We start from the raw sequence: 60,948 nt of genomic DNA on the forward strand, positions 1-60,948 counted from the left end.
TGCTTCTGAACAAGTGCTGTTTTCTACTGAATGTTGAGACAAGAAGCATTGCTCGGGACTTGGAGATTAAATTGCATTCAGGCAGCCTAGCTAGCACTTTCTAGATGAAGATAATGGTGATGATGTTTCAGTATCATGTGGATACTGCCATTAGTAGCTATTACTGTTTTTTCACTCTTTGGGACCTGGCCCTTAAAATATCCCCCTGTGCATATGTGGACATTGTAGGGCACAGTTCTTATATATTGCTCATGATGCTCTTGTTTTTGGTAGGGGGAGGCATGTGGCCGTGATTTTATTAATGGAAGCTAGCACAGATAGCTCTAACTGCACCTCTCCCACATGCACACGCATGTGCACACATACACACACACAGTTTGCCTTTTAGGATTTTTTACAGAGCACATCCCTTCCCTTCATGTATAATACAATGTTGGCATCAACAAAATGCAGCCTTACTAGAGTGCGTTTGCAGTAGTGAGCCCTTCGAAGGACAGGAAAGCTGCCTAATTAATCTGAACTATTTGCAGAATACATCCATGTTCCAAGGATGCTCCCAGTACCATCTTCTTGGAAAGTTTTACAATAACAGACCTCTAACAGCCATGTCACTTGCTGCATTGAATAGCACCAATGACAGCAGGTGGGGCAGGCTCACTGTAATTGAAGGGCTATTTTCTCTGCTTGAAATCGGAGATTTCCAGGAGAGGAAAAAAAAATTACTCAGGACCTCTGTAACCTTTGTTAAAGCCTTGAAAAATTATTTGCACTTGTACTCACTGTTCCATATAACTTCCCTTTGTTGTTCATTGCGATGAAGAGAGCACTTTTCACACCAAACAGGCTAACAACACCTCTCTCTACAGTGGATATTTCAAAGAGACCTAAATGGGCAAGAAGTTCAACAGCAGTGTTATCACAGAATTTACAGCTGATCAAAGGCATTTCACATATAATTGATTTATTTTAAAACCCTAATGAACATATCATATTTTATTTATTAGAATTCTCTCTCTAGTCCAGAATAATAAAAGTACACAGAGAAGATCTTATTTTTTCCTACATGCCGTAGGATTTTGGAATAACTTCTCTGGAATCATATTCACGTGCTATGCATCCTTTTGCTCTCAGATCTATCAAATACTGCTGGGCTCTCTAGTATATAAATCATTTCTATCATCTGGCATGTTATAATTACAGTGTGTTTGTTATTGAGCTCTAAAGAAACATGCCTTGCATTTTGAAGTCCCCTACGATATCTTAGCTGCAAAAAATTTTATAAACTGCCCTCTACAGGAAATTCAAAACCATAGGGCTAATGCTTTGCTTTTAATCTTACAGAACAGTACCCTCAGAACATGCAAACCAGGAATAGCAAGCCCCTTTGGTTATGGAGTGTCCCCGAAGTACTAGCAGACTAGAATTCAAAAATCATGCTTTGGCCCTGAGAGCTCAGTGAGATCCTCCAGAATTCAAAAGACAAACAATAAGGTGAGGAGTGTGGTAAATGCAAATGCAACAGAGAGAAAGTTTGCAACCTGGTTTATCTTTTCTCATCTGTGCAGTAAAGCAGAGTAAAAATAAATTGGTATCTAAATTTGTCCAAGCATTTGTGACACGTTTCAGCCTGGAGGGTTCTAAAGCTTATTGATCCTGGAGACTTCTAAAAGGCAACAGATGTAGCAGAGATTAATAATATCCAGTAATAACATTTGCATTCTATGAAGGGTAATTACTAGAGTTCACAGCAATTAAGTGACATCTATTCTATTTCATTTCTGGAAGCAACTCACTGTATTGGTTTTCATTGTGAACTCCGCTTATCCTTCCATCTGGGAGGATTTGAAGGTGAAACCCGATGCCCACGTTGCAGTAAAGCTTTCGCTGCCTCTTGATTCCTAGCAAATAGTCACTCTCCCAGTTCACATCTGACTTCTCCCCTGACTTCCCAGCAATGGACCTGGACAACAGAGACTGCCATCCTCTTTCCAGCAATGTGCCATTAGTTCTGCTTACAACTGGATATGTTGAAGCAATCCCAGCTAGAAAACCCAGGAGAACGAAAGCAGGCAACGTCCGGTGAATTCTGGCTTCGCAGGACATAGTGATGAGAAGTCTTTGTGCAGTGGCCATCCGGTTCACCTCCTGGGCACGTGGTCAGAATTAATGGCCCTAAAAATACCGCCCTTCTTGTTTTCCTCCCTTCAGCATGGTGGCAGAGGCTTATTTTTGGAAAGCAAAAAGAGATTGCTGACATGAAACTAAAGCCTGAGAGCAGTTGGGTTGGAAGCAGAGACAGGCCAGCAGGACTCAAGCTGGTGGGGACCATGTTTTGTAGATCCTGCTTGCTAGTGGACAGCCTTAACTATGATTGACCCATCTTTATAGGGCAGGGCTGTCCCACCCCACATCATCACTCTGACACCAACAGCTCGCCATAGGTAAGCTTGCCATGGCTGTAACACTAATTTACTGTCCTGCTGGGCTGGCTGAGGTTTGATGAATGCTGTCATCCAAGACCGGAGGCAGGAGTGAGGTTTCATTGGCTGTCAAATGCAAAGGGACCAAACTGGTTGGCTAGTCATAGGTCTCACAGATGACTTCCTTATTTAGAGAAGAAGGTGTAAAAACAGTTATGAACCTCACCAGTGAGAAATGAAAACTTTGCTGGTCATCTCCTTGGCAGTGTGATCACGGAGTGTATGTCAGGATAGTTCAATATTTGGGGAGAATCAGCTTTAAGTGGCTCTGGTCTTTTGAACATTTTTGCAAGTGCACAGTTGTATTTGTTTTTGCAAGACGAGGACTTAGGTAATGCACTAAAGAACAAGAGGAAGGAAAATGGCCACTCCTCCCTACTATTTCACTGTCTCTTTTGCTTAAGCCCCAGTGCTCACATTCTGTAATAATGTATGTGCATCTTCATTTTTCTCTCCTTCCATTTGCTCCGAGTGTCCACCTCATTTCCCCTCATTTTGCACTGATGCTGTTTTAGCTTCTTCGGAGCTTGGCAAATCAGACTTTCATCTTAATTAGTTTTAAAGGCCTTATTAATATATTAAGAGGAGAAAAATGGCTGAGTTTTATGCAGATATTTTTGTCAATAAGTCTGGCAGCTTTTCACAACCACCAAACTTGTGTCGTCTATGCCATTTGAGTGTCTGCACGTTAATAAGAGAGTGCCTGGAAGTGTAACTGAACTGGACACAGCAGGCGTGGCATGCAGTTTCACATGAACAGAGGTGTAATATGAGGCCTTGGATGCTGCAGGCACTCCAGCAGCAGCACAGTGAGCAGAGAGGAGGCAAGAGCAGCCTTGATGCAGGTGAGCAATTAGATTCAGTGATGTATAAAATACTGCTTACTCTCTTGAGAGCAGCTCGGCTATAAAAAGACTGGGAACCACTGGACCAGATGCTGGCCTCTGCCAGGTGGGCATTTCAAAGCCTCGCTGTCTTTGCTGAAGCAGCACTCAGGTTATCTTCTGCTCACAAAGAAAAACTTCAGATCCCTTTCTCTGCTGCCTTCTGCTTTATCTCATGATTTTTCAACTATGCAAAGTGAACATATAATTTTTAGTAAGGAATAATACTAATATTTTACACCCACTTAGCACAGCTGTAGTGTCTGTGTGAGAGGCCAGGATCACTGGGAAAGAAGGCCCAGGATCACTGTTTTAGAGATGGAGTACTGATTTCCTCAATTGAGTCTCAAGATCTGCTCATTCCCAATCCATGTGACTTTTAGAAACAATACTTACCATCTCAGAGCCATCACTGTCTCTAAAATATGCATTGTAATTTTTACTTTCTAACTGCTTTTTTTTCCCCCTAGAGAATATTTAAAGTTTAGTTTTTCAGTTTGTTCGTAATCAGTCTCTTTTTCCTAAGAGGAAAAGCAGCATGATCAGCAAGTGTCACAAACCAGCACTTGGTGTTTTCACAGGGTCAGGGAGAAAGGAGCAGAGATAGCTTTCCATCACTGTCTTTCAGCCACCTGTGTGTCTCTGTGTCTGGTTTGGCAAGCCAAAGCACATGCTAAAACAGTTTCTCTAACTTTTGCTGGAGGATCTGCCACTGCAGATTCCCAACAAGCTGCTCTGATATTTAGAAGCAGAGGAGCACTTTGTGAGTTAGCATCCTGGCGGGTCCCAGCACCCTCGGTCCTGCCTGAGCTTCTCCCTGCAGTAGAGCTGAGGCCAATGGAGGAGGCCTGACTGTGCCAGCTGAAGGTCCCCACATCCTAAGAGCACCCTGAAACACTCTCATAAGGCACTGAAGTGGGACAAGGGTAGCTTAGAGCAGGGTACAGCCTCCCACCTTCAGTTGCTTGCTGAGTGGATTAGACTGGAGGTGCGTGGTATGGAAAGGGTGGCCAAAGTACTTGCTTACAAAAATCAGAACTTTCTTTTTCTGGAAACCAAAACAAATGGCTAAATACTGTTGTTATACTGGGATATCCAGCAGCCCAAAGATGGAGACTCTTGGTCCCTTGCCTAATACCAAGTGCTGTGTAGCTGAGAGGTGATGTGTATACTGTAGTCTTGTACTGCCCGGCAATTCTGCACTGACCAAAATGACGCTTGAACCACCCTGTAGTTTGATCTGTGGCCAGCAGGTTGCTGAGTTTTCTGTGAATTAGCAAAGTGATCTGAAGATCAACTGTCATGCTTTTATTTGCAGCTATAGGGCTTGGCCATGTCCATATGAAAAAGTAAGTTCTACAGTTCCTGATTCAACTAGGCAAGCCTTGTCTGCTTTTAAAGATGTTTCATTCTGATTAAACTTGTCCTTTTAGCCAGAAGAGACACTGTAATCTTTTGATTTGCTAGAGAGCACATTGTCCTGGCACAATGTGGGCAGTAAAATGTGGAAGGCATTGAGGGAGACAGCAATAGCATTTTGAGTTAAATAAATCCTGCAAGCTCCAATATGGTGAAAATTTACCTCAGCAATCAACCTCTGCTTACCTGAAATCCTAAGACCCAGGATAACAGTGCTTACCACCTAATTAAAGCAGCAAGTTTTTATTGTCAGTATTTTAGTACAATATTAAAATAAACCCTCTTTGTAACACAGCAGATGGTCTGAAACCATTTTCAGATGGTCTAGGAAAAGCCAGGCAGCTGAGAAGTAATGTGATATAGATGCAGACCTCATCTTTCAAAAATGCCTAATGACTTAGGCTCATAAGTTCCATTTTCCAATCTATTAAATGTCTCTCCCTATTTTAAAGCCTGGAAAGAGCAGCCCTTCATTCAAAAGTAGAAAGTCAGACTAAAATTGTTCACCTTGCTTGTACTGAAGAGCCAGGCTGGTGGTGAAACAGAGGAGAAGGGAAATTGCCAGGTCAGGATCTGATTCTTTGCCAGGCCAAGTATTTGGCTCTGGATAACTTTCATAACTTGTCAGCCCTAATATGAACATGGAGCCCAGTCAATGTCTTTAAGTTAATGCAATTTCTTGCAGCATGTTGACCAGCACTTAGATGTTTGTAACAAAAATATTAAGATTAATATGGATGAAGTATGTCTGTATGAAAGCAACAGAAAAAACAATAGAAAAGGGTTTCAGGAATGGCCTATATTGATGACAAAGGACACAACTGACAGCAACGTAACTGGTGAACATTGGCATCAAAATCAGACAGCCCACGCTGGGCCACAGCTCAGATGACTAGTCCACAGAAGACCTGTGGCCTGATAACAGCAGGATGGCAACAAGTTTATAGCATACTGCCCTGGTTGTTCCTCCTCCTGTTATCCCACAAGGGAGGCAGATTTGTCGCCACAGAGATATTCCAAATGAATAAATCAGACAAGGGACAGCAACCTTGTCTAAGGCTCAAGGGGGCTGAAGCAAGTGAGATTCTGAGGCAAAAGTATCATCTCATAATAGCTGTTGATTCCTCAAGCATATAAAAGGCCTGTTCAGTTTGTCAACACCAGTCAAGAGGAATCCAAGATATGTTGTGAAGACTTGACAGTAGGTGTCCCTTGTCCTCCATGTCATCTTGGTGCTTGTGAGTCCAGTGGGAAAGAGGGTGGATAAGTTAACAACTTAGAAAGTTGTTTAAAATAAATAATCACTTTCTCATTCCAAAATAAGGGTTGTCCTTGAGTTTTAATATGCTAATTTCCTGTGGGCAGGCACAAATGACAGAACAGTTGTAGTTTTTGGAGGGAAGAGAGAGCAAGGATCCACTCCCAGAGGAAACCGGGGAGGAGTTAGGAATACATGGATGCTAGCTTGCTTGGAAAAAATCTTGGTTTATTTCTTATTCATGTTTGGATTGTATTCATATTCCAAAGAGGATATGTCAGGCACAGACAGGCAAGACATGCCCCCCTCTTTTTTTCTCCTGAGGAGTTATCACAGAAGGTAGTTCACAGGGACACAGGAAACTTTGCTATGTTTGCATACAGACAGGGTTATGGCAAATCTTACTCTTTACTACACAACCACAAATTCTTTCTTGAAGCAGAACTGTTCTTGATGTACCATCATGTAACAAAGCAGAATTTGCATCCTTTGTATTTATAGTTTCATGCAAAAGATCTGCTCCAGGTTTATGCCTGTTTAAAGCTTGGCATAGAGACCCAGTGGCAGGAGGCCCTCCAGGAAAGGAAATTGCGGTTCAGCTTCTCTCCCACTCTAGGGACTGGCAGAAAAAGGTAGGTCACCAAGCCCACAGAATTGGTTGGAGCTGAGTAGGAAGGGGGACAGCCAAAGCAGCTCGTGAGTGTGCCGATTTCCATGAGACACAGCAGTGAATCCATGGCAAACCTCCTGACTCCCAAGCCAGCACTCTGCACACCAGCCCACACTGCCCCTCTCATCACCTCTTCAGCTGTTCCTGCTCTGCAAGGACAAAATGCTGAGCTTAAAAAAAAGAAGTGACAGCCACCAGCCTCTAGAGAGATCTGTTCAGTGTTATTTATTAGAAGAGCAGAATGTCATGGAACAAGTTTAATTAGATATTAGTTTATTATGTGTATGGGTTTCTCATTACAACAGGAACAGGAACACTGCAGTAACAGGGACACTAAGTGCTCCATTCAGGTAGCATCATTATTAGGAAAACAAAAATAACAAATTTTTGTTGTTGTTGGTGGTGTGTTTTTGTTCAAGAGGCCATGTGGCCAGATCTCTGGGTGATCCCTGACTGGAAGACAGCCATATGATTTGCTGTAATCCAGTCCTGAAGGTTAAAGATTGACAGTTTCTGTCATCATGCTAATGGCCTATGCCATGGTCAGTATGGGAGTGCTAAGCAGAAAAATGAATGCAAAAATATCTGACAAAGATGTTAATCAGATGGGTTTGTTGTTTTTATTTAAGTATGCTTTTATTTTGCCAGATAACAACTTGCTTAAAATAGTGAATTCAGCAATGAGGCAACAAGCAACACTGTGGAGACTGAGTTTGGGAACAACAGCTTGGTGAGGGCCATGATAAGGTGCTCTTTGTCACTGCTAACAAACCCAGAAGCTATTCATGTTCCTCTTGCCTAAGACTAGCAGACCTTGCAGGACTCGAGATGGGATGGAAGGTTGAATCTGCCATACCAGAGAGGAAAAGATAGAAAACACATCTTGTTGCTGCTAAATGTTTCCATAAAATAAGATTCTCTGATTTTATGATTGTAAGTCGAGAGGCATTTCTCTCAGAGCACTTGCCAGGTAACTGTGTCTTCCTTGTTTTGTGTAATGTTAGCTCAGGTGATGGCTTTCTCTTGCATGCTGACACAAGCAAATTTGGCTCCAACACTTTTGTCTCTTCACTGATTCTTGTTCAATTCTCAATCTCTTGGTCTGGGTCCCTCCTCATATTTGAAAGGAGAAGTCTAAATCCCAGAGCTTTTGTGCTTTTCAAGATTTACAAATAACAATGCAGTCATCTGAACTCTTTCCTGGTTTTGTCAAACTTTTTCTTGCAAGGTCGGTAACACTTAAAGTCTGAAGCCTGGGACCCAGCTTTGGTAGTAGTTGTGAGTTCCTATTTAATTTCCATAGGGAAGATCCTGTCTTTGATCTCTCTCCTCCCCCACATTCATTCCCTACTTTGTTGGCCAGAGAGAAGAAGGTAGGAAGATGTTGGGTTGATGTCTCCCAGACTCCTGACCACAGCTACTTGTGAGTGGGAATGAAATTCCTCAGACCACCTACTCCACAGGGAGTAAGGTCTGATGTTTAAGTGGAAGAGGAGACTTGCACCCAAGTCTAGCAGATATTTATAGCACACAGCTGGACTGCCTGCTGTTCCCTGCGAGGTGAGGGAAGGCAAGTCTACTTCATGTGTTGTCCGTAGTCACCAGAGCTGAGGACTTCAAAGTTCCATACAGCAGATAGGTGTGTAATCCTTGCTGTTGTGTTGCTCATCCCCAGAGGAAGGCTGAATGAGTTACTGGGAAGTGTGAGTCATAGCAGGGGTCAAAATGAAGGGCCTCCACAAGGAGAGGAGAGGAGAGAACAGAGCCTGGTTCTGGGGAAAGAGTCCTTAGGCCATCTGGGGTGAGAAACAGCTCTATATTCAGACACTGGTGTGAGGGTGCCTACCTCTGGGCTAGTCCTGCGCACTGAGGGTCTAAGCTCACAGTACAGTCAGCAGGGATCTAATTAATACAGTCAAGGAGCCAAGTGACTGACCCAGGAAACCAGCCAGTAGGTATCTTCTTTGGGGTGAGCTGAAGCACTGTCTGGACTACTGCCTTCATTGACAAGCCCTGCAGCTAACAGGAGCTGAGACAGATAGAGATACCTAAATGGAAGTATCTTACTCTGGAGCCGAATCCCTGCCTTGGCTCCCAGCAGCATCTCTGGCAATGGAGCAATGAACAGGCTGCAGATAAAGGTGTGTGTGCTGGTTACCACCAAGGCATGTTGTGTGGGATCCAGCAGCATCTACAGGGAGAATATCTGTTTAGAAATCTCTTGCACCTCTCTCCCAATGGCACAGAGGTGTTTCTGAACCAAACTCTGAAAACAAAACTCAAGCTCATACTCTGCAGTGCTGCAATTCACATGTATGTGTCAAGAAGCTGTTTCACCCACAGGCTGCAGTATCTTCGAGGTCTGGTTGGGATTCAAAGACCATATTCCTTTGTTTTGGGCCACAGCACTTGCACATTGGCAAGTTTATTGGAGTTTGGGGCTAGAAAAGATTTAACATTGTACGTGGGAGAAATTTTAAAAGGGCAACAGGACCCCAGACTGAACTAAGTGCCCCATAAAAGGTTTCTGAACCCCCTGGCTTCTTATGTCAGCTGTGCATGCTTCCGTGTTAAAAGAACAACAATATATGTTAAGCTGCCCAAGGCTACCTAGGCAGGAGGAGCTCAGGGCCACGGGAACAATTTACTAAAAGCCTCAGTCAGCCACATCCCAAATGCTCAGTGATGCTCCGAATGCACTGTGCAACTAGAGCAAGAAAAAGAGAATGTCCAAATACTTTATGTTTCTGAAATTAAGTTTAACACAAAATGGGACTCCAGCTCCCTGTGGCTGTCTCTCTCATGCCCATTGCAGCTTTCCCTGTCTATAGCAGAAACACCTTGTTTCTCCCTTAGGTGTTTTATTTGCTTTCAACATTGTTCTGCAGTGTGTCTATCATGGTACCTGCAAGCACAGAGAGCAACCTTGTAATAACTCATGTAGGGAGGAAGATGTGTAGCCTGTCAGCCTGTATTGACAAAAGAACTCACCAAGTCTTCTTCCCAATAAAGCTTCTCTGATTCTCTAATCCCCCTGAGTAACTAACTAGTGAGTCGCTGGTGGACTCAAAGCCCTGAAAAAATATCTTCAAAGAGAGAGATCCCACACCATCTCCACCTGTTCCTGTGCTGCACCACTCTCAAGGTTTGTGGTTTTTTTTTTTTTTTTTTTTTTTTTTCTCCTTATAGCACTTGGTCCTTAAAAATGTCCAAAAGCTTAACATGGAATGGAGAAGCAAATGCTCTGCCTTCAGTCCCTAGAAGTATAAATCAGAAAGCTGTCAGCTTGAACTTTTTGATGGGTCCAAAATGTCATTTTAGTTAGATGTCCGGTAAAGCTCCAGGCTGCATTCTCAGACACCTGTCTGGGTGGCCAGGGCTCAGTTTATTGTACCTGAACTATGTTCTGCCCTGCCAGGAAGAGAGCCCAGAGTCCAGCAGATCTCTTTACCCAGTGGACAGCTAAATGAAAATGATGTTATTTAACTTCAAATATCACTTAGAAGAGCAGTGGAATATGCTGTGTTAGGATATAAGAACAGATTAACAAATAAGCTACTCTGACACAAATTTGTTGTAGATTTTGCACCACTAGCGAAGAGTCAGATATCTGGGACTTGCTGTTAAAGTCTCCATAGGAACAGGATGATTTCTCATGTCAGTTTTTATTCTGAATAAATCCTTATAACATAGTGACCCCCAATTATTGCATTTTTGAGAAAATTGATCTGTGAGACTTGAGATCCATGATGGTCCCAGGGAAGAAGAAGAAAAGACAAAGAAGTAGGAAGTAGTAAAATTGTTGAAATGGAAGAAAAAGGGAAAAAAATATAATTTTAGGAGACACAATGATGTAATCTCCAAGAACTCCACTTCCACTGTTAACGGCAATAAAACTGATAAGATTTAGTTCTGAGAGGCGACATTGACAGGAAAGATTAATAAATGGGAAGAATTCTCTCCAGGAAATAGAGAAAAAGAAAGGAGAAGCACAAAAACCTCCATAATTTTGAGACAGAAAGGTGATGGTTTGGCATTCAAAGATGCCAAAAGGGACTGACAGGAATTTTCCGTGTATCAGGAAAGTTTGTCTTGGAAACTGTGGGGAACACATCAAATTACAGAGGGATGCTGGGAAAATTTGAAATGGTTAAAGTGTTCTAAGAATGTATATGAGGAATAGGTAACTATTACATAATGTGGCTTATACTAAGGACCAAAAACACATGTCAGGTGAGTGGGATCAGGCAGTACCTATACAGTGTTCTCTACAGTATCTGAGTGATATAACAGAGTTGGTAGAATTTATAAAAGGAAACATGGAAAAAGGTAAAATATGGATGATAAAAGTAGAATCGAATTGTAATATGATCCCTGGCCATTCTATGAGACCAGTGTTACTGTGGTTACTGTAGAGGGCTGTTAGAATGGGACTCTGTTCATTTCTTTCATGCTTGAGGCAGGGATATGTTTATTACACAGCTGCAATGTTCAAGTTTTGTGAATTCTCCACAGAGAGACTTCCCTGATGTTATCCAGGAATATATTCAAACCACATCTTTCTATGACAAAGGCAAATGCTTTGGCCTTGCTGGAAGGCTAAAGCTCAAAAAAGCTACAGATGCCTTAGCTGTGCCTTGGTCCTTGGTATATTGCTGAGAGCGCCTTCAGTCTCTCCTTGTACATCATGTGCTCCAGCCTCTCACGCATCCTAGTGGCTCTCCACTGGGCTTGCTCCAATTTGTTGACATCTTTCTTGAATTGGGATGCCCCAAATTGGATATAGCACTCCAGATGTGGCCTCACCACTGCCAAGCACAGGAAAATAATCATTTCCCTCTGTCTCCTGGCTACACTCTTGCTAGTGCAGCCCAGCATGTGGTCTGTCTTCCTTGTCACAGCTATAGGCTCATGTTCAGCTCAGTCTCCACCAGGAACCCCAGGTCCTCTTTTTCTGCAAAGCTGCTCCCCCATCTCACACCCCACCCCCTCCCCCGCAGTCAGTGCCCAGCCTGTATTGCTGCCAGGAATTGTTTCTTCCCGGGAGCAGAGCTTTGCATCTGTCAGTGCTGGACTGTACGAGGTTCCTGTTAACCCATCCCTCCAGCTTTTCAGGGTCTGTCTGAACGGCAGTCCTACCCTCAGGGTGTCAACTCTTCCCCCAGTTTGTTGCCATCTGCAGACTTGCTGAGTTAGTGAGAAGAAGCTAAACTGGTGCTAGTGATGGATTCTTCCCCAAATGCCTACTGTACTTATACAGCATGTTGTTTCCATTCTCCAAATTATTATTTGTTGCAATTCTGTTCTATGTGGTCATCCTACGCAGTAGCCAGAGTAAAACAGCATAAAAAGGAGGTTGAGATTTTACCAAACTCTGAATTTTTCCCAGAAAAGACAGGCAGCAAGACTTGCTCTTTAACCTCTGATTTTTAACATACGCTTTTAAATCTGTGCATGATGCTAGATGTATTGCTACTAATCCATCCTTTTGCAATACAGTTAAACTGGCTGAAGCTTCACCCTGAGGCACAATCCAAAGGCAAGGTGAGATGAGAAAATCCAGAGGTTAAAACCTGACTGATTATAATGATCATTGGATAATATTTTCAAAGCCTTCAAGGCCCATTTGCAGAAGAGAACCCATCTCCCTGGGTCAAAATACCCCCTGCTCCCAGTGCATCTAGGGCTCCTCAGTGCCCATGCCATTTTAAAAAATGCGATCTGGGAGCTTTCAAAAAGCTGCTTCTGAACATGAATGTCCTCTCTCCAAATATCATGCAGATTAACAAATTTCTCTGGATCAAGACTACCTCCTTGCTTGCCTTGAAATGATCATTTGATACCCAGATTTAAGAGTAGCAAATCTGAACACAAAATAAACACTTTGTATTTAAGGCCCAGGAACTGCAATGTAAGGTATTTGTTGTGATGGCTTTTAACATATGGAAGATCAAGATCAGATTCCTAAAATATTCTGAAAACCGGTTATAGCTTTAGCAGTGACTGTGGTTAAATATAAAACCTAAGTAATTTGTTCTATTAAAAAAATCACAGTCTTATTTTTATCAAGTGATGTTACAAGGGCATGTTCTAAATCAGCCAAAAGCTCTTGTAGCTCTAAGAACTTCACTTCTGCAATTTTTAATGGCCTAATTAAGTTGGTGTAGCCTCTTCGTGCATTTTGCTCACATAGAATTCTTCCTCTGACACTGACCAGATCAGGCAGACTCCAGAAGATTAATTATTTGAAAGAAGCCACATGCAATAAAAATGCAAGAGCTGAATAATCATGTTGAGTTTATTTTCCCCTGCAAAGACGAGTGTCATTTGGACAGGGTTGGGCTGTGATGGGCACACAGGACTAAGAAATAAAAAGACACATTTGATGCTTTCATATGACTCTTCTCTTCTTGACGTCCCTCTCCCTACTATCATGCACTTCTCCATAGCATGGACCTAGTTTAAGACTGCTCTGCAGCTATTCCAAGCATCCTCTCACCAGAATGCATATTCCACACAGGATTAAAGAACAGTTTGTCTGATGCACATGAGACAGGCGGTACAGAGCAGGGTCAAGGCAAGCATGTAGCAGAGCACTGAAATTCCCTTTTTGATTGGGCAATCAGTGAGCATATGTTCACAGGTGGAATGTGTGCTCAGCTTTCTTTAGTGGAGTTTCAGCACTGACCTTTTGCAGCAAACCTCCTGCTGCAGTAAAATGGTTCTGCTTAAGTGAACTGACATACACCACAGGCAATTCCAGCTGTCTTCTCCAGCCCACCATTTCTCCTACTGTTACAGAAAGCATGAAGGTATGGGAATGCTGTAATTTAACGTATAATAATCTATCATGAAAATGATGTTGTGAAAAATAATTGTGCTTGCAGCACGATAAAATCCACCTTAAGAAACCACTTTAAGAACTGGCCATAGAAGTGCATGTTAATGAATCCTGGATTGCTGTATTTCATTCCTATCTGGTTGATGCAAACACAGGAGATTAAAGCCTCTTACACCATCTTCTGCTGAATCTTGTTGCCATCACCAGCTTGCCCCATCCTTACCTCATCTTGGTTGCTTTGTTTTTTCGCTTTGTTCTTGCTCTGCTTTATTTTTCTAAGTGCTTGGCAAGTTTGGCTTGTGCATGACTCCACTGTAAAAAATAAGATGATTTGTGCAGCAGGTAGGTGTTCTTTCATGATTCGACAGGCACCACTGACTGGGCCAATGTTGATTATAGAGAGCAGTTGCATTCATAGAGCTACTCATGATAGCAAGCACTGCCACTGGCGGGGAAGAGAAGATAGAGTAACATTAGCCACATTGTGCCCTTATATTGTTGCACTGCAATGCACTGCACTACATGCACTGCATGTAGGCCAAGACTTTCCCACATTCCTTGTGATTCTAAATGCCCCTATTTTTAAGATATTTTAAACTTTAGAGTTTAACACTCAGAAATGAAGGCATCATGTGCCACTTGGACAGACAGGAGAAAACTTTCCTTTTTGCACATGGCCTGAGCTTCCTTTAAGTCACAACTGAATGTGTCTTTCCCCATAAAAATGGAGCAAATATGCAGGTGATATGGGTACAGCCTGCACTACCGTGTTCTTGCTGACTTTTTTTTTTTTTTGAAGCTGTAAGTGCTGTCTCCACTACACTGCCCAAACAAATAACTCAGCCTTGATCCAATTTTCTTCCCACTGCCATGATATCAGCTGAAAGATTATTACCTTTGTTTATTGCTGCTGCCTTGCACTTAAAATGAGGTCACTCAGTCTATATGTGGTGAGCGGGGAGCTCCTCTGACCCACTTTGTTTTTCCTAAAGAGGCTTAGGGAGCATTTCAAGCAGTGATGGTGGTGAGTGATAGCCTTTAGCAGCAAAGGAGGCAGACAGGATGAGCAGCTGGAGGCATTTCCCTTCCAGCAGGCAGAGAATGAAGGGGGATCAATCCTTCTGGAGGTCCCAGCCTCCCTCATTAATGCTAGTTAGATCTTCCACTGCTGGGGCATTTGTGCCATGTACATGTCCAGCACTGTAGCATTTAACTTGCTTTGTTCTAATTCTAGGGTCCTTACAGGCTTCTGCACAGCACCTGAGGAGCATCACTCACTCTTGAATCATGATAGTCAGCATAGTGAGCATGGACACATCATCTAGTTCAGCCAGAGAAGAATACTATAGGGGGCCTTCAAAGTCCACCATTCTCCTGGATTCAGACCCTAGTCTCAGGTCTGGATCTGTAGCCCCAGAACTTTTCTTGAAGTTAGGCACCAAAGAGAAAGGAAGATCAGTTTACTCTTTTCTTTTATGCTGGGATGTCCTACATTGGTATGTATTTGCCAGTATAGAAGGCCCTATCTACCTTTTTGAAGCAGAAGACAGATTCCAAACCCTCTTCTGCCTGAAGATGTTCAAAATCCAACTCCTCTGTGACAGTGGCCTGACCATTAAGGGAAGAGAATAGATTAAGAAGCCAAGCTTGTCTAGAAAAAGAGATGAATGAGAAAGAAGGCACCACTCTTTCCACATGCCCTGGAAGCCAGAGAGCTTGTGTCTAGAGGGATACAGCACAAGATGGAGCATGTATCCTCGTCAAAGAGCAGGTTACCAGTCTGTCTGAAAACCTTGTGTGAAGTTTGGTCCATATACTACAAAACTCCAGCTAACTCAGATTGGAAGCACCAATGAATGATGAGAGTCTTGTAGATAAAAGTGGGGTGTGGGGCAACACCCTGAACTGTAGACTCACTCAGTGGTGAAGGTGTCATAAGCACTGATTAAAGAGGTATTAAATATGAGCATAACTTTAAGTCTGGGTCACTAAATCTGTTTGCTGTTAGGCAAATACTTGCTTTCTGAATTAGGGCCCTACACAAACCTGCAGAGTTGCATTCAGCAGCAAATCAGTTCTCCAACTTGACTTAGCATTTTATATATACTGTGGGTCTGATTTATTTTAGCTGTGAGACAGGACAGCTATAAGTTATCCATCAGCACAAAAGATATCAGAGCTTTTGAGAGTCAGAGGGAGTGTTAAAGGCTGCTGAATCCAGCCTGACAGAAACAAAGCTGCTGCAGCTCCATGTCCCCGGGTCCAACTAGTAGTGCCACTGAGCATGCTGGTCCTCTGGCTGGTCAGGATGAAAGCTCATTAGTGGAAAATATCTACATATGTATGTGTATATGTGTATGTATACTTATAGATATATACAATATGTACCCCAGTAGCTGGTGGGCTCTTGGACACCTGATCTATCCAGTAACTGCCCCAGATCCCTGTCCACCCCAGTTGCTGGCACCCCTGACCCATTGGCTCCTTTGTCTTGTGGTCCCTTTGCCAGTGGCTGGCACTTAGACTTCCATGCACAGACATGCACACAGAACAGAGAGTCCAGGAAAACAATTAGAAAAGGAGTTCAATAAGAAGACAGGGCAGGTTACAGTGACCAGGCACAAGGCATGGTCAAGTAAGAGTACTGATCAGCAACCTGTTTTTAGCAGCTGGCCCCTTTTATCCCCGTTCCCTCTATTTTCCTATGCTTGTTCCTCCCCAATCCACTTTCATCCTTCCCTTTTCCTGTATTTGTCCTTCTCCTAAACATCCTGTAATAAGTCACGTGCAATCTCAGAATGCTTTTTCCCCAGCATCTCTTAATGAGTCCCACACCCCTGAAGGCAGTAGCCACCCTGAGTCTGTAAGGTGATCTGATTCAAGCCTCTCCAGTTGACTCATCTGGTGGGTCATGCACCCCAGCAATGCGGCTGATTTTCCTCATCAATAAATAGTAATTTATTGTAAAATAAAGATGTGGAAAAGCTAGAAAATGTTGTCTGCTTTCAGCAAATTATTTCCCACTCTCAAACAAAATTAAAACATACTGCTGTTGTCCAGTGGTAGTGTACAAAGATAAAGAATCAACATGATGGAAAGTACCTTTTTAAATCTCCTTATATATTAATAACCTTAATGAGTTCATCACAGCTCAAAGATTTATTTATTTATTTTTTAATTCACACAGTCCCTTTGATTGCAATATAGACATGAGATCATAGTATCATAGAAGTTTTGGTTGGAAGGGACCTCTGGAAGTGATCTAATCTAGCCTCCCACTTGAAGTGGGACTGTTGCCAACTCTAGATCAGATCAAGCCATGGCTGACCTTCATGCCATATTTCCAGCCATGGAGATATTTATCTAATTTAACATATGATGATGACTATACAGCTAAGAATAATTATCTGACTAGAGTGCTCTGTTGAATGCACTGGATGGTATCTGATTCAATGTATTGCAAAACGTTCCACAAAATACTTTCTTTTTATTTAACTGCATGTTAAATGTCAGAGCTTCCCCTCTCTCTGCAACGCACTGGATCTTGTAAAAACACAAGCACCTGAATAGCTTTACTAATGTGATTGAAAGGTCTAAGGGGCTATTCATTTATGTTTGCTTTTTCATGAGACTTACGCTACTTAATGTTGATACACTGCTAACAAGGATGTTTTGGGAAGTGAATGTTTAAATGGTGAAGAGAAGTACCAATCATCACTGGAAAACCATCTGACCACTGATGGTTTAAGTCTATTATGACACGTATCCAGTGCTCTTTAACTGTGTATTTCAATTTTGCAAGGATGAGTTTCATAACTCACGGTTTTCAAATGAAATAGTTGAAAGGGAATATGTTGGCCGAAGATGCAGTGAGGCATTGGTGACATTCAGGAATTGAGTCTTGGTCTTCTGATGCCCAGTCTGGATTTTGAACTGTTAAATCTATCTGCTAGACATCCTTTGCTTAGAAAGGTTGCAAAGACATGAGAAGTCATATATTTTGCACACTTTCTTCTTATTATTTGAACATTGCGTACTGCTAGAGTCATACTGGGAAGTGAAATCCTGGCCCCATGGAAGACAATAGCAAAACTCCCACAGTGTTCAACAGGGCCAGAAGTTAATATTACCTCATCCTAAATGATTCAGCCCTGAATCTGGCTTGGGCATGTAACTGAGTGGAGGAGTCCAACTGCAAAGTCAGTTTGTATAGTGGCATCCAGCAAAGACCTGGATGTGAAGGTTTTGTGCTTCAGGTTTTCAAATTCTGCAGTTTCAGTAGAAACAATTTTGGTCACGCTATTTACAGAGTAAGTTTAAACATATGGGCAGATATTTTCTAGGAACTGTCTGGAAAGATTCATCTCTGACTTCATCACTCACTTGCATCACATTAATTAAAGGTTACTTGAAAGCTCTTTAACATTGGTTTGAGTCATCCTCTTGAACGCTGTATTTTATTTTTATTTGCATTATTCAGTTGCTCAGCAGAGATTTTTCTTATCTTCACAACATATCTCTATTCTGTTAAATTGCCCTGGACTGTATTTTATATGACAGAATTAAGACAGGCTCATGAAGAGATATTAAGGCTAGGGCTGTAAGGAAAATCCAGCTTGACTGAAATCTCTTTAATACTGAAAGTACATCTTTTTTTGTCTCTTAGGATTTGATCCAAAGTGCTCTGGATTCACTGGTTTTTCATTTTTACTAATTCCAGTGACCTTTGAGTTATGACTTGGGTATCGTGGGGTATGTAATGGACCTAGATGTGGTGTCCTGAATATAGTGAATTAAACACCGAAAATAACTGACCAACAAACACAAAAGCAACAAGCAAGCTTCTTGCCTGCTCAGAATACCTGTGCTGGAGTTCACATGAATCTGGGGCTGAGGAGAAAGCTTTGGGAATGAAGATTGGTCTATACGTTTCACAGAGACGAAGCCTGTTCTCATCTCTGCATGACAGCAGAATATCTGGTCCATCATCCAGGTGATTTTGAACGCCCCCGTAACTTTTCTGCAGGCTGGCAATGTTCCCAGTCAGTAAAATTTTCCTGAAGGCCTACATTTCATCTCTCCACAACTTAACCTACCACTACCTAGAATACAGTATATAGCTTCAGTGCTAGCAACAACAAACCCTTAAAATTTGCTGCTTGTCCTCTACATAACTGACAACCATACATATTTCAATCGACTGAGTGCTTCTTTAAAGAGTTTTTACATCAGTCTAGTAGAATAGCACTTAATCCTGTGACAAGAGGTTTTAAAAGCATGAGATAATTTGAAATACAGAGAGTTTGACTTATCCTGGGTGCTGGGTACTTCAAAGTAAGGAAGGCAGCTAATTCCTTTGTGTCCCCTCTAGACTGTAGCTCACTATGGCTATGGTAATCAAGATGTGAAGCTTTGTTTTCTGTACTGCCATAGTCACCTGTGTGCCATATGCCATGGGCTGGGGACCCAGAGTTTTTATGCCACTTGTGTTGAGCTCTGTACCCATTGCTTAGCTTGCCTGCCCATCATCACCTTCGGTGGGACTCATGATATAACTGCCAGCTACCAAGTGATTCAGAAGTACGACTAATAGGAAATGCATTATTGAGAAACTTTACCTTCCTTTAAAACTCCAGGCAGTGACTATCATTACAGGCAGAACAGAAGGATCAGTGGACCAATCTGCACAGCAAATTCCATTTACTAAAACACTGCAGTATGGCACTGACACTAGTAAAAGCATTTGTGCTTAGGAAAGCAAAATTTCCATCACTGGTAGGCAGCACTTCCCTGAGTTATTTTGAAGGTTTAAAAATCAAATTAAATTAATATATAAGTGAACTTCAGAAAGATGCAGCAATTGTCAAGAATGTGTTTTTATCTGCAGTTCATATCTCTTAAGGACAAGAAGGCTCCATAAACACAGCTGAATAGAACTAGCTATCAACACAAGAGTGGTGTATACCATTTTGCATGTAGTAACATCAGCTTGCAAGACTTGTCCATAATTTATGGACAGTTTGAAAGGAAGAACCACTTCCATGGCCAGGGAGAATTGCCCAAAATGGCTAAAAGCACATCCATGATAACAACTGGTGGTCAGGCAGTGGTTTCCAAAAAACTATTCAACAGAAGCAGTCACATCCTCTTGTGTAGTTGGTCAAGCTTGAGGGAAAGCTCATGTCACCAGCCCACTGCAATTTCCACTTTGTTGGTGAATAAGGAAAGATGCATTTCTCAAAAAAGGATGCTTGGCTGGCTTGTGCTGGTAGGATTTCCGCTGCAGAAATAGGCACATATAACACTGATAACGTGAATGCTGCATACACAAGGAGAGGCGGAAGGAAATAGGCTGATGTTTGTGGAGTGATGCTATTTTTGCCCAGCTTTAAAAGTGTTCTTTGGAACAAAGTTGAAACGGTCACTATAAATGACTTGTATGAGTGAACACAGAGCATTTTGGAGGATTATAATTTATGCCAGGCAGGAGCTGTTATGGTTCAGTTTAAACCACTTAAAATAAGACATTTGGGAGACAACCAAACCAGCTTCAAGTCTGGTAACTTTTCAGTTCAAGACACTCCTAAATTTATATGTACAGGGTCCATTCTTGCATGGTGGCCAAGGAACTTGAACCTCACTTGAAGCTACTAGGGTTCAAAGATGCTTTGCTGATATGTGTCATTGTTATGAATAAGTGGATGCCACTGGGAAGGAGCTGACAATGTCATGTAGCCCACAGTTTCCTATACTGCTTGTCCAAACTTGAATTAATTCATATTAACTAAAGGCTTACTTACCACAGGGTTTTGTCTCTCACAGAAAGTATATCCTGCAGGAATGGAGTTTTTCTTCACGGTATGTTCCTTGGTGTGGATTTAAAACCAGTAAATAAATCAAGCCGACTGGGAACAAACTATGTCTGTCTGGATACAGATGCTCATATATGTACCACTCAAAGGCAGACCAGCAGGAGGGAGAAATAATTCAGTTTCAGCTAAGCAATCAGAAAGGCAGACATGAAGTCATATTTTGCCATCTCCAAGGCAGCTTAAGAGTACTTTATACTATAACATAAAGGGATGGCTGTGTCCTCATGTTGCTTTGTAAATTATGCCATGGATATCACTCTCAGAGAAATTTTTATACATTGATTTCTAAGTTATTAGAAATATTTCCCAATTTTTACATATTTTCTTTTGCTAAGTTTTACCCGTTAGTTCAGTTAAAACTCTTCTTGAAACAGTCTGTGCAAACCCGCCTCGTCTTTAATGTCTGCACCCTTTAAATATTTACAGATGGTTTTCATATTCCCCTTCAGTTGTCATTTAGCCAGTATTACTCTGTATCTCTTCAAAGTTAGCACCCCTGGAAAGGCACACAAGGCCAAACTCTGCTCTCAGTTACATCTGTGTAATTTTGGAGTAAGTCTGTGAACTTTAGTAGACTTTGAATTTACACTAGCAAAACTCAGAGCAAAAGGTGACTGCTAAATAAAGTCTATAGCTAGGAAGACAGTCAAAGTTAACGTCATATCTCTTGGGCTCTGGATTGCAAAAGATTGATTGTTTTCTGTAATAATGTCTTTTGCTCTACTTCCAGTGACTGGAATGAAGATTTAGGAGACATGTTGTGAACTGCACCTGGTATCTGAAATACGTGAATATCTATTATAGCTCTTCTAAGAAATGCAGATACAGCACAATATTACATGCTAGTCCATTCCCAGTTCTTTCATGACTCCACACTGTTAGCTTTTGTTTCTCTATGTTAGAAATAATATTTGGTATCAGATAGTTCATACTTATAAATACGTGCTATAAAGAATCTTTTTCTTTTTCTTCCATGACTTAATCTGCCCTACAGGTATTGATAATGATCCCCACTACAGATAATTTCTCAGCCTCCTCTCAGCCTTGCATAAAACCAAGTGAAAGAACTGCTCCGAGTCTGTTCTGAAAGGACAGAAACCCTTAGGTGAACCAAGAAGCATATATCATGTACTTACATCTCCAGTGCACTTAAAAAAAAAAAAAAAAAAAAAAAAAAGCTAGTTTCATGGTGGAGAAAGTGCCCATAGGAACACATGTTATCTCCTTTCTAAAGTTATCTCGTCTTCCCCATGAGATGCACTTGACATCCCACCCTCTAAGCTATCATCTACCAACTCTGCAGTCTTTTTCTGGCCTTCTCAGTCTGTTCTACTATATTCCACTAAGCATTTAGTGAACATCTTAAGACTGGCAAAATTCCATTTATTATTTCCCAGCCATATCCCTTGGCCCTATCTAAATCATCTTGCTGTTCCAGATGACCTTCTTGTACCCTTCACTCTTCCTGCTGTCACTCACAGCCATATAGATTGCCAAAGTGGTGGAGTTTTTTCTTAGTTGAAAGCCAATATTAAATTTAGCAAAAAAAAAAAAAAACCCTGACCATTCACTGACACAAACTTTCTCTGGGCTGTTTTACACTGCATTCTTCCATTCAGTTTGTTTTCCATATTTTTTGTCTTCTTGTATCTTTACTAGGTAGAAATACTGGATGTCCTCTATTTCTCATCCACTCAACCAAGCCATTTCAGGTATGATGCCTGTTGCTGTGTGTCTTGCTATCACCTGTGCACATCATCCTCTTGCCCAGCATTTCCATGGGCATAATGGCAGGGACTGCATACCAGATTACCATACGTTCTCTCCGCCTCCACAGGCAGCAGCCACCTTCCTCATGCTTATTCAACATGACATTGACTCATCAACTCTGACATTAACTAGTTTCAATGGGTTTTTATTTTTTAGAGCCTTTATTATAAAAGGTGAACACAGGTTTTCTCCCTTTGCAGGTTATTCTGACAGAGGTGGGAATGGAAAAAAAGAACTATGAATCACCTTTATTTTCCCAGAATCTGGACTAAGCTCCAGGAACTAATCTTAAAGAGCTTTACAGGCTTCTTATGGGTTCCTCTATAGCCTAAAATTGCTAGGGCAGCCTAGGCCACATGCAGAGAAAGAACAGCATTTCAAACTAGAATTAAGATGCAATATACATGCCTACACCAGAAACTGCAAGCCTAACATGCATGCTTAGTTTTTGCCCATTTATGGAAATGCTTGGTACTGCATCATAGAATGTAATTTTTCCCAGGAACTTAAAAGCTCTGCTTCTGAGTATTCATAAATTCATCTCCCCTTTGAAAATAACAAGCACCTAGGCAACTGGCTATGCCCGAGCTCATTCAGCTCATAAATTAGGTGCTCTTCACTGCACATACTCTCTGGGCTCGGCCTGGTAGACATTCCAAGAGTCTAAAATGCTGCCACTGTATGAAGGGTCACACTCAACGTAAAAACCTACCACTTTGAGCATTGCCTAGTACGTTGAAGACCAAGCTGCAATTTGCTTTTCTATCTGAGTGGATTCAAACGCACATTTTCTGTCAAGCTATAGACTTGTGCTGACCTAGGGCTATTCCCCCATTCTGCTTGTTGAAGCTGCATTTGTTGTTAAAAGGAGTAAGGTTAATTTGCCAGCAGGAGAACACAAAGGGGAACACTGCTTATGAAAGACGAACCCATCCCATCTGCTTGACTACACTAACTGTAATTGCCAGACCTCTTTGCTATCTGTTTAGCCCAGCTTTTCAAAGTAATTCTGCTAACAAGTAGCTGAAGCCATGAGCAAGGCAGCACATACTTTTGTGGTGACTTCTTCACATACAGAATATCATCCTATTCCCACAGGCAGTCCATTTTTTCTCTCAGGTGTACCAACTTCTACCAGGGTGTTTAGTTCGTCATTATGTTGCTACTGATGACTGATTTGGCTTGTTGCTGAGTGCTGCTTCTCATGATATATGTTTGCTTTGTTCCACTTGCTTCTGAACACTGTGGAAAAATTACAACTTAATGTTTAAACACTATTTTAGCATAAAGTCAAGCCCTTGGAACTTACATACCCAGGAATAGGTTGCTTGTACTTCTGCATAATGGTATGTTCTTCTAATTCTGTGGTCCCATGCTACTGAATTCTACCACATCCAAAACAAGGGATGAAGTAAGAAATCTACTTTTGTGCAACTTTTACATTCCATTCCAGTATCTAAATGATGCAAAGTTACAAGAAGAGGACAGACATCTCTTTACAGTTCTGACGTGGTCTGAATACCAGGGAACAGCACTGCATTTTTTGGTTGTAGTACAGACAAGAAATAATACTAATTATGGCACGTAGGACTCCAATGGTCAAAATATTATATAAGCATGAATTAAACTTCATTCTAATGAGGGGGAAAAACAAGGTGCAGATCAAGTGAACTGAGCAACTTTAAGCTCACATAAATAACAGAACAAGTTTAGAACTCAAGACTTGATTTTATTCATAATTTCCTCCCTTAGATTAAATCCTCTCCCTAATTCTCTTCTATGCTGGCTTCACTCATCTCTCATACAACAGGGAAAGTTGTAAGATAACATCTTCCAACTGTGCTCCATTAACTTATGTTCTGTAATCCAGACTGAACGATTTCAGAAGGAAAGATCTCAGATGTGATTCTTCCTTCCCCAAGCAGTGACATGTACAGTGAAATCTCTGGAATTACGATAGGGTAAAAGTAGCCTGGTCAGAACAAGGTCCATAGATCTGTTTCTCAACTATTTGCATTCTTCTCCTCCTGTTTGTTGTCAGTCATCATCTAAGCAAACCAACACAGATCATGTAACTGAAGGCAATGGTCTGAAGGCCAGTTAGTTTGTCCTTGACAAACTGAGATTATTTTTGATTATTTTCTTTTAATAACCTCAGTTCAGATTCTGTAAAGGACACCTGCAGGTTACCTCAGCCACCATGAGCAGGTCTAAAAAGCTCAACAATGGCATTCCTTCCTCACTTTTCTTACTGTCAAGAGCAACTATTCAGTATGAGTCCAGCCACATAGACAATTTTACAGAGTATTTTTAAGGTATTAGATACTGTCATCCTTCCAAGGAATACTGCACTACATATACAAATAGAAAACCTCATGCCTACTGAGTCATTTTCCTCTTAATCTCAAATAGCTTCTCATGACCCAAACAGGATTTCACATATGGCTTTACTTCATAAATTGCAGTCCTTATGTTACTGTTCTGTACAGTTGCCAGGTGCAGAGCGAACCGAAAGGACAGTTTATGTCATCCCACCTCTATATTATTTGCTGTTAGCACTACTTTCTTGGGAACAGCTAGGAAAAGACGGAATAATAGATGCAGCCTTTTTGAGAAAGATACAGGCTGACAGACCAATACAGTATTTACAATGTCCAGGCTTCAGCAGCATTTTAGTCAGAACTAATAGTTTTCCCATATATTGCTAGCATTTTACTTTTCATAACCTCATCCCTATAATTTATTTGTTCTTTTTAGTATCAAAGACCAATAGGTAATTATGCTGAAATGTTTCCATGTAATCTATTGTCTGAGGACTGAAAACATATACCTTCAAAAGTCAAAGGCAGGAGGATGCAACACAAAAGCTAAGCTCTTTTCTCAGAATTACTTGGAGTTTTACATGTGCAGTAGTAACTTAAATGGTATGTCCTGGGGTCATACCTTTGTCAAAGCAACAGGAAAATTTGGGCATAATTTTTATTGGCAGAGAACCTACAAGTAAAAGCCAGCTGACTGCTCAAGAATTTTTGGTGTGCCACAAGTTACTTGTTGGCAGATGTACTCATGGGGGTGGGGGGTGCGGAGCAGAAAGTATAACACACAGACCTGTTTTACAACACAGACAAGTCCTACAACTTATAAAAGGAATACTTCTGCTACTGCATCTTGCATAAACAGGATAGTGGTTAGAGCACTTGCTTTTCTGGGAGTAGAGTTTGATTTCAGCTTAAGGCCAACACTGTAAAATGAGCTCTAAGAGGATTAATCCAGCTCCTTCTAGATGAATTTACATCCTTCTTTTCTAGAACACCAATTTAGGTCACATACTTGCATGATTCTTCTTTAGAAGTTGCTGGCACAAAAAACCCAGCATTTGACAGTTCAGCAATAGGCATTTGCTGGGTCACTTACATGGCTTCTGTACAGCATGCAGGACTCAACAAAAATATTAAGCAAAGAGTTTTGTTAATTACACAGGGCCTTTATAAACATCATGAACTGAAAAAATATTCTGATTTTCTATAAAAATTTTAAATAATTAATTTTACAATTTCCCCAGAACAGAGATTTACATTCTTCACATTTATCAAACTAAACAAAAATCACATTGAAGGAAGACAGCAAATCACTTGATTTTTAGTCAACCTCCAAGATCTGCAGTTTTGAAGTGTAAAATTTTGGCAATACATAGAAAGAGACTACAGATTCTAAGCCTACTCTGCCAGGATCCCAGGGATTCCTACAGAACAGAACAGAACTGTGGAGTGCAGAAATCCATTCGGGACCTCCGCTACTTCAGCTGCTTGGCTGCAGGCCTGACTGTTCTGGGAACCCTGAGAACCCCAGTTTCAGACAGGATTTTTCCTGTAGTCAGTCTCCAGGTTGAAGGATTGTTTCCAGTCTCCTGGGTCCACAGCTGACTTCAAAAAGACTAACTGTATAACCCAGGAGATAAGCAAATTTGCTTTCTCCCCCTCCCTCCAGGGTTGTGGACTTTTTGGCTTGCTTTCTTTTTTTGACTGGATTAAAGTTTGTCTCAAGATGTTTTATAGAAGCATCTTGACTAGACATATTGGTGTTTTCTGACAGAACTGTTCAGCCATAAAACATTTAGACACTAGGCAGCAAAATATACCTGTACAGAGTTCAGAACACTACAGCATTCCTATCGAGTTGTTCATGTGACAGACTTGTCAATGTCAAATCTTAAAATAAAGCATAAAGATAACATACTAAAAATAGCAAAAAGAGAGAAAGAAAGAATAATTAAGAATTCTAATCATTGTCACAAGCATATTACTTACTTTTGGTGATTTACAAAATGCAGCAGGTTAATGGATTTTTCATTTTGTAACAGTTAAATGGTAAGGTGGTGGGGTTATACATTTTATTTGCTGGCCACTGTGACCTTGAAAGACAACTGCAACAAGTTATGTTTAAGTTATTCTAAGGACACACCTCAGTCTTTTTTTATTTTATTTTATTTTATTTTTTATAATTGCCACTGGGTAAATTCAGAAAAAGTTTTTAAAAAACCAACAACTCAAAGGTGCACCCCCACTAACAGAAGATCCTCTTCCTACTACAAGTACTTAACTATGGCAATCACTTATGCGTCTGCAGATTAAATACAATTAGTTACATTCAAAGTCTTTCAGAAAAAAAGGTGAGAAATTCAACATTAACACTGCACTGAAAGAGAATGCAAGAGGCAAAAATCAAATGCCAACATCCAAGTACAGACAGCATCCATCTTTTATTATGATATTATTCTTGAAATTGCAACAAATTCCAATTCAGGGTCATCAATCTGCAGAAAAGAGACATTCCACTACAGAATCACAGTAATCTCATCCTTTTTCAACAGGATACACCTTACTGGTGCACAGAATTCAGTGCTTAGAGGTGAGAGTCAATGTAGAGGACACTCGGAAGATCTGGGGAAGCATATTACTCAGCTGGTAAAACATTTCCTCAGAAATTGCCTGGGTCGGGGGGGAAGGGGAGAAAAAAAAAAAAAAAAAGGAGAGTAAAAACACACCAATAATCTTCGTCTTTTTGCTGTAGTTTGGAAGAACTAAATCTTTCTAAGCTTTTTTTTTGACATTTAGCAGTATTGCTGTTCTTCAGAAGGCCAACAATATTGTTTTCAAAATACATGCTATAATAATATTTAATTCAATCAAAAGAGAAAGACTGACCTAAAAATACTGCTGGTACATTTGTGTGTATATCTGTGTACAACCAGGATAGTGCTGTTTGTCGTTACCTACATGACTCCTGCTCTCTGAATTCCAGAATTAGATTCAAGTTCAGTACTTAGTTTATTCTTGGCTTCTTCCTTGTCCAGTGGTTTACTACTTTGTCAACAAATACATCTTATTTCTTTCCTAACATAACTCTTATTTTTATATAACTTCCAGCACTGTTTTCAGAACAAATAAACAAAACTTAGTAGTGGTCACTGCTGGAAAACTTTGTTTCTGAAGATCAGGTATAACCATGAATTCAATTATTTCAGTATCTTAATTATAGTTAACTTGAAACTTCTAAAGCCATTAATGATTTTGTGGAAGCATGACTGAACTCAGTCATAACTTTCCATAATGCTAGACAAAATGACCAGTTAAAGCCTAAAATTAAGTGATGCAAGATTAGTCCTATCTCTTCAGAGAAAATAATGGCAAAAAAGTATCTTTTTCAAAGGTTATGTATTCACCATTAGGTAAATTTCCCAATTTGAATTTTCGGTACCCTCAGAAGACACGAGAGGATATCCAAAAATCCAAAACTCTCATTCCTGTTTTATAGGTATGGGACCAAAACCTCAGTGATAAAATTTAAGCTCACATGGAAGAAGTAGGGCATAACAAAGAAATCAAACCTAAATCTACTGAAATTTGAGTTCTTGTTTTGGTAGTCTCCTAGATTAGATATGAACTTGGTTTAACTTACCTGCGGTACCAGGAATTGTACGGTCCGAGAAATTCCTCCATCCCATGAGGCCATTTCCATCATGAAACCTAAAACCCCCAGCATTTTTATTATGCATTACATATATGCATATATACATATATAATTTTCTTTTCCAATTATTCTGCTGTCAAGTAGTAATAGAGTTTTCACATACAATTGGGACTTTAACCACCTTTTAACTAGTGATGAAATTAATCACACTTAAATCACACTTGCCAACCTGCTGACTGAAATCTGATCTTACTGGAGAATCTAATGAGCAGTTATGGAGAAAATCGGTATACCCTTGAGGGAGTAGAATATCCAGTCCTACTGCACAACAGTTTGCTGGCCAGCAGAAGTCAAAGGTTTCTGTGAATGTGGCTCTTAGGAGTTCTTTCAATAGTTTGCTTTTATTGAGAAATAGCTCTCTTTTAGCTCTGAGCTGATCAAATCCACCTGAGTGCAAGTCTGAATATCCTTTTGCCATACATATACTGAAAATCTGGCAGCAACAATACTCATTGCTCATGTGATGATTTGGCAGTTTTATGTTGAGCATTCCCTAACTACAGTCAATGAACTACAAGGTCCACAGCAATACACTAACGACAAATAAAGATATTCGTAAAAATGTTTCTTGTTTAACAAAAGCAACTACATGGATGATACTCTATTATGAATCACAACAGGAAGAAGTTACTGAATAGCTGGTAGAAAGAATATAACACTATTAACATTTTAGATGCTATAAAATATTGTTTTGAGTATTTAAGTGCAGGACACAGGAATGCATTAAGCAATAAGCAATACAGCAATTTCTAGAGGTAGAAAAACCAAGCTGAATCACGTGGACTCTCGAACAAAGAGATGAATTAGCATATTCACTAGTCTTGGAAAAAAATGTGGGGATCGCTCACTGTTTGAGACAATGCAAATATGAAAGACTGAAAAGGATACTGTAGAGAACCACCACATCCTGCCCTTCCTGAGAGAGTGCTCAAAACAACAGTAAGGACGTTTTTCTTCCCTCCCCACCCCCCCATTGTCTATACTTATGAGTTGTAAAGGTACTTTCAAAACATTTTTAGTCATCATTCTAAGTGTCTGAAATTATTTCTCGATGCTTAAAAAGTCCCATAATAACATGACAGTTAATACTTACAAAGACGTAATATAAGTGTGCGTTTTAACAAACAGTAAGCTCATGTAAAAAAACACTTTTGGCGGGGGATAAATATTTTGAGAATATTTATCTGAGATAAGGCCTGATGACATCTAGCACAACACAGAAAGACAGCTCAAGCACTGACACACCTTTGGCACACTTGAACACAAGCTCCGCCCTCTTCAAGCACCATGGAATAGTCATTTCCTAAAAATAAATAAATAAATAAATCTCCCATTGCCATAAATCCTTAGATCTAACCAAGAAGAGTAGCAGGGTAATTAAAAAAAAACCCAAAAAACAAAAAACAAACAAAAAAAACACGTTGCTACAAGACAATGTGTTCCCATCAGGTTATTCAAACAGCATGACAGGCGATGGAGAGGGATTCAGTTTTCTAGAGTATTCTAGACAGGCGGCATATACTTTACAGGTAACCACAAAAGCTCAGCCCCTGCTTACTGCTATGAGAGCCCAGTGTCAAAAAGGTCTATGTATTTTTTAAGCTGAGATTTTCAAAGAGAAATATCGTTGACAGACAATCCTATTAATATCTTTGGAAACTAATCTATTCAACTCCTCTGTGGAGCTTCAGAAAGATTTAATATATAATATCCAACTGATAACTGTCAGATTCGTGCCTCAGTTCACCACAAAAAACTTCCTGAACACACCCCGACAGCAGTAACTGATGATTACTAACTATTCTTGATGATTCTGGTTAAGGGTTATTGGTATAACTGTAGGCGTACAGTAAAAATTTCTTCTCTAATACTGGAATTGGTAGAAGCCCTTCTCCCCTAAAAATGCATTTGTGTTAAAGAGTTACAACAAACAAAATCAATGGGATAGTTTCAGATATAACTGGACAACAAAATATTATCTACAGTTAAATACCAATATGAAGTATGAGAAACCACAATGATTTAAGTTATTCTAAGATACAGCTATAGGCACTAGTCTAAATAATCAAAGTAACAGTTTAAATGCTTCAGTATATTAAGCATTCTTTGTCTACAAACTAAGAAATACCAAGATGAATGTTCTTAGTCAGAAATAGAAAGACTGCCACTGTAAACACTTCTCAGAAAGAAAACAGTACCTATTTGTTCTGATCTACTGTCAAACATCAAAAAAAAAAAACACTTTCCAATTTGAATACAGAAAAATACATGAGGAAACAGAATTGTCATTCCATGTACCTTTTCAAATTTACACTTTAAATAACTTTCCATTCAATAAAGCCAGCATTTGTTGTGGAATCTGTCAAACACTGTGCAAGCTGTCATTTTCAAAGAGTTTAATTTCAGGATAAAAAATATATATACCTATTTGGGAAACTTATCTAAGAACGCTGATTGATAAAACCAGTACACTCAACAGGGCTGCATTAAACAATCATTGAAAGTCACAGTTTCTACTTAGGTGGAAGTACCTCCTCCCCTCCCCAAAATATCTTTTCTAAACTAGAAATATCTTTTTGAAAGAGCTTTCTTTTATGATATAAATCATTGCATCAATCGGTTCTGCTTTTAGGTTATACAACACATGAATCAGACAGAACAGTGCTGGACAATTTCTTTCTTTCATTTCTAAGCTTTCTGGAAGATATACTAGGTCTTCATCACAATTTACCTGCCTACATGTGCTTTCTGTCACATTCAAGGTAGGCATTTGCTGTCAGTTTGGACCACTGCTTTGGCTTAGGTTAAAAACCAGTGTCTGAAAAGAAAGGTTCTGTTGCCCTGAAGTCAACTTAGGAACACATTGTTGTAATCAATAAAGGGAAATAAGCCTTAAAAGGACTGATTGAAACAGCAGGATATGACACTATTCCTTGGATCATTTCAGAGGAACATAGATGTTAAGTGTTGTGGACACAGGGAAATAACAGGTTCAATGCAGAAGGCCACTGAGTACAAGCCACAAGAACTGAAAATGACGCACTAATGATTCCTTTCTAATTCATCTTTAAAACCTAAGTTCTCATGATTTTGTCACGATTTTGCCATGTTGTCAAGATTTTTTCTACATGTAAACTAAAGAACAGCTGTGGAAAAGATCAAGGATCAGATAAGTATCAATTCTAAATACAATACCAGGGACAGAAAAAAAAAATACTCTTTTTCTGAGGAATTTTAGTTAATGAATGACATTCTATCAAGCACAGTACGTGCTTGGGATCTTTAAGTTTTGTTCATTAGTGGAGATCTCACTTAACTCCTTTTCAGGATCCAAAGATCTGCTGTCAAGCTAACATTTCTTCCGCTTATCAAAAAGAGGCCAAGTTCCCCAATTAGTAAGATATGCTGCATGTCTTTTTTATTTATTTCAACTTGTGACAGATTCACTCCATAGGGTTGTGACTTTTATAAAGCTAAGCGAATCCTTAAGTCTTTGAAGAACCATGTCATAATTAGGGTAACAAAAACACTGAACTCCATGAGCACTTCTTGTGGGACAAAATGCCACGAATTTCAGTAGTTAATAAGTTAAGAATTAGCAAGGCATTTATGTCTATGCGAATCCTAAATACTGTGTTAGCAGCTATTTATTTCTAGGTGGGAAACCGTATGGGGAGAATTATTTAAGGATCAATAACCTCTCAAAAATAACAACTCATCAATAACCTCTCAAAAATACAAACATTAACCATGTTCATAATTTTTTTTTTTTTTTTTTTTTTTTTTTTTTTTTTTTTTTTACACAGCTTATACTCTTTTCTACTTTATTTCAAAACATTTTTGCCTTATTATCAGAGAGATCTGCCTAAGAGCCTTGAGGAGTTCCATTTTTCTCCATGTTGCTATACAGACAACAGCAATGGCTCCTATGCAGAAACTACCATGGAAACGTGGCAGCTCTAGCATTTTCAGTGATGCCATACTATTACAGCCCTTTCATTTCCCAGCTCAGTTTACAGAAGATTCATAACATAGATAGTAAAATCTTGAAGTAAAGTTGTTACTCATTTCTCCTGAATTTGAATTTGTATATTTTTTGCTTTTTTAAATCTCAAACCCAGTTTCCTTCCTTCTTTAAACTTAATGATCGGCTTGAACACAGAAGTCTGGGTTTTGTTGTTGTTCTCTAGTCATAAAAACTACGGGAAACAAAAGACTCATTTTTTTCCTCAGGGGGAAAAAAAAAATCATTAGCTTTATATGAAGTCTCAATACTACTGAAATGTAATGGCTTCACTGAATTTCATGAACTCATTACTACTGTGAACTTACAAACACTACTTTTCCATCTATAAAAAAGGTAACCTTTGGGAAAACAAAGAAAGCTCATGATGAATGCCTGTCACAGTGAAGCATGCAAACATCTCTGCAGCTGTGCTCCTGGTTAACCACTTTACAAAAATGTTTTTATGTAGGTGGTAAATGCAGACTCAAAATTGGGTCTGCTGAAGGCACGAAGTTCAGATTAACTTTCAGAAATTTGGTATTATTCACTTCTCCTTCAACAACAAATAACATATTTGTGTTTCAAATGAGGTCAGCCAGCTGCAAAGCACTAATACACAATGCTGCTAATGCAATTCACGTAATACAGTTTTGACTAAGCAAATGCTTATCACAGAGGTCACTTTCTGTTTCTTCTGCAAACACCTAAACAAAAAAAGTTATGTAAATTTTTTTTAACCAGGATCTTTTAAGAATCTAGCACCAGACAAGTATACAATTCTTTGGTTTCACACGTCTGAGCAACAGCACCCTCTCAGAGCATGGTGAAGACTTTTTCTTGGGCTTACTTGTATTTTAAAATACTTATGTTCAGTGAAAGCTAAAACTAACAAAGACGAAAAGGATGAATACACTCACATGCCAACTTGATTAAGAAAAGGGGGGGTGGCTATAAATTTCTGAAGCACTGTAACTGGGTGCCATGAATAACTCGGGCTGCTGTCTTGCAAGTTGACTACTTGCATTTTTGCCCAAGAAAGGTGTTGGTACTAGAGATGAAAAACTACATTTCTGAAATAGTATCATGTGTTGCTAAAAGTTTCCATTTAAGTACAGAAGTATATTTTTTGGAATCTTCATTATTAGCATTTTCTAACTTTTGCATTGCTTGCCTAATAAAGAATTCTGATCTTGCAAAAGGGATCCACTTTTGCACTATAATCAGATCAAACTCTATTAAAAAAAGGAGACTAAAAAAACCCTACTGTTATTCCACCTGTTAAAAGTGGTCCACTGCTGAGCCTTTTTTTTCCATGAATCAGGCATTTTCAACAATGAAAAGGCAGTGTTGAAATTTACAATTGAAAAAATTCAAAGGGGTATTTGAAAAACAGACTATAATTAAACACATGCAAGGATATCAGGAAGGGCAGCATTATCTTATTCTTCCCATTTCGTTAAGTCTGTAGACTTGTCACCTAAGGAAGTGACGCATATGGCTCTACTGTCTGTCTGCTGATTCTCTGCCCCATCCCAGCTCCTTTTCTTCCAATTTGTTTTGAGCCAAATCTGACAGAATAAAGAGATTATCAATGGTATTAAATTGCTATGGACTTTGAAAAGTTACAGTTAGGTAGAGATGAGTCTTGCACATTAGTGTCCCACTGAAGAAGAGAATACAAGGGCTCAGCACAATAAGTAAGCACACTTGTATTTCCAGAGAGCCTCTGCATATGCTGCTTCTTGCCCAGCCAATATTTGAGGGGCATAAAGTAGAGACAGCGACAGAAATTTAAAATGAATGAACAAGCAGTGAAAGAGGAGACAGTGCATGGCAAAGGTAGAATGTGGTTACAGTAGCGTGGGCTGACAGGTGAGGAAGAGTGGTGTTTGTGGATACAGAGCTCAAATTTTGTAAGAAGCCAGGCTTCTGTTAGCCCTGCTGTTCAGAAAACTTAGTTCTGAGCTATTTTTTCTAGATAGCAACAGTGAAAATTGAGGAACTGGCAACACTATCGTATCAGCGACTCTAAAGTCATAGTTTCTAAGCAAGGGCTGCTGTCAAGAGGCTCATCTTCTAACCTTCTGCCCTGAAATCCCATCACCTCTCCTTCATGCCATCACTAATATTTGTGCAACTGTGCAGTGAGCTGGATCAAGATAGTGAAGCGCCCAGAATAAGAGTCGGGAATAAAAATGAATATGCAGCTGGCTAAAATGTTTTAACTAGTTTAGTTCCTTAATCCAACTCACCACACAGATACCAGTGACAGTACAATGATGCAGCAGGAGCATGTGACTGTCCCATTTGGCTTATACCAGCATGAAACATACCCTTCATAAATATAAATTTTGTTTTTGCAAATTAGAAGATAAAAAGAAACTGATTATTTATTTACTTACTTCTGACATATCATGTACCAGTAGGAGAGGAATACTAATTGTAGTAATGTCGTGTGTGCAACAAACTTTGAGAATATTTCTGAGTCCCATGATTGCAGGATCCCGAGCAGTTATGTTACCAGATCTTACATTATCATCCACACAGAGATGAAAGGCAACATGAATTTCAGAAAGATTTGAATGGCGTGTGATGTAGAATTCTCCTATAGAATAATATAAACCAAGAATGCAAGATATCACGGTAGTGATCTATACCAAAATAAAATTGTTACGCAACTTAAAAACAGAATCAGTAAGTAATAAGACTACCAGTCATTGCAAGTAGACTATAATTCTCTGCTGTGTACTGTTCCCTTATCTAGTTAGACAAAAGGCAAATACAACTATACAATGAAGATCAGAGCAGATACATAAGGTGATAAAATTCGGAAGCCAGCTAATCTAAAAACTCTTGGAACATCACTGTTTTACATTTATCCTCCACGCAGTTCCCTGCTTTGATGGGTTTCACTGGCATCACAGACACCTGGTGTAACAAAACATAATAGTGCCAGTACAGGCGGATATGATCTATATATGGTAGGAAACAGAGAAAAACAAAAACAGAGGAGGTGTAATACTCAAAATATATAACGTAAGCAACAAACTGCAGACAGATGTGGGAGGCGGAAATACCTAAAATGGATAGGTTAAAGTAAAGGATGTGAAAACTCCGTGGGAAAAGATAGCAGGTTATATAACAACTGAGATATGTATTAGAAGAAATAGTTGTCAACGATCATTAGACTGAGAAGTAATTCATAGCAACAGGAAGAATTACTGAAATGCTTTCAAGTTTGTAAGAAATCTGGTCAGGAGACATTTTTAAACCAAGTGTTTCGTTATCAAAGGTAAGGAAACAGGAAGGTACAGCGAAATGTGGGTCTCTCCATCTTACCTTTCCACTGGAGATCAGTATCTCTATACTACAGCCAACAGAAAAGCAGGTATGCCATATCCCTACAGTTTTAGTTAACAGATTGGTATCCTTCTTCAAATCTACTTCCACTGGCAATTTAAGTTAAGACACTACCTTCCCACTGGGATAGCTGAAGCACAGGTATGCACTCCTTTCTGCTGTCTGCTAAGCGGACAGTCATCTCCAGCAATGACCATCTAAGAGTAGTAACATACTAGCCACTGCAGCAAAATTCACTGGGTTTATCCATTAAGGACCCAAGCTGATCTGTAATTCACTTACGCTAACAAGATCTAAGGCAACCATGAAGGCAGTTTTAAGAAGCCCCCATATTCAACCACAAATTGCATGTATTTATCTCTTCTCCCCCACTATTGGGCACAGTAGTTTTTCCTTACTAAAATGACAATACATACAAAAGTTATTTCTTCTTTTAGAGCAACAGATTCTTACATTCTCTAAGTTAAATACATTCTAAAATGCTTTACCGAATCAGAACAGTGGCATACACATAGTTATGCTTAAAAAAAAAAAAAAAAAAAAAAAAGCTACTATTTAAGTTTCATCTTGCTCCCAAGGTATCCAGAGATCTTTTTTCCTCAAATTCTGAAAAGAAATTTTAGGCACAGAGAAGTTAACTGATTTGCCCCAGGTCACATGATGAGACAGAAGTAAAGCTGGGAATAGAAACCAGATGTCCTGACACCCAGCTCCCTGCCTTACCCACAAGAACATCCTCCTTCTCTGATTGAGGTCAACTCCGATTTAGTTTATAATTTATGCTCTGAATTTAGAACTAAAAATATGCATTTATAAAACAATTTGCCATAAGAAGAGGGGGAAAAAATGCAGTGGAACTCACCTGGCAAAATATTTGACTGGTTTCGTTCAATATTCTTGGATTTATCTTCATTTCCATTATTTTTGTTTCCTATAAATAAATAGATAGTACAAATATTAAACATATCATGTATTAATTATGCTTTGGCATACAACTTTGATGTACTGCAACGATATGTAGTTTTAATTTTTACCATAAAGCTGGGGAATATGAGGGAGGGACAGGAAGTATTTTTATTTTCTTTGATTGACACTGAACTGAGTGCTATTTAAAAGCATTAGCTTTCTAATTAAATCATCCTATGATACTTCTTCATTCACACAAAAGAAAACACAATATACTCAAACATAACACTAAACTTTCCAAATTACCTCCACAGCTACATTATACTTTACTGAGAAAGCAATAGCAAGGTAACTATTTAAAATAAATTTGTTCCTACTATTACAAGGAAAATTATTAAGAAATTTACATAAAACCAACATTATAAAAACAGCTTTCAGTATTTTTTTGAGACTACAGCAACATGCAAGTTCCTAGGAAAACTTGTCTCTCTATGTGCTGTTATGAATCTATTCATGTTATTGACATATTTATACCACAGAAGGAGGTCTTTGCAAGCAAAACAAAGCTTCACGATGTACACGTACTGCCTTAACAGCATGTGGTCAGAAAACTTCTTGGCTATTTGCAAATATAACAGCAAAGTAAACCATTCATAAGGATTTGGCCACAACTAAAAAGTATTCACTTTCTCGTACTCATTTACAAGGAGGGGAAGAAGTCCTGACTCCTCTTCTGCAAACTTTAAAGCTTTATATTGGAAGAAAAAAAAGTCGTCAGGTTATGTCTGTATGTTGCTACAGAAAAAGTTTAAACTGCAGAAGAGGAAAAGCAAAACAGCCCTAAATATTTTCCATGTGTGATCGGAAACTCAGTCTCTTTTTATTTTTTTCTTTTTTAAAGTATGTCTGTTATGGCAGCAAACACATCATGTGAACAGGGTATCTGCAAACAGAGAATTTCATGCAGACTTGTCTGAGTTTATTTCAGTTCCCTTATCTATAAAATGGGATGTTCTAGCTTACAGATAAAGTGAAATCAACTTGCCCATAACCATAAATATTCAGCTGACCACTATTCTATTCCAAGAAAAGTAATTTCGGTTGTCACTGACAATGATGTTTTTTTGACTTACTGCTACGTTGTGCTCTGGCCTTAAGTACAACCTTCTGGACAATTTCAAGCTGTTCTTGAATTCCAGGAAAATGGAAATCCGTGCATTCTTGGCAAACAGTTGCAAAATCTATGGAGGGGAAAAAAAAAATCAAATCAAAATCCATGTCAAACTGTGTTTGATAACATTACACAATTCTGTCCTATTGTCCAAGCAAGGCCAGTTATAATGGCAAAAACAAACCAATCGACAAAAGTGGCAGGGGGAGAAGAAAGTGCCCAAACCTCAGTTGCTGCCTACAGTGGCTTGGGGTCTTAGTACAACCAGACCTTCATTGGTGGTTTAAAGTAATACATCCAACTAGATCAAAGGAGTTGGGAGATAACACTGATTCAGTTCTCTGACATTTTTACAAGGAAGGATGGGGCAGACAGCTGTGGAAGGTGCCCACAGTTAAGTTTGCCAAAATCCCTCTAGAGCTCAATGAAATCAAAGCTGGAGAATTACATTTTGGAGATCATGATATGTTTTCTCATTTCCGCTTATTTTCCCTCCTACTGTGGCTGTAAGATCTGTTTGGTGGCTGCTAGGCCCCTTTTTGTGTTTAACAGTATTACTTAAATGTCTGTCTTGTCTTGATGACCCTAGATTTAGTAAAAAATATAACCAAGGAGGAGAAAATAATTTTAGAACTAAAGCAACCTGGAAACCATAAACAGCACGCATGCAACTGTAATTTTTATTGCTAGTCTTCCCTTTACAATCCTGTTTATACAGTGTATCAAAGTAGTTCATGCTGCTTCCCCCTCCCCCTCCTCCTTTTTCAAGTTTTTCCAAGAGTTGGTAACTAAAACACCTACTGTTAATTTTTATGGAAGTCACAATGCTGGAGATTTTTAAAACATGACATTTTAATACATTTACTATCAATTTGAAATATTAGATTTGAGAACTCAATTTTGATCTTTGCAAATAGATTTCAGATGCTAGACTGACATTAGAGAGTTACAAGGACCCACTGAAAGTCAGCTGGTCTAACAGAGGCAAATCAACATCACAGTGTCCACTCAAAACACTTTAGCACTTCTGAGTGCAAAAGTCAGGATGGAGACCAGGGAGATAACAGCATATCTGAGTTCAAGCTACTTTATACAACTCTGTTGCCTGTTCTATCCTTATCTCTTTTTGCATACCTCACCCTATTTTTGTTACCTTTTTGTAATATCATATGCAAAACATGAGGGTCCTCAGTAAATTTTAATTTTACAAGGAATACTTTTTGTAAGAGAAGAGAGCAAATGCTACAGAGTGACATTTGTGTTCACTGACGTGATATACGCCATTAGAGGACTCACCTCTTTTAATGCCACTATATGAACTGATACGGTTATCAACTAATAAAACCAGGCCACAGAGAGAAGTTGAATAGAGAGACATTGCAGTTTGAAGCCTGTGAAGTTTTACTCCACTTCGATGATTACGCTTATGTTTACAGAAGTCCAACATATCAGCTCTCAGTAATCTTAAATTATGCATGGTCTTCAACTGAGCTCCTATATGGAAAGCAAATTCTGAGATCAGTGGAATATAAGTGATTTTAATACATACAGTGAGGCAGAAAACTTGGGATTGTTATTAAAATGGCAGGGATCAGAATGTAATTATACTAATTATAAAACTAATTAGACTCAAAGAAAGTTCTTAACCATCTATGCAGTTTTATATTCATATCAGCAGTTAACCAGATAGCGTGTGAAAATACTGCATTTTTACGCTGTCACAAAGTGAGGCAGATCTATACCTGAAATGAGCCTTTTCCCCCTATTATAAGGCAATGGAAGAAATACTACTGCAGGCAACACAGACAACATAAGTCTCTACTGCACAACCACAGAGTAAATATTACAAGCATTTGTTTTCCTGATAATTTATCTTGGGAATTCAATTTAACTCCCACTTTTTCTTACCAACCTTATCAAAAGTTAAAATATAATTTTTTAATCACTGCATGTTTTGATGTCAGCATGCTTTTCTACACTAGTCACCTTGCCAGAGTGGATAAAAACATGCCTGTAGAATGTTTTCCATGAAGTATTTTTCAGCTGGCTAAACAATGTTTGATACTATATACATAGTATTGTACCTCTCTTACATATGTTAAGAACAAATATAACAATTACAAAGTGTATATTATATGCAGTTTAATACTGTAAATAATACATAGCTTAGATCCATCGTTTATTACCTACTATTCGGCATTTAGCTTAACTGTGATTAGCATTTGTTACTATGTTTGGTTTTAGTATAGGTTTATTTACTTACCTAAGTGAATAGTAAAACTTTCTTCTAACAGTCTTTGCTCTTCATAAATTCTTCCATTTCCTTCTACAGATTCTCTCAATTGACTGGGCTGAACCTTAATTTCATCACTAAAATAAAGATTAGCATAATCAGAAACCTACCGACATGTTTAAGACCAGCAACATTTTACAGAAGTGATCCAAAGTTTGCTTAATTAGTCTATGGAAGCCAAAAGGTTAAGCCTATCTGAATGAACTCCGTTAATCTGATGTCTTGCATTTCCAGCATGCAACCCTCCATCTGAACATAGGCAGGAATAGTAGACTCCACTTATATTACCCGTCTCCTTGTAAAGCGTTTTGAGGTTCAGCAAAAAATATCAGAATACCTTATTATAATATACTGATAGGAAAATAGGAATAAGAGAAAAAAAATGAACTCTTCTCAGCCTATTTAGAACACTCCAAACGTTATTTATGAAATTGCTAGATTTAAGATTTTTCCCCTAAAATGGGAAGCTAGAAAAGCCAAATTAAACTCTCTACAGTGTTAACAAACTAGCAGGAAAGATTAGATATCTATTCTGGGTTTTTTTGTTTGCTAGTAAGTGACACAGTAAGTAACATTTCTGTTACATGAAAGAACATGAAATTCCCTCCATTTTTTTTCCTGCATGACTGAAAAATTTTTCTGTTTTTAAAGTGTCTGTAATTTTCAGTGTTTCATGAAGGACTGTTTTATAAACTTATAAGCAATTTCACTAACTGCAAATGCTTTGTGATCAGATAAAACTGACATACACTGTTTAAAAAGAAAACAAAGAAAAATCCCCTCAAACCCAAAACCTTTAAGCTTCTAGTTACCTTACTGTAGCCTTTCTGTGAATTATTTTCAGATGCATGAGGGATCTACAGTTGTTGTCAGGACTCAGCAGAGTCACAAAAACCAGACTTTACATCTGTTAAGATGAATACAGATGTCTGATACTGACATTCAAAACCGTGTGAAGTCAAAACATCCTCTCACTTTCTCAGAAGTATTTGCCTCTGGATCCCTAGCTGTCCGTTTCTTCTAGCTTTCAGTTCTAATAACTCCACTTTAGTCTCATTTTACAGCAGTACTACACACAGTAGTGAGAAACCTAAACAAACAGCATCCCAATACGTTTCCCCCCTTCTCTCTCTTCCCTCATGTTCCACATATTCTGCTTCCTCTCCAAAGGAAAAGCTGAAAGCATGAAATCCTTCATCACTTTCTCTTATGTTCCATGCCTGCATTCTCTCACCACTGGCATCCACTTTGCAAGGGCGTCATGTTTCCCACAGATTCCTTCCCGCACCCACCTTAACACTCTATTCAAATAGACTTTTCAACAAATATAAGACATCAGAAAGCATCTTGTTTTACTTCCTAGTTTTCAAATAGCAGCAAAAGGTAGTGGTTACTAAATTCTGATTTCCCTGATACTTCATCAGTTAGAACACTTTTCTTTAAACTCTCAGCACAAGTGGTCACACCAAAAAAAACTCCAAGACTTTCAGTGCTTCAGTGATGTACACATGAAAAGGAGGCTTATTAATTCAAAATTTGTGATGACTGTTACAGTTTATTAAACTGCAATTACTCTACAGAGCCTCCTTGACCAATAACAGAAAGCACTGTGAAATATAGGAGAGGAGAGGGAAAAGAAAAAAAAAAAAAAAAACCACAGAAATCCACACAGCTCACGATAAAATTTAGTGCATTAGTACAGTTTCTTGTACAGAAAGGGTATAATGTTATAAGAGGGCCTACAATGAAGAAATTTCTAGAAGTATATATTTCGTTATGATGATCTATTTGTCTTTCATTCTCTATAAATATTATCCTGTTTAAATAGCTACTCTTAAAGAAAGAGTATATAAAAGCAAGTCCTTTAAATTATTACAGACGGATGTGAAGTTTGCAGTAGAACTAAATACCTGATTGAGCTATTGTTGGGATTCTTTAAGTCCTGGTGTAGTTTTATCACCCACTCCTGATATTCCTGCTTCTGGATAGCAGTAGACTGTTTCAATTCATTGGTCCATTTGTTCTCCAAATCCTAAAAAGCAGACAGTGATAAACTGAGTGTTTTGGGGTTTGTTAAGACAGTTATTTGCATGATCTAGTCCACTGAACTTAGTTTACCTGCTGAGATTCAAAATGCTGAGCTGCTAATGAATTTACATCTTGGTCTGTTAGTGATTTCCCTAGCTCCTGCATCACCTTATCCATTTCTGCTCCTTGTCTGAAAGAGAAGTCAATGCAGATTTGCAACAAGTCACCCTTTCACAAACTGGCAGAACACAAATTATTGTTGATACAGTCACTAATACGATGATCAATTGTATCGTCAATTGCTCAATGCTCATCAGAGGCAGAGGTACAAAACTGAACATATAGCTGAAAGATACCTTTCGTGGTATTTTGTCCATCTGCTCTTTTTGAAGTCAGGATCTACACGCTTGTCAGAGTTTGTTCTCAGAGATATTCACAAGAAGTTAATACAGTATCTCCAGACACTCTATTCTAATGCTTTACTATTCTTACCATTAGAAGGGTTTTTGCTAATATCTGGTCCAAATTTTCCTTGCTGAAGTTCAGTTACACTCTTTCTTGTCCTGTCTATTGTCCTGTCAGGACATGGAAAAAAAGTAAATCAACAGCTCCTCTTAGCAGAAGCAGCCCTTTACATGGAGTGGATTGGGGTAGGGGTCCAGAAGGGAAACAAGGCCCTGCAAGTGGAGCATTAGTGACTTCAGTGGAGACTGCAAAACAGTGCAATAAGTGAACAGCATTTTATAATGGCTATTTAGTCAGACATTTAAGACTACTAATGTTATGGATTTTTCATTATTTTACTCCTTTGAGGAGTTAATGATTTGATCCAGAAAAACAGTTAAAAAGTCACTGCACACAAACATATCAAATTTTCAGTCCCAGTACATCGAGAATATTTTTCCTTTACTGAAAATCAGTTTCATACTAGTCCCTCAACCATCAAGTTAAGAGTTTACATATTTTTAATTTAAAATAGTTATTACATTTCTAAAAAGCATGCCCTGTAATCTTTTTGTTTAAGAATTGATTTTAGAGCCCATAAAAAGTACCAAATTGAAATCCTATATACTAAAGCTTGTTAAAGAACTCAGACAACGTAAAGACTAATACAAGGTTTTAACCCCATCCCCAGCTAGATACCATAATCTAGATACAGCAGTTGTTTTTTGGACCTATTTAGTCCCTTGATTTTTTTTTTCTTCCAATGCAGATGATACAGACATGAAACCACCAGGAAGTGGGCCAAACACACTATTGTTTTTAATAGATTAGCTTCCAAATGAAACTATATTCAACAACAGAAACTAGAACCGAAGGGCTGCCCTGCTATCCTCAGTTCATCCAATACTTTGTCCCTCCTCAACCTTCTTAAGTTCCTGGCTTCAATCCCTCTTTTGCATTCACCCTGTTCTCCAGCAAGGAATTGCTTCAGCCTAGCACAAATTTAGCAAATATCCACAAAAAAACTTAAAGTTGAGGGTCAGGACTTCCAAATAGGCTTCTGTGTAAACAGAACAACACCTACAACTCATCTGGAATAGCGTCAAGTGCCACCAATCAATGGAGATTCATGATTATGTCAAGTATATACAATAAATTTCACTGGAGTCAATACACAGCTACACTTGATTAGTACTCTACAAGATTACTGCTCTTAGTACTAAGCACTCTTTCTTCTACATGCATAGCTGAGACAAGAGTCCCATAAGCTTCAAGGATTTTACGCTATCACACATCACTGGCAATTTTTATCTCCAAATCAGAGCTATGTAAAATTCAGTTTGGAAGAACACTGGAAAAAAAACTATAGAAGCAGATATCCACTGTAACTTGTGATTTTAAGCTCGCATTGTAAAAGGAATACTGCCACCTGGAACACTAAAACATACCTTTTTAGGATATTCTGGCATCTCACAAGCATTCCAGTGTTTGTAGCTGGTATGTACACAAAAATGTATAGATTCACCCTCTTTAACCTACTTAATCCCACTGAAAAAAAGCATTGTATGTGCTCCCCCATGTGGACAAAGCCACCACCTGCAGCTTTTTAAGCCAGGGAATTTCAGATCTCATAGACTTACCCAAGTTCCTAATTTGGCAGTTTCTGAATTGAAGTTGGTTCAAATCTTTTGCTTATCTTTCCATGTTGTGGAACTTACAATTTTTTATTCATATTACATGATGCTAAAGGCACAAGAGCTATGGCACACTGACTTTATTTTTTAAATATCCTTAGCTGTTTGCTATTGCTGCATCAGTTATGTGGACAGAACAATGGAAATCAAGCCTAATGTTACTCAGACGACCTCAGCTTTTATTATTTTTAGTGACTTAGAAAAATACAAGATAGCTGACCCCAATAACACAGGCTACATGACTAACTTTAAAGAGAGAAACACAGAGTTAAAGCAGAGCTTATACTACCAGAGCTGACATACATTGTCCTATGAGCTGTATACATGCAGTGGTGTGCACCTACATTTAAGACATTCAAGACATTAAAAATATCAAAAGGAGACATTAAAAAATATTAAAAAAAGAATACCTTTCTCGTAGTTTTTTCAGTTCCACATCTCTTTCACTTATTAATTCTGAGATACTAACAAAATAATTGTGTTCCAGGTTTAACAGTGTTTCAGAAGCTGGAGAATGTATCAGATCATGGTAAACATCTGCAAAATCTTCATCCCAACTGGTTTCTTCAGGTTTTGCATATTCTAACATTGTCTAAAAATTATAAGAGACTTTAAAGCACATGGTACGTCTAAGGACATATAGTAAGAATCCCTAATAAAGGTAAGGCAAAACCAACTGGGTGTTCACACTACTGCACATCCTTCAAGATGCACAAATTATGTTCTTCCTGATTTGAGCTCTTTGTACTCTGCATTAGCTTTTATCATTTTCTCTCTTCCTTTCTTCCCACAGTCTCTCTCTTTCAAAGCAATCAGTTGCAGAAACATTACAGGTTTTGACTCCAGTGAGGAATTAACCATTTTCAGCCATTACCAACTTGGAAAGAACAATTATTTTAGCTCTTCCTATATTTAAGTATTTAAGGTTCTGTCAAGAATTTCTCAACAATAACATTCCCAATTAATCAATTTTAAAAAGGGCCCAAAACATCATCTGTGCAAGAAATAATCTCTCGCTAAAAAGCAGGGATAAACTCAGATGTTGCTAAAATTTACTGAACAATGCCGACTTAAGAAAAGCAGTTTTTACTGAACCAAAAAATGGCTCAGAGATGCCAGTTTTGCAAGCCCTTTTAAACTGAAACAATCTTTACTTCTGCAGTTGTTCCCACCTAATTCAGCTGAAGAATTGAGATGGTACCATTGAAATATAGGACAGAAATATCAAGACATCATCTAAGCCTAACCCTTGCACTGAGGCAAGATTTTAAGTACGCCTGCATCATGAAAAAGTGTTGTCTAACCTATTGGTAGAAATCTTTAGCAAAATAAAAAAAGTAAACTCTTTCAACAGTTTGTCACATTCTCAACTCCACCCAATACAGTTTTTCCTTCCTGAAGGTTAAGCTGACATCATATTGTTCATGTTCAATAAGGCAAAAAATTCTTTGCCCATTCTCTTTATAACACATATTCATGTTTTGGAATACTTAAGCTTCTTGCAATATTCTTCTCTATTCCCTGATAAGCAAAGCCAATTCCTTTAACCATTTCCTCAAAGGCTAAAATTTCTGTCACTCTTTTTTCTCTCCACTAGGACTCCTCTAGTTCATTTACATTCTTAAGAGCATTACAAGCAAAACTGGACACATTACTCCAGCTAAAGCCTCATCAGCACTAAACAGTGTAAAATATTTACATAAACACAGGAGATGAGCTAAAAAGTTTGTTCCAACCACTCACTTTCTCCTTGGAGTCTTCACAGCTATTTTTCAGATTTGCTGAATACCCAAAGCAAAGCAACTTCAAGCATATATATATAAAGCTGCATCAAATCAAGTCAGTTTATCGAGTTCAGCTGAAATATCCCTATGACGTGAATTAAACAACCTTATGGGAAAGTAGGAGTACCACTTTACCATCTTTTGCTTTGATTCTAATACACCATAACCCTTAGATCTTTTTTTGTTTCACTATCAGAGAATTACCTCTCTGTTTTGTATCTTTTGACTCCACTACTTTTTTTTTTTTTTTTAATCAGTAAGGAGATGAATTCAGTAAAAACTCAACTAAGAACATGTAGGATGAAGACTCAGTGATCACTTCTGGATTAAAAAAAAACCCATAGGAACTGATCAGTAAAAGTGACTTTCAATGTAACTACACATCTTCACAGATGTAATTACATCTGTGCATGCACACATGCATACACACACACTCATACAAAGCACAGCCTGAATATTAACTTTTCAGTCTTAATCTTACCTCTTTATAAGCTTTAGCCCAAGTATCTGCCAACTGGTTTATATCTACTTTCCCTGATTTCACAGCTTCCAGAGCCATTTCAGCTTCTCTATCATAATCTTTTATAGTTTCTTCTTCTATGAACTTATTAAGTGATTGCTTCAGGTCTATCTTAACAAGAAGAGAATGTTCCATTAACAAAACAATTTCAATAGAAATATCAATAACCATTTAGCAAACATACAAAGTTTTTTTGAAAGCCTTTTACTTGGGCACTTCTCTTGCTAGTACTAACTGTCTTTTTCACTAACATTCTGCTGTTTTAAAAAAAATTAGAGAGAGTTCCTGTAAATAACCTTTTTTTAGTTTCTTAAAACATGTTATAAGACATTTATATGCATATATATGACACTATTTTACAAAACCAATTCTTACCATTTTCTATAACACAAGGTAGATTGTGCAGAAGCATTAGATGTCCATGCAGGTGACTAATGTTCTCTTGCACAGGGAATTTCAGAGGTACTGTAAGCACTAAATGTTGATTTCCAGCACTGAATTTGTATACAAAGTCTCTCTCCCTAGTGCTGGCCTTTCCTTTGTTAGACTTCATCTTCCTGAGATTATTTCCTGCATTAGCAATGAAAACATGTAAAAAAATGCTTTTTAAAAAAAGGCTTTATTAACTTGTTCTGGCAAGAAAACTTAAGAACAAAGTTTTTCATAAATATTTATCTAAACTGTAATTTCCAAGTCCATAGGTAGGAGCTGAAGTATGAATACCAGTTTCCAAAATGCTGAGTGCTTCCAAACTGTAGTCGAGTGTATCAATACATGAATTTAGGTAGTTATCCTCACAAATTGCAGTTATAAGCCTCTTGACTTAAATGCAGGACCAGAACAGAAGGAATCATCATAAATAACCCTCTTTAACTGAGACCCTGTACCTATTGATATGCATGTCTCAAAATGTAAAATCCTTGTAGGGTGTATTAAGACTGTATTTCCTCCCTTGCCCAGGCACACACATTTTAAATGGGGAAGAGATCTGGGGGGGAAAGGAATGTAGTAATCATTAAGCAAGATAAGTGTCTATAGCCTAAGTTCATGCTATCAGAGTGCATACCTGTATCAGTAATGCTTCTCTCCACTAGGACTCTTCCAGCTCATTTACATTCCTCTTTTTGAACATTATATACAAAACTGGACACATTACTCCAGCTGAAACCTCTCTCGAGCTAAAACCCACTGTCCAAAGAGATGAAAACCAGAAAATGAAAGAAGAAAGTATACTTTCCACAGCCAAACTCATGGGACCAGTTTACAAGGTTTTTATTTTGAACAAACCTACATTTTAGAAAAGACTAACTAACAACAACAACAACAAATACTCAACGAAACCAAAGCTAAATCGAGTTCATTCCATGTCCTGTCACAGAGAGGAACTCAACTTGAATAGCTGATGAACATCTTTGTGCTACTTCCCAGCAAAATTTAGGTTTAACGTGGAAGAAAAAAGATGGTACACAGCGATAGCCCCCTCTCTGAGCCCAGTGCAACTGAGTACCCGGCCTGTCCCTGAGAATGGGACAAATACCCTCCACAACATCAGCGCTAGTGTCCTGAAGTCCATCACAGGCTCTCGGGTGCCAGGTTCGGCGGCCTTCGCTAAGAGAACCCGAGTTAGCTCTCGTTAGCAGAAAGCAGAGGCAAGGCTGCTGATGTGAAGCGCTGGCAGAAGACCCTGCTCGCGCTCCCTCCCCTCCCTCGCGGAAGGCTCAGAAACCCCACAGCAAACAACCCCCCTGTGCTCGGGGTCACTAAACCGTGGGATTTTAGGCCGAAGGGAAGGCCCAACACCCAAGAATGCCGCCAGGCCTCTACGCAGCGGCGCCCGGGCTCCAAGACTCGCCTGGGCGGGGCCTTGCCGACACGGGCCGCGCTGCCGCCCGGGGCCAGGCGGTGTCCAGGACGAGGGTGGGGCGCGCGCCGAAGGAGTGGCAGCAGCTTCCCTTGCCGCGAAAGGCGAGAGCGGAACCTCCTTCCCTCTAGGCTCACCTGAGTCCCGGGCGGGGAGGCCGGCGGGCGAGCGGACGCGGCCGGCGGGTGCGGGGATGCTGCCCCCGCCCGCCGAGCCACTGGAGGAAGGAGGCGATGCCGGCCTGCTCCTGCTCTTCCTGCTGGACTTGCGCGTCCGCAGGCGCAGATTCGGCTGTGAGGAGCCCGCCACCACCTTTTCTCCTAGCCGCCCGCTTTGTGGCGAATGTGCCGAGCTGGTGTCGAAACCCGCTCCTTGCTGTTGCTCCCGGCGCTGGGCGGGAGGGGGAGGGGGAGGAGAACCAGTGTCGTCATCAGACACAGCGCTCGGGCCCTGCCTGAGGCAGGCGCGAGGTCGCCGTGCCGCGCGGAGCGCAGGGTGGATGGCGCGGCCGGTGCGGAGGTACGTGTGGCGGCCTCGCGCAGAGCGGAGGGGTGGCGGGGTCGCCTCTTTCTCGGGGATCGCCCCCCCCTCCCCGAGAAGCGCAGGGGGCCGGGGACGCCGAGAGGTGTTTTCTCGAGAGGCGGCGGCGGCGCGCGCCCAGCGGCCGTTGCCGCACGGCGGTTTGTCGGGCGCTGGCAGAGTCAGTGGGGCTTGGGGGCGGGGCTGCGGTGTTCTCCTTCCAGCTCAACGCGGCCCTCGTCCCCGGGTCGGCTGTGGCCGCGCTGCCCTCCCCGTGAGCCATGAGTCTGCTTCGGTACCCCGAGGAGGCAGCAGCCCTGGGTTGGGGAGCCGAGAAGTCTGTGTCTCGCTAAGAGCAGCCTGCCCCGATCCCTCTCTGAGACACCTGCCTGTGCCTTTTCAGGCCCCAGCAACACCTGGAGTAGTAGCAGTGCCAAGTAGGAAACAATCTAAAAGCTGCATGGAAAGCACATTTCAATATATATAAATAATTATGCACAGATTAAAGCATACAGTGGGGTTTTTTTCCTTCTTTTTTTTTCTTATAATTTACCCAAAATTGAGTGTTAGCAAGTCAAGATTCTGAATCCAAGAGGATTAATGGTGTATGCTTTTGCCACAGGAACAAGAAAATTGTTGACTATTCACAGTTTGGGGATTTGGATAATGATGGTAAGTGGTCTGTTGTTATACATACCAAAAAAGCTAAACACTATTGCAACCACCAAATGTATTGGCAGATGGTCTTTCTTTTTAATGAATTAATTCAGTGACAAGGCTGTCATGGTTTTTGCTGGAGGTAATCTAGGCACACTGTTAAAAACCCTAATTTAAGAAGGATATGATGACTGTAAGCCAGAGTGTAAGAAGAATATGGCATGGCCCTGATGAATACACTGTGTCTTGTTATTGAAGGAAAACTGATTTCCTTCCTTGCCTCAGTTTTCAGTGATAATTGCTTGTTCGATGTCCTTCTGATGATCAGTTCACAGGATTGTAACTCAGAATATAATGGAATTTTGAATCATCCATACATGGATGTAATGTTTCTCCCATAGCTCTGTATCGTGATGGGTTTGGGGCATATAAAGACATAAAGGTCAAATTTCAAGTTCTAGTGAAACAAAAAATAGACTGCAGGCTATCTGTTTTCATTAGGGCCCTCTTCTGCCTCTGAGCCCTCTCCGTGTCACACATTTTCCATATTGAATTTGGTTACTTTCATGCTTTTTTTTTCCTACACTGTTTGCAGGATCAAGGGAAGAGTTTGAAGTGAGGGGAACTCAGTAATGTTGGAGGTCCCTTGTAAGTCATGTGGATAACCCAGTGTCATAGTTTCAGGAGTTTAAACATGGTCCACAACTTCTCATAGCTTATGAGTGAGCATTTTTAATATTAAAGAAGAGTCTAGTCTGTTTTCTTCTTAAGATACCGGTTAGATACTTTTTTTTAGAAGTTAGTGATCTTATATAGGGTTCTGCATCATTTAGAGAGCACTGAAATTTATTTTGTTATTCCTTATTTTGCACTGTGATCTGCAATGTTTTCAGTCAGAAGAAAGGCAGTTCTCGTGCCTTCTGTTTTCCACAAAAACTAGAGAAATACATTGTATTTGGTAAGAAACAGTATGAGAATGGTAAGAAAAGGGGAGCAATCTACTTTTTTTCAGAGCGAGAGTAATTTAGAGGAACAATTCCCCAAATACCAAAAACTATAATTATTGACAGTGATTACTGTTAAAAATCATTATTATTCAATGTATCAAAACGTGAACTTCTAGTTATTGGAAATCTGGTAAAACATTGGATATTGAAGCTTTATTGCTATGTTGGTAATAAAAATTGAAGTAATCACCTCTTAAAAGCATATGCGAAAGAGATTGTGTTAAGTTTTCATTTAAAATATCTTTAAGAACGTTATAGTTACACTTGGCTTCTTCTTTAGAAACACAATTAATTTAAAATGGATCTATGTGGGTGCAAAATGTGGGTGTTTGGCATATTCTCAGTGTATGATGAAATTAATTTGAATGACTTCTTTTTGCCATATGGAAGAATATTATAGGAGAAAACTCGTTAAAGCTTGTTACTGTTTCTTCAATAGATGAAGATTTTGCCTGTGTAGCTGCACCTTTAAGAAAAAAATCCAGAACACAGCTCAAGGAGCTGAAGAAGGAGAAAAAAGAGAAGCAGAAAACGCCACACATAGAATTGACTCCATCACAAAAGGAAATACTCAGTAAAAGGTGGAAGATTCAACAGCAATATTTGTTTTTTTTCCTTTTTTTCCCTAGAATTTTAAACAGCCAAGAGCAATGAACTAACATGTTGGTGTGTAACAGTTTAAGATTTATTGGTGCACTTATGAAAAAAAGATGTTGTAGTTACACCAGAGTCAAGAAGACTTGCCTGAATACAGTAGTGAGCTATCTTTTGCATATAAGAGCTTTTACAGCTCAAAAAAACTCCAGAAAACTGCCTGCATACATACAGAAGCAGATTTGTAATCTAAATTATGAAAGCTGGTATTTGATCATGTCTTGATATTTCTGTAGTACAAAACAACAATAATAATTCTGAATTATTTCAGGTCTCCTTAGGATCCCAAACTGAGAAAGATAAAGACAAGTTTGTCTGATTAAAAAAGAACATATTTAAAGTTTGATAGAAAATATGAAGTCAATGAAAAATGTAATATTCTGATTGTTTGGATGGTAATATTTTGTATAAATATTCCATTTCAATACAGTATTTCAAGCAGATGTAAAAACATTTTCCAATACCAGTTATTAGTTAATATGTATACAGTGCTTCATAATCATAGTACTTCTCAATATGGTGTGCTTTAAATACTAGTGTGTACTTTGAATGTCTGAGACTTTCCAGGAAGTAATTTATAGTGTGGTATGTTATAAAGTACATATTACATGTTAATTTTTGTACAAGCATTTGAATTTAAAGTTTAGCGGGTCAGAAAAAGCTCTGTAGCACTCATTTCATGGTTTTATTACATAGCATGTTTATTTTTTCAGGATATCCTTGGATGACAAACTTTATCAAAGAGATTTGGAAGTTGCTTTAGCCTTGTCTGTCAAAGAAACATCTGCAAACGTCCTTGAGGTGCAAAATTCAGAAGAACAAGGTTATTTTACGGTTCAGTTCATGTCAGCATTTCCCTTCCTAAGCTTCTCCTTGCTCATATAATGCAATTTATCATAATTTGTAATTGCATTTCTAGCAGTCAGTTCCTGTGCTTTGGAAATTTGAATAAGGAGTTTATATGAATTTAAATTAAATACAGTTATTTATTTAAATTTAAATTTGTTTATTTTAAAAAATTTTTAAATCTTTTTATTCTCTAAAATATATACTTCATTCTTTACAAAACATGTAGTGTACTGAATGATGGTTTTCGTGTTATTCAGGAATTCTCACCTAACTTTTATTTCAAATATTAAACACTTAGGTGGATAAAGTTTTCTGGTAAATGATTTAAGTAACTGGAAGTCTTTCATTAAATTTAAGTAGGAATGGAGGTGAATAGGATTCAGTTTCATATGATAAATACAAACTTAAACTATAGAGAATTCTCATTTACATTAGACTTGGATTGTCACATTGTATGCTTTGCATACTAAGGGATTTTTCTTGGTTTAACTGTTACAGGAATGAAAAGCCGCAGTTAATTTTTTGTTATAATTGAACTTCTACTTCCAAATTATGAAGAAGGGAAAAATATAAGTAAAATGTTTTTCCAAATACTTCTTACTTTAATTGTTAATTAATTTTCAGTAGTTAAACTTTCTTAGTGTTAATAAGGAGCTATACAACCTTTATTTATATGTAGTGAATTTGAACATGACATAATTTATTTTACAATTAAAAAGATTGAAAGTCATGTGTTTTTTCAGTGTGTCATGATTAGGAAATAAGACTTTCTAGGTCTGTCTTCTCTTCATGGTTTTCCTATGAGAAAAATAACTTTTCTATAAGATTTGCCAAATATATAGTTTAGTTAAAAATATTTAAAAATACTACCTATTTTCATTTCTTAATATCTTGGCTTTTTATAATAGAGATAGTTTTAAAATCTTAACATTTTTTGTTCTTTTTTATTTGGGTCCTAAAACAGGTAAGAATATCAAATCAGAAAATGTAGGTGGGAGACCCCTTTTTTCCAACTGCAGTGTAGACAGTGAACTTTTAGGTAAGTGTTTAAGTTTATGTTTAAATACACTTTTCTCTTCTTTATTTCCAAAAATTTCTTATTTATGTAGGAAAAGAGTCTTTATTTTGAATTATGCTTAGTCTTGAAGGATATATATATTTTTTTAAATAAAAATTTGTTCCCAGTCTGAAAATTGGAAAACCACTGCTTTGCTATTGCTAATTAGAAAAAGCAATAGACTTGCGATGTTTTAAGATACTGATTTTATTTATTTCATCAACAAGCTAAGGATAAATATCCTCAACTCCTTAAAGGGTTCATAATATCTAAGCGTTCATGGATCAAGTAAATGTTGCTGAAACATTTACTGTGCGCTCAGAATTTTTTTTGTATTTCTGATTTTATTTTTGATCTTCTGTCCCTTTGTTGGTTTGATTACAGATAAATATTGCTACCTTTTGCTAGCAGAAGGTACAGTTTAGGTCAGTTAAAAGAGTAAAATGAGCATGACGTGAAAAAAATGCAGATAATTTATTCTATATACCGAACTAAAATAAGTAACTAAATTAACTAAAAATGAGTGACTGAAATCAATTCTGGACCCCAAGACTTAAATACCTGCTTCTTTTTAAGTATGTGAATATTTAACCACCTTTTGTCTTCCAGGTCTTAATCAGGTTATAGATGACAACATACCTACAAGTCACCATGGGCAAAGGAGAGTGGCAGCTAAAGCCCTGTCACAACAGAAGAAGTTACTAACCATTGAAAGTGATGACAGAGAGCATTTTATTGACTCTGAGCCAGAGTCTGTACCCAGTAAGTTGTCTTCCATAAAAACCATCTCCTTTGATGTTCTTTGAATGTGATTAATTACATTCAAGTTGTATTTTCAGTGAGATGTATACTGGTTCTACTAAAGTTTCCCTTCCGCCTTGCTGAAGCATTGTTACTAGTGGTGTCTTAATTGCACTCTGGCAGTAAATCTAGACTGAAATGCTTAAATGGTCCTTGGGACTTATTTATACAATTTCTCAATTTGGCAAAAATGATACTGCTCCTGTTGTGTTTGCTATGTCAGAAGGAATTTCTTCTACCTTCTTTGTCCAGGAAAAAAGTTTTTTGCCTCCTGAAAAAGCCTCTGCTCATTTTTCCGATCATAGTCTAGGGTTTGCATCAAAACGATGGCTCTAGAGAAGTGTCTGATGTTAGGACTTCCAGTGTCAGCATTGTCTAAAGTTATTAAAGAAGAAAGTAGCCTTCCTTCTCTCCTTTCTCTAATTCTCAACACTCAGAAAACCTCGCTGCATCAGATTGGAGGTCAGTCTAGCCTCATATTCTGCTTCTAGCAGGGGCCTATTATTGAATGCCTAGAGAGTATGATAAAGATCTCTCTTCTGTTCACCATGTGTCTCTAGTCATTATTTTGTACCTTACTGCAAGGCTTATTGGAAAATATTTCTCAGTAATCAGTGAAAGAAAATATCTGAGCGTAATCCAGACATTCCCATTGACAGAAAATAATTTTAAGGATTTGCTAATGTCTGTTTTTTTTAATAATAAATCTTTAAAATCTTTACAGTTTTTCCACTGTAAATATTCGTGACTAACAATATGTAAAAATCAGTCTTGCCAAATGATTTTAATTTTTTCATATTGCACTTGTAGAATAGTTTTGATTGCTAACTAAACTGTTGAATGCATTATCATATGCAGTTTGTATCTGGGTGTTGAGTTACTAAAATAGAGAGAAATCTGTAAACACAGATTTTTTTTATGGCAGTCACTTCTTTCCCAGTTCAGTGAATAAATATGTGTAAATTTATTATACTGTATCTTTAAGACATCCTGGTTCTTTTTGTTCAGAATGTGATTAGAAAGCACTAGAGTAATACTAAGTTATATTACCTGTAAGGAGATGTGAAGCTTGAGACCCCTTTTCTTTGCTGTAGGTGGGGAATCAGAAGAAGGTTCAGTTTATAGTGAAGATGATGATGAAGACTCTGCTATGAAAAAGAAGAAAGCCAAAGGAAATAAAAAGGAAAGTAAACAAAAAATGCAAGCTGAAAGAGAAAAGAGAAGTCCCAAATCCAAGGTTAAAACTACAGGTAAGTTTGTACTGTGAATTTGAAATTGGCTTCTTTATAATAAAAGTATCTTTCCTTTTCATTCCACACAGTAGTCACTTTTTTAATATTTATCATCATTTTTCTTATTTAAAAACAAAGCATCTTGGCAAAAAGACCTGAAGAAATAGATAAAAATGGCTGACAAACTGACCATTCAGGATAATAGCAAGAAATGTCCATACGCAGAGTAAAGACAAATGCAGGACAGAAAAAGTTCTGAAAGAAAAAAAGGCTTTACAGTAAACTCTAACACTGCTTACAATACAAGGAGAGGAAAGTGAATGAACAATCCTTTTTTTAATATCCGTATCTAATTTTTAAGAAAAAGTTAAATAACAGTGAGTGATTTGAAGATTTTTTTTTTTTTAAGTTTGTTATAATCTCAGGGCCTGTTCTTGCAGTTTCATCTATGGATTTTGAAATCTAGGAGTGCTAAACAATGCTAGTGCTACTAAACACTTGTGGAAAAGATTAAATATGCATACCTTTCAGAATTAATTGTCACTGTATTGCAAAGACAAATTACTTTCATCTAGGTAGCTTAAGAAAATTCTTATCCTGGTGTTAATCTTGTGTCTGTTTGGTTAATGTGTTTTAATTTTAGGTCTGGGTTTGCAGTCTGTTGTAACTTAGTTTAAATTTAGTTTAGTTATGATAAGAAATGATTTGCTTTGTGGATGTGACAGAAGATTCTTCCTTCTTAGAAATTTAATACCTGGCATGTCATTAGAAAAATTTATTACAGTGCTTATTTTCAAACCAGGATTGAAATATCAGGGTGTAACAGGATTGGCTGTTTATAAATTGTTGGTTTGAAGATGTGACACTGGTAACATGCACTTTCATTTCACTCAGTTCAGAGAGGTTGTGCTGCAGTGTTGTGCAGTGATTTCTCTGTTAAAGAGTATATTTTCTAAGGCTGCTCTTATTTTCCAACTAAGTATTACCTATAGTTTTTGCTTCATGGATAACAGAACTAAAATCTGAGCCAATACAAAAGAAGATGTCCAGTTCTTCAGAACCAGTTGGAAGACCTTTGTACACATCAAGTCCTGTAACAGACAAGAAACCTAAATGGATACCACCAGGTATATGCAAAACTTTAACTATACACAGATACATTGATTGACTTTGGTTTTTAGAAAGCTCTCCTAAAAACAGAAACAAACAGTATTTCAGAACAACTGCTGCGCTTTTATAATGCAAGATATTCTTCTCACCTTAGAATTCTTTGAAGTTATTGCTGTACTTCTTTTCCTTTTCCAGCATCCTTAACTCCTGTATGTGGGGAGGATAATAAAAGATTTTTCAGAGTGTAGATCAAATCTTAATCAAGAGATTGTCATGCGGCCATTTATCCAGATAACTTTATCTCTAGCGCATGGTGCATTATTATCTATTCTAAAGAAATAGTTTTAGAAAAACATTATATATGTTTTTATGATGTTTAAACATGCTGGTGCTGACTCCTGTTTCTTTTTAAGTTTTGCTTCCTATTTACCCTCCTTTTCTGCAAAGCCTTTCTTTCCCACTTGACATTGTGTTCCCTTGTCTGATTCTGTAGGGAGTACCTAAAAAATGCACAGCAGATTGTATTTTGGAGCAGTTGTTCTGTAGTTGTCCAGCGCTGTCTATTGGTATTACTCCAGTGTGTTGCTGTTTACTTAAAACTGTGTGCTATACTTGCTGCATTGGCTGCAAAATAGGTTCCCTGCTAGTATGCTGATTTTCACATGCTTCTGTGGTATGTTGTTCAGACCCTTTTGCAATGTCTTTAGAATACTTTTTTGTTCTCCTGTGAAAGCTATAAAAAGACAACAATTGTATGGTTATTTTTTATTCCTCTGAATTTCTTACACCTTATTTTTGTTTTTAAATTATTTTCAGCTGCATCAGGAAGCAGTAATAACTCAGTGAAATATGTTTCGGTTAAGTCACCTACACAGTGTCTTAGACTTGGCCTCTCTAGACTAGCAAGAGTCAAACCACTGCATCCAAGTACTGCCAGCAGTTGAATGGTCAGTGACAAGATGCTACTGGAAGGACTGTGTTTGGAAAAGACTTTCGGAAATGTTTTGCTTATAAATGGAGTGGGCAGTAAAAGCTTCATGGCATTATCTGTTTGTAGGACAGTCATTTTTGTACATGTCTGAAACTATAGTGAATTTTTATTCTGAAAAATGCTAGGCATCCTTAAGTGCTCTTGAATAATTATTTAATCCCAGTGACCTCTGGGTCACCAGCTTTTTGATAGATTATACGCAGAGATATGCATTTGTGATAACTTTAACTCTCTGATACCTAGATTCTTGGCCTTAATATAGTCTAGACAGCACTGTATCAATTATGGAATTTAGTATCTCAGATGGATTCTTAGCGCAATTAAAAGTCACATATTTAAAAAATACTTCTTGAAAAAGTTAAGTCATCACTTTCCACCCTCCTAGAAATAGTCTCTCCACTTTTTCTCAAAATTAGTTAATGTTTGCATATCTTATAGTTGGATTTTATTGATTTTTATGTATTATATCTGTATATATGAATGCTATTTAGAATGTATTTTTGAAAAAAAATAAAAGTCTGATTAATCATGATAGTTGTTCTTACTAATTTTGAAAATCATTTCTAAGTTTTAGCTACAGTCCTGCAAATATTTTTGCATGTGAATACTTCAACAGCATTAGTCAGGCTCGGTCCATGAGGTTTTTGCTTTGGGTTCCTTAGTCTTTGGTGAGAACCATGAGACCGTGCATAGTTACTGGATTTTATAAAGTATTGAAGTAGTAGTTACTGTATCATGAGATTGAAATCCTGCTTTTAGACATGGTTAGTCCACAAACATAAATAATTTTCTATTTAAGCATAAAGCTACTAACTCCTGTAAAGTCATGACTGTCCTGAGTAGATACCCTGTATGAGCTAAAGATCACCTCTTGCTTCAGAACAGCAGAGAGATTTTTTGGCAACTCTGATTGCAGCTCTGGGTATCTTATTTTTAGAGATGGGATCCACTTTACCTTAGTTTAAAGCTCCCTGTGCATAACATTTCAGTTCAGTTTGGTTGCTATGACCATAAGAATGCAGATTTGTCGTAGAGAATATGGCTGCATCACAGAAATAATCTGCAGAATTCCACTGGCCAGAAGACACTATGCTCCAAGACTAATATATAGGCTTCATCCTAGACAAGCTTAAGAAAAAAAACAGATTGAAAATGGCAAAATCTTAGGGACACAGCAATGCGAAATTTCTTTGAATATTCCTGTAGCAGCATTATATACCTCCAGATGTTCTTCTATGTCATCAGTGTATCTCTCACTTGGTACTCTCTTTGAGAGTAGACATAATGCCACAAAAAAAGAGGAAGTCACCAGACAAGCAAAACCGGCGGAAACCTACAAAACAAAACCTAAGGTTAAGTAGTGCTGATTGGTGGGGTGAATCTATGTGTTTGCGTACACCCACTGCTTCTCCTCATTCTTGGTGCCACACAAGTCCGATAGACTCCATTTTAGAAAATGGTGATTCACTGTGCATTTCACGGAAGACATCTTTCTGCATTAAGGTCTATGAACAACAGGTTGGCAATTAACATTGATGCTTTGGCTCAGCAGCTCTTAAGAACTGCTGGTTTAGTAATACCTTTTAATATATTAAGGACTAGATGTTAGATTTGATATTTGTAATAATAAATATAGAGTATTATTAAAGGAGAATATTAAAAAGCAATAGCAGGACTGGTCCTTCTTGATTTGGAAGAGCAAAAGGTTTCAGAAGATGCTGAATGGGCTTGCAGCAGACATGGGTATCTGGGAGCTCCAGCACTAGAATGAAAACAAGCTTTTGGATCGAGCTGTCATTCATTTTTTCTGACTTATCCATGCTCAAGAACTCAATTGTACAGCCTACATTCATAATCCATAGGGAACTTACATTCAGTTTCTGTGGGAGTTTTGGTCAGTGGTGAGATTAGAAAGCGTGCTAAAGAAATCCTTACTGTGTCTATGAAGCCTAGATACTGCACTAAATTTGAGTTCCTCTGTGGTGCTCAGAGAACAGCTGAGATAGCATGTTCACTGACAACTGTTTCTGTGGTGTTGGAGTATCACAGTATATAAAAGGAGAGAGATGGATAAAGAGATTCTGACTTGGGAGAATAAGTAGTCTTCTTTAAAACTGAGTTTTGTCAATATTTTATGAATACTGTATAATTTTTGTCTTCATTCTGATTTTCTTGTCTTGAAGTTTAGTGAAAGTCTAGTGTTGATGTGTTGTCACATTGCTTGCATTTCTCTCTGCAATGTCATTCCTCCTCTTTCTCAAAATGATGTTAACAAACTCAGGGCTGGAAGGGAAGAAAGTATGCTTTACTGTTTGTTCAGTAGCTCAATCAGCCTGAGACTGGATATTTTCTCAGTATAGTTTTGTCAGTCTAATCTTTTTCCTTTGTGTTTCTCTTTCTGGTAACATGCCTGGGAGGTAGCATGTAAGAAAATAAAAATTTTGCAGCTGAAAAATTAATGCAACTTAACTGACTGGAATTTCTGTAAAGAGCAGTTACTTTCATTTCCTTAGAAACATCTTGTAGAAAATGGTACGTGTAGAGGATGATATGTGTCATATCTCAATGAAATATGAAAAATCATTAGCTACTACTAAATATAACTGTGCACTGTACTCAAATACATGTAGTGCTGCCATCATCTGTGATCCATGTCATTGCAAAGCATTCCTTTATAGACTTCTCTGATGTTTAGGGAGCAGACTGGTTGTCTATTTGCTCTGGATGCCTTATCAATTGTGTTACCATCATAAGGCAAAGATCAGTATTTCAACTTTTCTTATTTCTGAGAAATCTTAGTTTTGATTCAGAAGCTCTCAGTTTGTTTATAATTTGTTATACTATTTAAAGGGTCTGAAACCCAGCCCTCATTTCTCTGGTCTGTATTGGCTATTTTTTTCAGATACTCTGTTGATGTGAAATGCTGTATCTTTCCAGTAGCTAAATATTGAAGGTATAATTTACTGCTTTCTCAGAGCTGCATAATATAATAAGAGAAACAAACCTTTTCTGATTATTTTTGTAATAGCAACAAAAATGCTAAGCTTGTCAACTGCATTGTTAAACTGCACAGCAATTCCATAGCCTATTCTTTCCTAAACTCCACTGGAACTTTGGACAGGGGTTTTAGATTTACTTTACATGGTGCCCTATCTATAAGCAGGTAAATATCATGTCTGTCATGTTTGATCAATTTTATTGTCTCAGCTTTCTTTGCCAACAGGCTATTAACAGTACAAACCACGAAGATGCAAGATCAATGTTACCACTTCCTGTGATCTTCTATGCAGAAAACTGCACTTCGCATTTTAAACAGTTTGTCCCAAGGTTTCAAAGAAGTTTTGGTCTTTCTCCACTCATGTGTGACATCATTTTCTTGAGAAGTTCAAAAGCTGTGAAAAAACAGATCTTATTTGAACTAAGTCTGTCTCTGCTGTGCTGAATCTTTCCAGTCCTCACACAGCTAATAGTCAGTATGCTTGTGTAAGTTTTTAACAAAGACTTTGAGCATGTGTTGTTCCCATGCTTTTGGTTAATGGGATACTGAAAATACAAAATGTCATTTTCTTTTTTTTCCATCCCGCTTTTTTAATTGATGTTTAATGTGCATCTGATTTCTAAAAAGGTAAAGGTAAGTTTTTCCCAGACTTAACTGAGTAAGAGCAGGAAAGGACTTAATTTGACCAATTGGCATTGTGTGTAAAAGACAGAATCTACATATTCCGTAGTGTATTTAAGTTTATCTGTTTAATACTTAGGCATTTCAATTCCATTATTTTA

The 60,948-nt window shown here is 38.5% G+C and overlaps 3 protein-coding genes across 8 annotated transcripts in view; 1 reads left to right on the plus strand and 2 right to left on the minus strand.

Annotated features, from left to right (window-relative positions):
- Positions 1-2,133, minus strand: part of FGF6 (fibroblast growth factor 6) — a 3,588-nt gene extending 1,455 nt beyond the window's left edge. The window contains exons 1-2 of the mRNA XM_026106317.1: positions 1,794-2,133; positions 781-884 (exon numbers count right to left, since the gene is read on the minus strand). Of these exons, the coding sequence (XP_025962102.1) occupies positions 781-884; positions 1,794-2,133 (444 nt within the window). The remainder of the gene's footprint in view (positions 1-780; positions 885-1,793) is intronic.
- A 24,527-nt stretch (positions 2,134-26,660) lies between these two features.
- FERRY3 (FERRY endosomal RAB5 effector complex subunit 3) lies at positions 26,661-48,563 on the minus strand. 4 transcript variants are annotated; one of them, XM_026106313.2, is made up of 15 exons: positions 48,429-48,563; positions 47,497-47,618; positions 46,806-47,000; positions 46,392-46,537; positions 44,537-44,718; positions 42,079-42,178; positions 41,871-41,992; positions 39,931-40,037; positions 38,964-39,161; positions 37,630-37,737; positions 36,453-36,521; positions 34,633-34,835; positions 29,470-29,527; positions 28,153-28,220; positions 26,661-27,182 (listed from the first exon to the last, which is right to left on the minus strand). In XM_026106313.2, the coding sequence occupies exons 3-15, from the start codon at positions 46,981-46,983 to the stop codon at positions 27,090-27,092; spliced, it is 1,632 nt and encodes a 543-aa protein (XP_025962098.1). In that variant the 5' UTR covers positions 46,984-47,000; positions 47,497-47,618; positions 48,429-48,563; the 3' UTR covers positions 26,661-27,089. The 4 variants fall into 4 exon arrangements, with proteins under 4 accessions (XP_025962098.1, XP_025962097.1, XP_064373812.1 ...); XM_026106312.2 differs by lacking the exon at positions 47,497-47,618 and having other exon boundaries at positions 48,429-48,560; XM_064517742.1 differs by lacking the exons at positions 34,633-34,835; positions 47,497-47,618 and having other exon boundaries at positions 48,429-48,560.
- RAD51AP1 (RAD51 associated protein 1) lies at positions 48,485-57,700 on the plus strand. 3 transcript variants are annotated; one of them, XM_064517755.1, is made up of 9 exons: positions 48,485-48,810; positions 49,433-49,482; positions 50,914-51,055; positions 51,842-51,951; positions 52,942-53,016; positions 53,644-53,796; positions 54,930-55,085; positions 56,048-56,194; positions 56,994-57,700. In XM_064517755.1, the coding sequence occupies exons 1-9, from the start codon at positions 48,485-48,487 to the stop codon at positions 57,119-57,121; spliced, it is 1,287 nt and encodes a 428-aa protein (XP_064373825.1). In that variant the 3' UTR covers positions 57,122-57,700. The 3 variants fall into 3 exon arrangements, with proteins under 3 accessions (XP_064373825.1, XP_064373831.1, XP_025962100.2); XM_064517761.1 differs by having other exon boundaries at positions 56,060-56,194; XM_026106315.2 differs by having other exon boundaries at positions 56,081-56,194.
- Positions 57,701-60,948: the final 3,248 nt, after the last annotated feature.

Source organism: Dromaius novaehollandiae, chromosome 1 (genome assembly GCF_036370855.1).
Source record: "Dromaius novaehollandiae isolate bDroNov1 chromosome 1, bDroNov1.hap1, whole genome shotgun sequence".
NCBI lineage: Eukaryota > Metazoa > Chordata > Aves > Casuariiformes > Dromaiidae > Dromaius > Dromaius novaehollandiae.

Coding starts and splice junctions, on each gene's coding strand:
- FERRY3 (XM_026106313.2), bottom strand. CDS start 46,983: ATGAAGTCTAACAAAGGAAAGGCCAGCACTAGGGAGAGAGACTTTGTA. Junction 44,719..46,391: donor GGGCTAAAGCTTATAAAGAG/GTAAGATTAAGA, acceptor TATAATTTTTAG/ACAATGTTAGAATATGCAAA. Junction 42,179..44,536: donor CTGAAAAAACTACGAGAAAG/GTATTCTTTTTT, acceptor CTTCTCTTTCAG/ACAAGGAGCAGAAATGGATA.
- RAD51AP1 (XM_064517755.1), top strand. CDS start 48,485: ATGCTGCCCCCGCCCGCCGAGCCACTGGAGGAAGGAGGCGATGCCGGC. Junction 51,952..52,941: donor GCAAAATTCAGAAGAACAAG/GTTATTTTACGG, acceptor GTCCTAAAACAG/GTAAGAATATCAAATCAGAA. Junction 56,195..56,993: donor ACCTAAATGGATACCACCAG/GTATATGCAAAA, acceptor AATTATTTTCAG/CTGCATCAGGAAGCAGTAAT.